At 61.0% G+C, this 51,242-nt stretch overlaps 1 protein-coding gene across 1 annotated transcript; it reads left to right on the forward strand.

The window, feature by feature from the left end:
• Positions 1-17,994: 17,994 nt before the first annotated feature.
• On the forward strand, positions 17,995-41,341 carry CEP170B (centrosomal protein 170B). Its single transcript, XM_068990859.1, has 19 exons — positions 17,995-18,045; positions 20,359-20,490; positions 27,212-27,301; positions 28,373-28,451; positions 29,214-29,272; positions 30,332-30,470; positions 31,026-31,130; positions 31,252-31,728; positions 31,963-32,681; positions 32,760-32,930; positions 33,402-33,492; positions 33,646-35,388; positions 36,507-36,750; positions 38,147-38,306; positions 38,530-38,673; positions 38,764-38,852; positions 39,183-39,276; positions 39,431-39,482; positions 39,640-41,341. The coding sequence occupies exons 2-19, from the start codon at positions 20,374-20,376 to the stop codon at positions 39,873-39,875; spliced, it is 4,809 nt and encodes a 1,602-aa protein (XP_068846960.1). The 5' UTR covers positions 17,995-18,045; positions 20,359-20,373; the 3' UTR covers positions 39,876-41,341.
• Positions 41,342-51,242: the final 9,901 nt, after the last annotated feature.

Here is a 51,242-nt window from a genome sequence, read left to right on the forward strand (position 1 = left end):
GGGTCACAAAGAGTCAGAGACGACTGAGTAACTGAACTGAACTGGTGTGGGATCTTCCCCAACTGGGGATCAAACCCGTCTTTCTTGTGTTGGCAGCTGGATTCTGTACCACGAGTCATTCTTCACCAGGGAAGCCCAAATTTCCTTTTATCGCCTAAATTATTTGTGATCTTCCTACTTCCTGACATTTTAATATATGTATTTTCTTGTCCTCTGTCTCCTTTACAAGATTAAACTTCCATTAGGGCTGCAGCTCGGGTCTCATTGTCACGGTGTCTTAACCATATCAGGCATGTGGTTCAGTACGTGACTCTCAGGAGCGCAGTGAAGACAGAACCACTCACCTAGAATAGCATCCGCTTCATTTTCCATAGCGTTTTTCTTGTGCCACAACAAAGAAAACCACACAGGCGCTGTGAGCATGGATTCCCTGCAATGAAGGGTTTCTCTTTATGGCAAAAATTATTCCTCAGGGAATTGACACCCACTTGTCTTTTTCATCATATCTGCAGGTTTCAGACTGCTTTCCAAGGCGATGAGGTGATTCTCCTTTCTGCCGTCAGCGTACGAAGGTCCCCCCCCATCATGCTCCCAGGCCCGCCAGGCTCATCTTCAGAGTCAGTGCCTGGGGGTGGAGCCCTGTGCCAGCGGTGCTCAAATCTGCATTTCCCTCACGGCTTCTGAACTGAAGCATCTTCACGTGCTTGTCGATGAATTGCTCTTCTGTGAATTGCTTATTTATGTCCACTTTCCTGCTGGCTCTTAAAAATCTGTTCGTTGTCCATTTCCAGGGGCCTTTGTTCTATTATAGATATTCATCATCCATCTGTCGTCTGCTTTACAAATATGTGTTTTTCCAAATTTCTTACCTTCATATTGTTTGTCTGTGGCTTCTTTTTCCACAGAACATTTACCATTTTCCTGCAGAGCCGAATAGACCTGCCCCTCCCTCTCGTATAGCCTCGGGGTGCTCGGCTTGAGGCAAGACGCTCCTGACCGTGCATTCCCTGTGTGCTGACCGCTTATGTGGGTCTTGCCACTTCTTTGGTTTCTGCATTTACTTACTCGATCCGTCAGGCTCCGACACTGACACACTGTACACACTCTTCTTACAGACGGCTGTCCATCGCACCAGCACCGCTTAGTAACTGACCCATCCTTTCTGCTGAGTTTACCTACCTCCTCCGTCATGAATGAAGTTCTCCCCCGAATGGTGACTGCTTCTAGCATTTCTGTTCTGGGGCAGGGTCTGTTTGCTTACTCCTAACTCAATAGTGTGTCTATCAGATTAGCGTTTAGAGCCTGGCCTCACGTCTGGGATGGCATACCCTCTCCTGCTCCTTCTCAGTCTTCTCTTGCCCGATATTGGGTGTTTATTCTTACATATCAGACCATGGGCTCCTTATCGCCAAAGTCAGACTTAAATTGAAGAAAGCAGGGGAAAACCAGTAGACCATTCAGGTATGACCTCAATCAAATCCCTCACGATTATACAGTGGAAGTGAGCAATAGATTCAGGGGAGTAGATGTGATAGACGGAGTGCCTGAAGAACTACGGATGGAGGTTCGTGACATTGTACAGGGGACAGTGTACCATCCCCAAGAAAAAGAAATGCAAAAAGGCAAAATGGTCGTCTGAGGAGGCCTTACAAATAGCTGAGAAAAGGAGAAGCAAAAGGAAAAGGAGAAAGGAAAGATATCAGCATCTGAAGGCAGAGTTCCAAAGAATAGCAAGGAGAGATAAGAAAGCCTTCCCCAGTGACCAGTGCAAAGAAACAGAGGAAGACAACAGAATGGGAAAGACTACAAGAAAATCAGAGATGCCAAGGGAACATTTCATGCAAAGATGGGCTCAATAAAGGACAGAAATGGTATGGACCTAACAGAAGCAGAAGATATTAAGAAGAGGGGGCAAGAATACACAGAAGATCTGTACAGAAAAGATTTTCACAACCCAGATAATCACGATGGTATGATCCTTCACCTAGAATCAGTCATCCTGGAATGGGAAGTCAAGTGGCCCTTAGGAAGCATCTCTATGAATAAAGCTAGTGGAGGTGATGGAACTCCAGTTGAGCTATTTCAAATCCTGAAAGATGATGCTGTGAAAGTGCTGCACTCACTATGCCAGCAAATTTGGAAAACTCAGCAGTGGCCACAGGACTGGAAAAGGTCAGTTTTCATTCCAATCCCAAAGAAAGGCAATGCCAAAGAATGCTCAAACTAGCACACAATTGCACTCATCTCACATGCTAGTAAAGTAATGCTCAAAATTCTCCAAGTCAGGCTTCAGCAATATGTGAACCGTGAACTTTCAGACGTTCAAGCTGGTTTAAGAAAAGGCAAAGGAACCAGAGATCAAATTGCCAACATCCGTTGGATCATCAACAAAGCAAGAGAGTTCCAGAAAAGCATCTACTTCTGCTTTATTGACTATGCCAAAGCCTTTAACTCTGTCGATCATAACAAACTGTGGAAAATTCTTCAAGAGATGGGAATACCAGACCACCTGACCTGCCTGATGAGAAATTTTATGCAGGTCAAGAAGCAACAGAACTTCTTCTAGAACTGGACACGGAACAACAGACTGGATCCAAATTCGGAAAGGAGTGCATCAAGGCTGTATATTGTCACCCTGCTTATTTAACTTATATGCAGAGTACATCATGAGAAACGCTGGGCTGGATAAAGCGCAAGCTGGAATCAAGATTGTCGGGAGAAATATCAATAACCTCAGATATGCAGACAACACCACACTTATGGCAGAAAGCGAAGAACTAAAGAGCCTCTTGATGTAAGTGAAAGAGGAGAGTGAAAAAGTTGGCTTAAAGCTCAACATTCAGAAAACTAAGATCATAGCATCTGGTCCCATCACTTCATGGCAAATAGATGGGGAAACAATGGAAACAGTGACAGACTTTATTTTGGGGGGCTCCAAAATCACTGCAGATGGTGACTGCAGCCATGAAATTAAAAGACTCTTGTTCCTTGAAAGAAAAGTTATGACCAACCTAGACAGCATTTCAAAAGCAGAGACATTACTTTGCCGACAGAGGTTTGTGTAGTCAAGGCTATGGTTTTTCCAGTGGTCATGTATGGATGTGAGAGTTGGGACTATAAAGAAAGCTGAGCACTAAAGAACTGATGCTTTTGAACTGTGGTGTTGGAGAAGACTCTTGAGAGTCCCTTGGACTGCAAGGAGATCCAACTAGTCCATCCTAAAGGAGACCAGTCCTGGGTGTTCATTGGAAGGACTGATGCTGAGGCTGAAACTCCAATACTTTGGCCACCTCATGTGAAGAGCTGACTCACTGGAAAATACCCTGATGCTGGAAAGGCTGAAGGCAGGAGGAGAAGGGGACAACAGAGGATGAGATGGTTGGATGGCATCACTGACTCAATAGACATGAGAGTGAGCAAGCTCCGGGAGTTGGTGATGGACAGGGAGGCCTGGTGTGCTGCAGTCCATGAGGTTGCAAAGAGTCGGACACGACTGAGCGACTGACCTGCACTGATTCTTACGTATAAGTTTTAAGGTTATTTTCGCCGTTGGAAGACCTTCTGGGGCTCCACCTGGTCCTCATGTCTCTTGCTCAGATGGCGCTTTCTGTGGCTCCGTAAGAGTTTACAGCTTTCCTCACACGGGTCATGTGCCTTTCTTCGTGTACTTAAATTTTTTGTTTCGTTTTGTTTTCCGTCACTGTAGGGAATGGAATAGATTCCCCATTTCTAGAAGCTCATTAGTGAAACAGAAAAAATGATGGATGACTCCGTATTCTCTCTTCCTGCCTGTTCACCAGATTATTTTATTCACACCAGTGGTTTTGACTAGTTTTTCATTCTTCTTTTCCAGTGTTTATGCTGATCCTCTCAGTCTCATCTGTATTCATAAGTGGGACGGCTAGCTTTCTGAACCATCTGTTATCAGCCGGTGGGGGGGTCCCGCCTTTTCCTGTGGGAGGGATACAGCCGCACTCAGAGGCGGGCGGAGGTCTCTAGAGGCGGCGGAGGTCTGCTCCCCTGCAGGCCGCCCCTCAGCCTCCCCCCGCCCACTGTCCACAGCCGCCTTTGCTCGCCCGTGGCCGGGCACCCTGCAGGACGAACCAGCTGCTCCCCACCAGCCACCGCTGCCCTCCCGCTCATGAGGGAGGTTTGAGGAGCAGGGGCGGCCTTTGGCTGATGGCCCCTCTCAGCCTGGGGAGTAACTGCTCCGCCCCCAACTTGTAGGTCTGGGGGCGGAGGAGAAGCCCGGTGCCAGCCCACCAAGGAGGGCAGGGGGAGCCAGGCCGCTCGCTGCTGGGTGCCGGCACCGTCAGGGTCCCAGGGAGTTCCCAGCAGGGCCCACCTGGAAGAGAGGGCAGCATGTGACCTCTCGGGGTGAGGCGGGGCAGGCCTCCAGGGGCCTGCACTCCGCGCAGAGGCGGCCAGTCCTCCGCCTCTCCGCACCCCGGCCCCAGGCCCCCGGCCTCCCCGCCTCCGTCCTGCAGAGCCCGGGCTCCCGCTCTGGGGAGCTCCCACTCTGGGCACCTGCGCCCCCCCCCATGGATGCCCCTGACAGCTCCTCCATCCCCTAAGGGAAAGGGGGTCGACCCAAGCGGCCTCCTCCGGCCTCCCCTCCCCGTCTGCCTTGGTGGGCCGCGGGGCTCCTCCTCAGGCGGGGAGTCGGGCGGGACAGGAGGGGACGCTCATGTACTTGACACCGGGTCCTCCCAGCGCTCGGCACAGGTCCCAGGATCGGGTCCTCGGGCTCCGAGTCAGGCGGGGACACGGCAGCCAGCGGCCCAGCGTGGAGCTTCCCGAGCCGCCTCCGGGGCCCGGTCCCTGCTCCCCCTGGTGACCCCAGGGCCTCTCGGGGCGGCGGACACGGACTGTCCACCGCGGGCTGCCCAGGCCCGGCCCCTGAAGCGCAGAGCCGCGTGGCTCGATTCCAGAAGCCCCTTCCCTGTGGACGCGGCCGCAGGAAAGGAGAAGCGCGTGGGCTCTGAGACGCGGGTCTCTGCCGGCCCGGCCCGTCAGGACCCAGAGAGGGTCCGTCTCTGCGGGGCCCCTCAGCCGAAGGGGGGCTGGGAGGGCCGCGACCCTCGCAGTCCGGTTCCCCGCCTTCTCCTGGAGCGGGGCAGAGCCCACGCTGGAAAGCTCGTCTGTCCCCTTCCAGCTCAGACGGGGTGTGTCCGCAGGTCCGAGGCGGCTTAAAGCAGGCAGGGGCTGGCCCCGCAGCTCTCCCGGGGCCTCAGGAGGCTGCTTGGCCTGAGGGCCCGCAGAGTCTGTCTGAGCTGGGGGCGCCACCCTCTGTGCCAGAGCACAGGTCAAGGAGAAGGGCTGGAGAAGGCCAGGCCCCTGCTGCCTGCTTACACAGGGCCCAGGATCTGGGAGCCGGAGGTGAGCTACTCTCCTTGGAATGGCTTCAAGGGAGGCTGTGGGCTTGGACCTCAGAGAAGGGGAGGCAGTGGGGGGTTCTGGAGAAAACAGGAAACGGGGGCTGCTCCTCCACGCACTCCCCCTCCCCAGGAGGCCCCCCTCCTGCCACTCAGACCCTTCAGACCCTGGGGTTCTCATCCTGACTGCGTCCACCCTACACCGTGATGCTGGGGACACTAAAGGGCTGTAGGGTGTCCCTGAAGCAGACCCAGTGAGGACCAGAGGGCAGACTGAGAAAGGGGGTGGTGAGGGGGCTGGGGGTGGGAGCCCATCCACAGGAGTCTGGGGAGGGAGCTTCCTGGAGGGAGCAAGGCTGCTGGGGAATACGGTCAGCCCCCTCCAGCCCATGGGTGAGAGCTCCCTGATGCGTCTCCTGAAGCTCCTGGGCTAGTAGACTCATCTGTCATTGTCTTAATTTCAGCTATTTTTTTTTCTTTTCCAGTTATTTTTTAAAAGATTTATTTATTTATTTATCAGCTTCCCTGACGGCTCAGTTGGTAAAAAAAAAAATCCTCCTGCATCGCAGGAGACCCAGGTTTGATTCCTGGGTCAGAAAGATCCCCTGGAGAAGGGATAGGCTACCCGCTCCAGTGTTGTAGCCTGGAGAATTCCACGGAAAGTCCACGTCCATGGGGTTGCAGAGTCGGACATGACTGCGTGACTTTCACTTCGTTTATTCTGTTTTCGGCTGTGCTGGGTCTTTGCTGCAGGGTGTGGGCTTCTGCCTGTGGTGGCTTCTCTCGGCTTCTCTTTGGATCTGGTGACGCTAGGCGCTAAGGCTTCAGGAGTGTCAGCCCATGGACTTCATTGCACCACAGGATGTAGGATCTTCCTGGACCAGGGATCGAACTGCTGTCCCTGCATTGCAAGGCAGATGCTTAACCACTGGACAACCAGGGAAGCCCTTTCGGTTATTTTTAATTCTAGAATTTCCATCTGATTTTTTTTTCATGGACTCCAGGCCTCTGGCAAAATTCTCCATCTTGTCATTTGTTTCTTGAATGTTCTAATAATAATTATTTAAAAAGCCAAGTTGATAGCCCCAATATGTGGATCGCCTGTGACTCTGTTTCTTTTCTTTTCTAAAAGCTGTGCCCGGCCTTCGTTGCTGCATGCAAACTCTAATTTCTGGCATGCGGGATCTCGTTCCCTGGCCGGGATGGAACCCAGGCCCTCTGCATTGGAGCATGGGGTCTTAGCCTCTGGACCGCCAGTGAGGTCCTGTTTCTTTTTTCTCTAGATTCTTTCATTCCTTCTTCCTTCCTTCTCTTTTGTCCCTGTCCCCTGTCATGCCCTGTAATTAGGGGATGAATGTTGGACCTGTACAGGATTGAGGTGACATACGTCTCACTGGCTGGAGAGTTACTTGCAGGGGCCTCAGCTGAAGGCTTGAGTGTTCCCCACGGCTCCCTCTCCTCCATGCTGGGGCTCTGGCTTCTCTCTCTAATACCACCAGACTGCTAAACATTCCGCCTAGCCTTCTAGGCTTTTAACTGCCATTTTCCACGTGGCTTCTTAGTCCTTCTTCACCCCAAACAGCATGAAGTGAAGTGAAGTTGCTCAGTCGTGTCTGACTCTTTGCAACCCCAAGGACTGTAGCCTACCAGGCTCCTCTGTCCATGGGATTCGTCAGGCAAGAATACTGGACTGGGTTGCCATTTCCTTCTCCAGGGGAATCTTCCCTACCCAGGGATCAAACTCAGGTCTCCCGCATTGCAGGCAGACGCTTTACCCTCTGAGCCACCAGGGAAGCCCCCAAACAGCATAGAAATGGGCAAATACCTCAAGGGGGCAAGAGGCTCTCAGACGGGGCTTCCTGCCGGCGTTTTTCTCCCTGAGCCTGTGAGCTCAAGGGGCGAGAGACTCTCAGACGGGGCTTCCTGCCGGCGTTTCTCTCCCTGGGCCTGTGAGAATGTGGAGAGCTGAGGTGCTGCGCTCTCCTTGGCCTCCAGCACAGCATCTTCCACAAATCAACAGGCTCCCAAGGGGGAGAGTGGCTGAGAATGTGGCTCCTCTCAAGTCTTGGCTGCCTCTGTTGCTCACCAACGCCTTCGGATAGCTGTGTAATTTAAAAATCTCTTGGCCATACTGCGTATCATGTGGCAATCTTAGTTTGCTGACCAGGGATCAGACCTGTGCCCCCTGTACTGGCAGTGTGCAGTCGTCATCACTAGGCTGCCAGGCAAGTCCCCAGCTGGGTATTTTTAATTGTGGCTTTTAAAGTTGCTTTTGATGCAGAGTTCTGTCTGATGTTTGCTATTCATCATAGTTGGAAGCGTGATTAAAAATTAAATGGTCTTATACACTGTAATGAGTGCTATGGATTTGCTTGGTATATGGTCAGAACAATCTACTGGATGATTTAATTGATTTAGAAATCATCGGGGCTTCCCAGGCGGCTCAGTGGTAAAGAGTCCGTCTGCCAGTGAAGGAGACACGGGTTCAATTCCTGGTCTGGTGAGATCCCACGTGCCATGGAGCCATTATGCCCACGCACCGCAGCTACAGCGCCTGTGCTCTAGAGCCTGGGAGCCGAACCCCCAGTAAGGGAGTTACGAGGAAGCCCGCGCCCACGTGCCACACCTGCTGGGGCCTGAGGGCCCTGGAGCCTGTGCCCGGCAACAGAAGACGCCACAGAAACGAGAAGCCCTCACACCGCAGCTAGAGCAGAGCCCGAGCAGCAGCGAGGACCCCGTACAGCCGAAAATAAACAAAACCAAAGCTGTCAAAATTGTCAAAATTCTGTGTGTGTTTTAAATTTTATAACAAAAATGAGAGAAATCAGGTTGCATTTATCTTACTAAGAACCACAGTGAGAAAACATATCAAGATAGAGTAAGTATTTTTCTTTTCTTTTCCTGCCCATGAAATCTGACACTAGAAAGCACAAGAAACTTAAGCCTGTGTGACTCCCCTGGTGAGTGGTTTCTGCGTGGGAATCGTACACCTAACTTAGCCAGTTCTTCTTTAGAAGAACTAAAGAGCCTCTGGATGAAGGTCAAAGAAGAGAGTGAAAAAGCTGGCTTAAAACTCAAGATTAAAAAAACTAAAATTATGGCATCTAGTCCCATCAGTTCATGGCAAATAGATGGGGAAAATGTAGAAAGAGTCAGATTTTATTTTCTTGAGTTCCAAAATCACTGTGGACAATGACTGCAGTCACAAAATTGCTCCTTGGAAGGGAAGCTATGATGAACATAGACAGTGTATTAAAAAGCAGAGGCATCACTTTGCTGACAAATGTCTGTATAGTCAAAGCTATGGTTTTTCCAGTAGTCATGTATGGATGTGAGATTTGGACCGTAAAGAAGCCTGAGCACTGAAGAATTGATGCTTTCCTACCGTGATGCTGGAGAAGACTCTTGAGAGTCCCTTGGACTGCCAGATCAAACCAGTCAATCCTAAAGGAAATCAACCCTGCATGTTCATTGGAAGGACTGATGCTGAAGCTGAGGCTCCAATACTTTGGCCACCTGATGTGAAGAACTGACTCATTAGAAAGCACCCTGATTCTGGGAAAGATTGAAGGCAGGAGGAGAAGGGGAGGACAGAGGATGAGACGGCTGCATGGCATCGCTGACTCCATGGACGTTTGGGCAAACTCAAGGAGATGGTGAAGGACAGGGGAGCCTGTAGTGCTGCAGTTCACGGGGTCACAAAGAGCTGAACATGACTTAGTAACTAAACAACAACGACTCAGCCAGAGTCCCATTCTACAGTGGTCGGAAAGCCCGTCACCTCCTGCGAGAGGAAACAGCCTGCTTTCTTGCTGCAACACCTGAGAGTTGGCTCATCTGGCCCCTCCCGCCCCAGGGAGGCTGCAGCCACTCTTCTCTACTTGAAGGAATTCTGGTTTCTGCTTATGTGACTCGGGTCCAGTTTGAGACCACAAGGCCTTGGAACGTTTGAACACTTTCTTGTCTGAGCCGTCAAATCAGAAGAAAGAGGTCTGCATAGTGCGTGTATTCGGGGTGCGACGGACACTGGAGCGCATCGCGATGTGGGCTGAAGTGGTACAGCAAGGGTCTGGGCTTGGAGGAGCAAGCAGGCGGGGCCGTGGGAGCTGCCAGGGACGGAGCAGCGTGCATGCAGGTCTCCACGGCAGGCTGTGCTATGTGACAATGCCTGTAGACGCTGATGTGATGCAGTTCAACAATGCTGACTTTTAATTAAACTTTCACAACTATTCAAAGAGTGCATGTGCATGAGTTAAGATACACAAATGAAGTAAGTGTCCAGAGTTTAAAAAAAAAAAATTTAAATCTTCGGTTAGGGCAAGGACTAAAAAAAAATTTTTTTTACTTTATTTGGCTGTTCTGGGTCTTGGTTGCTGCACGGGGGATCTTCAGTTGCGGCATGGAGACTCTTATTCGCAACACGTAGGTTGAATGACTAAGACTCTTCGCTCCCAATGCAGGGGGCCTGTGTTCCATCCCTGGTCAGGGAACTAAAATCCCACAAGCCGAGTGGGCAAAAAGGAAAGAATAACACGTTTATTCTGGGTCCAGCTCAGCAGCAGTGACAGGGAGCTGGACTGGCCTTGCTGCTCAGCTCCTGGTCTTCTCCTCTCGGTCATATTATGGCTGCCGCAGCTCCAAGCATCACATCCTTCACCAGCAAAGGCAGTGTGAGGATGGCAGCGCCTTGCCTCACCTCATCTCTTCCATGGGAGGTTCATCATTCCCAGAAGCACCCTTCCCCACCCTCTGATCGAAAGCAGAAGCCCCATCACTTGTCAAATACTGGGCATGTGCCCACTCCCAGCACTGGCCCATCTCTGGGAGATCAAGAACTCTGCACCGGGGCTGAGAGCACCTCGGTCTGCTGGCAGGAACCAGGTGGGAGGTTTCCAGGCAGTCACTGAGGCGGAGGGCTGAGGCAGCACTGCAGACCAGAGCAAAGCTCTTCCTGTCCCCTGGGTTCCTGGGGTGACCCTAGGTGGGAGGAGGTCATCCTGCAGCCCTTCCTTGCCTGCCTTGTCTGGAACGGATCTGCAGGGCTATGTGGGGGCACATGAGAACCGGGACCCCGAGACGGAGCTATAGGATTATGGGGGCTGGGTGGGGGCGGCGCATGAGAGCCTGGACCCGAGCAGAGGTGGGCTGTGGCCGCCAGCCAGAGGGTTCAAGCGGACATCCAGGGCTCCCTCAGCTGGGCCTGCTCCTAGCTCCTGCCCTGTCCCAGAGCACAAGAGGGCTGTCCTCACGGCCCCTGGCGGGGCATGAATGGGGAGGGGGCGGGTGGCGGAGGGAGCACGCATCTGGTGGGGTGTGGCCGCCGCCCTGCCCACTCTTGGGTTCCCTTTGTAGGAGTAACTTCTGCGGGGCGTGTAGGCAGACACCCCTTCAGCAGGGAGGCTCAGGGGTCATGGGGACCCAGCCGCCAGCAGCCCCTCCCACCTGGGGTCTCAGCCGGGCTGAATAATTAACCAGGGACACCCTGGGGCCCAGGCTTTAGGACCAGCCTTCCTGCCGTCTGCGGGTAATTAGGATAATTACCACAGCTCAGACGGCGGGTGGGGGGGGGGGTGGGGGGGCAGCAGACCTGGGAGAAAGGCCAGGGGCCTCCCCGCCTCTGACCCAGCTGCCCTGCTCGCTCTCAGCCCGTGTCCAGGCCTGCGGGCCCTCCCTGTTGGCCTTGGGCCAGGCAGGTCCACACAGGCCTGGGCAGACACTCAGGGAAACACAGAGGGGGGCGCCGGCCCCTCGGGAAGGCCCGGTTCCCGGCTGCAGCTGACCTTTGGCTCTGGTCTGAGGCAGCAAGGCCGGACAGACTACCAGAAGGGGCCTGGGGCTGGGGCTTCACTTCTGGGTCAGGAGTTACCACAGCCCTGAGGCTTCTTTCTCATTTCGTGGCAAATACCTGTGAAACCAGGGGCTGTGTGCGAACTTCCAAATGCGAAGGACGCCACTCCCTGACCCCCGAGGACAGGGCAGACCCTCAGGTTGTATGAGTTCTGCCAGAGACCCCGGGCCGACATCGCGGGGAGCAGGGTCTGGGGCTCAGGAGGGGCCCTGACCGGAGGGTGGCTCTAGGCCCAGCCCCGCCCGACGCTGCCGAGTCCAGGCTTCAAAGGGCAGCAGGCCCCCAGGCCCGGGGAGGGCAGGGAGGCCTCTGTCCCAGCGTTTCTCTCTCCTCTGCATCCCCAGGACCCACTCCCACCCCCGTCTGCAGGCTCCGCCTCAGGCCCCAGGGACCGCCTCAGACCCTTCCTGGCCCTGGAGCCAGGGGTCCACTGGCTGTGCTGGCCTGCCACATGCTGTAGGGACCCACCCCCTCCTGACTATCGTGTCCGACTCTTTACGGCCCCGCGGACTGTAGCCCGCCTGCCAGGCTTCTCTGTCCGTGGGACTCTCCAGGCAAGAGTACTGAACGGGTTGCCATGTCCTCCTCCAGGGGGTCTTCCCGCCCCAGGGAGCAAACCCGGGTCTCCTGCGCCCGGCTCTCCTGCGCCTTCTGCATTGCAGGCAGATTCTTTTCCGATGAGCCACTCACTATCTTAGGGAAAGCAGCACATCTTGTCATTGTTAATACCGCTTCCTGGTTTAAAAAATTCAGGCAGAACCCAGGGCAAATGGTGGGTACCCAGTGACCGGACAGTGTAGAGGGACGAGAGGGCTGTGGGTTCACTGTGGACAGTGAGGAGCTGGCTCAGCGCTGGCCCAGGAGCCGCTGCATGTGCCCACGGCTGCCCGATGCCCCTCACTGGTGCCCTTGGATGGACCGAGGCCAAGCTGCTTCTAGCCCTGCTTCGGACGCAAGGCAGCGACGGCTGTGTGCGCGCGCGCGTGAGCATCCCTGCAGGACGGGTCCTGGGAAGCAGATGGGCTGGCTGCACTGTGGGCTTTTGTTAGGTGAGGGACGCTGTCTCCCCGCCTCCAACCTCAGACTAGTCGGGGGTTCATCTCCCCACCATGCCTGTCCTGTCCCACTTGAAAGCCTCCAGTGTTTGAAGGTCATATAGGCTTGCAATTCTCTGATTCTGGGCGAAGTTAAGCATCTTCCAGCCAACAGCCACATGGGTATCCTCTGGCATGCATTGGGGCTGCTTGCCCAACTTACCAGCAAGATGCTCACGCACAGGACCCTCTGTTGGGGAGCCCGCCCCTGTTTGGGATATGAGTTACTACTACTAAGTTGCTTCAGTCGTATCCGACTCTGTGCGACCCCATAGATGGCAGCCCACCAGGATCCGCCGTCCCTGGGATTTTCCAGGCAAGAGTACTGGAGTGGGGTGCCACTGCCTTCTCCAGGGATATGAGTTAGCAACAACCTTTTCCCAGTATGTGGCATATCCTTTGACTTAGAAGATTATATCTATGTAAAGCTTTCTAATTTGTAATTTAAATTTATAAAAAAAAAATTTAAGACTTCTGTTTTGTCATGCTGGGCAAAGTCTTCCTCATCATGAGACTATTAAATGTTTCCTTTGTCTTCTTCAAATGTTTTGTGGTTTTGTTTTTGGTATTTATCTTTCTGGTCCATACGGAATTTATTTTGGAGTGAGATAGGAGTCTAATGTCTTGTTTCTTTCTGATGGCCTCTCAGTTGTCCCAACACTCTTTATTAAAGAAGACCCTTTTCTTCGCAGACTTTAAATGCCAAATAATCCTATGCTGGGGTTTCCCCGATGGTTCAGCGGGTGGAGAACCCGCCTGCAACGCAGAAGACACAGAAGACTCAGGTTCGAGCCCTGGATCAGGAAGATCCCCTGGAGAAGGAAACGGCATCCCCTCCGGTATTCTTGCCTGGGAAATCCCATGGACGGAGGAGCCTGGTGGCTCCAGTCCAATAGGCAGCGAAACGTTGGGCACGACTGAGTGAGCACACGATGGAATGCTAAATCAGAGTTCTGACCTGTGTGTGTAGTCAGCCATCTTTGACAGAATGTTCTGGTCGGTTCTGTGACAGGTTCTACCCTCTGGCAGGACTGGAGCCTTTTTTTTTTAGAATTATATAGGCTATTGTTTTGGGAAGTCTTTTTTTTTTTTTTTTTTACAAATTGTGGTAAAACACATTAAAAAACATGAAATTTATTATAAAAAAATTTTTTTTGGCCACTGCAAACATTTTTAAGGGTACAGTTCAGGGGCATTAAGTACATCCATGTCGTCATGCAACCATCGTCACCATCCACTTCCCGAACTTTTTCACCTTCCTCCCTGAATCTGAAACTGTCTCCACTGAACATCCACGCCTCATCCCACCCCTCCCCCCACCCAGCAATCACCATCCTACTTTCTGTCTCTAGGAATCTGATTTCTCCAGGGACCTCGTAGAAGTGGAATCATAAAGAGTCTGCTTTTTGTGACTGGCTTAATTCTGCAGCCATGAAACTAAAAGACGCTTACTCCTTGGAAGGAAAGTTATGACCAACCTAGATAGCATATTGAAAATCAGAGACATTACTTTGCCAACAAAGGTCTGTCTTGTCAAGGCTATGGTTTTTCCTGTGGTCATGTATGGATGTGAGAGTTGGACTGTGAAGAAGGCTGAGCACCGAAGAATTGATGCTTTTGAACTGTGGTGTTGGAGAAGACTCTTGAGAGTGCCTTGGACTGCAAGGAGATCCAACCAGCCCATTCTGAAGATCAGTCCTGGGTGTTCTTTGGAAGGACTGATGCTGAAGCTGAAACTCCAATACTTTGGCCACCTGGTGCGAAGAACTGACTCATTTGAAAAGACCCTGATGCTGGGAAAGATTGAGGGCAGCAGGAGGAGATGGGGATGACAGAGGATGAGATGGTTGGATGGCATCACCGACTCGATGGACATGGGTTTGGGTGGACTCCGGGAGCTGGTGATGGACAGGGAGGCCTGGCGTGCTGTGGTTCATGGGGTGGCAAAGAGTCGGACACGACTGAGCGACTGAACTGAACTGACTAATGGTATTGAGCATCTTTCTATGAGCTTGTTGGCCATTTAGGCATCTTTGGAGATGTGTCAAGATTGGTTCACACAATTATTAGAAAAGGAAAAGTCCTGCAGCTGCGAAGGTTGCATCCCGCGTGTAGGCCTCCTTGGGGGGACTGTCGCCTCGCCCTCCTTGGGTTTCCTCCCACCGCAGCTCCCTGGGGAGTCTACTTGCTTCTTCCACCCTCGCCCTATGGCTCCGGGTACTGCCCACACTTCAGGGTGCCTCCAGATGCCCCAGTTCTGTCCTGAATCCCAAACGCTCCGGGACAGCTCCCCTGAGTGTCCTTAGGCCTCTCCACCATTCCACATCAAACTCGGCAGCTGACCCCTGCACACACGCTCTCCTGGCCTGTTCACCTGGGTCCAGCGACAGCAGGGGTCCAGGAGACCACCGGGCATCCTCTTTGCCCCCTGTCTTCCTCCCCTTAGAGGAAATCAGGGTTCTGGCCAGAGAAAGATGCAAAGAGAGAAAAGGACTTCTATAAAGGTCCACTCACCAAGGTGTGGATAAGGGGGAGGTGAACCCAACAGGGTGAGGAAGACCCAGGGAGGGGCTGGTCCCAGAGCCCTCAGTTCAGTTCAGTTGCTCAGTCAGGTCTGACTCTTTGCAACCCCATGGACTGCAGCACACCAGGCTTCCCTGTCCATCACCAACTCCCAGGGTTTGCTCAAACTCATGTCCCTCAAGTTGGTGATACCATCCAACCATCTCATCCTCTGTCGTTCCCTTTTCCTCCTGCCTTCAATCTTCCCCAGGATCAGGGTCTTTTCTAAAGAGTCAGCTCTTCACATCAGGTCGCCAAAGTATTGGAGCTTCAGCATCAGTCCTTCCAATACATATCGAGGACTGATTTCCTTTAGGATTAACTGTTCAGATCTCCTTGCAGTCCAAGGGACTCTCAAGTGTCTTCTCCAACACCACAGTTCAAAAGCATCAGTTCTTCTTCTTTATTGGAGAAGGAAATGGCAACCCACTCCCGTGTTCTTGCCTTGAGAATCCCAGGGACGGGGGAGCCTGGTGGGCCGCCATCTACGGGGTCGCACAGAGTCGGACACGACTAAAGCAACTTTGCAGCAGCAGCCTTCCTTATGCTCCAACTCTCATGTCCATACATGACTACCGGAAAAACCATAGCTTTGACTATATGGACCTTTGTTAGCAAAGCAATGTCTGCTTTTTAATATGCTCTCTAGGTTGGCCATAGCTTTTCTTCCAAGGAGCAAGCGTCTTTTAATTTCATGGCTGCAGTCACCATCTGCAGTGATTTTGGAGCCCCCCAAAATAAAGTCTCTCACTGTTTCCATTGTTTCCCCATCTATTTGCCATGAAGTGATGGGACCAACTGCCATGATCTTATCTTGGTTTTTCGAATACTAAGTTTTAACATTTCCAGCCACTTTTTCACTCTCCTCTTTCACTTTATCAAGATGCTCTTTAGTTCTTCTTCACTTTCTGCCATTAGGGTGGTGTTGTCTGCAAATCTGGGCAATCTTGATCCCAGCTTGTGCTTCATGCAGCCCAGCGTTTCTCATGATGTACTCTGCATATAAGTTAAATAACCAGGGTGACAATATGCAGCCTTGACATACTCCTTTCCTGATTTGGAACCAGTCTATTGCTCCATGTCCAGTTCTAACTGTTGCTTCCTGACCTGCATACCTCCTGAGATTTCTTAGGAGGCAGGTCAGGTGGTCTGGTATTCCCATCTCTTTCAGAATTTTCCACAGTTTGTTGTGAGCCACACAGTCAAAGGCTTTGGCATAGTCAATAAAGCAGAAGTAGATGTTTTTCTGGAACTCTCTTGCTTTTTTGATGATCCAGCGCATGTTGGCAATTTGATCTCTGGTTCCTCTGCCTTTTCTGAATCCAGCTTGAACTTCTGGAAGTTCACAGTTCATGTACTGTTGAAGCCTGCCTGGCTTGGCAAATTTTGAGCGTTACTTTCCTGGCTTGTGAGATGAGTGCGGTTGTGTGGTAGTTTGAACATTGTTTGGCATTGCCTTTCTTTGGGCTTGGAATAAAAACAACTGACCTTTCCCAAAGCCCTAAGAAGGTAGAAAGAGCCTCAGGGAAGGTCCTGGGGCCCCAGAGAGAAGACAGGTGTGTGCCCAGCCAGGAGGAAACTGGGGAAATTCTCCAGCTTCTGGGCTGGAGTCCAAATTCACCGGAAGCCAGGGGACAGTGGGGGATGGGGTTGCCGATGCTGTCCCCGTGCGGGGAGAGGGGAGGAAGGTCTGGGGGCAAACCCGGAACGCCCAGCCCAGTCCTCTGCCCCACCTCTTCTCTTCCAGGGCTGGGACTGGACGCTTGACCGCTTCCCCCCTCCCCAACTCCCACTCTTCTTCTCTCAACCACGCTCTTCGGGGGCCGCAGCTCTCGGAAACCCTCATCTGATCAGGTCGCAGCCAGCATCAAGCACTCCCTGGGCGCCACTCTGTCCTTGGGATGAAGCCCAAGCTCCCCGATCACCTGGCCACAGGTCCTTCCCCTGCCCCCTTGGACCCCTCAAGTCCCCTCGCAGTGCGAGCTCCCTTCTTCCGCTGAGCCGGGCACAGGTGGCGCCGCCCACCGCCGGGCGCACTGCTGGGACCCTCCTCGCCCTTCGCTCTGCAGGTGCGTTTCCCCCAGAGCTGCCGTGGTGCTCCCTTCTGTACCGTAGGGACAGGTCAGGGCCTGGCTCTGTCCGCGGCCAGAGACCGTGGGGCGGGACGGGGCGGGCCCCGGAGCTCCGGGTGCCAAGCAGGGGGCCCCGGTCGCGCCCGTGAGCCCTCCGTGGCTCCGGCCGCCCAGGCCCTGAAGCCCAGCTCCCAGGGCTTCCCGCGCTCTGGCCGCGCGCCTGCTCCCTCGGCCCAGGCCTGCCCTGGCCGTGAAGGCGAGAACGCCGACGGGCCGAAGCCCACCGCGGCGTCAGCCCCCGCCGTTAATCCCTCTCCGCCTGGAGGTCCGGGGACACCGGACACCTCCGCGGTAGCGCCCAGCGCGCGGCGAGCGGCCCGGGGGCACTCTCTCCCGGGCCCCGCGCCCCGCCCCGGGGGGGACGGAGGAGGCCCCCGCGCCCCGCCGGCCCGCGGCCCTGCGAGAGAACGCCTGCGGTCGGGCGCGGGGGGGCTCGCGAGGGCGGGGCGCGCCCTGGGGCTCTCCGCCGCCCGCCGCCTCCTTCGCCCTCCAGCCCTCACTGGGGCGGGCGGGGCCGAAGGTGAGAGGCCGGGGGTGCAGCTGGAGCTTCGGGCTCCCGGAGCTGGGTTAAGCGTTAACCGGGCGCGGGCTCGGAGCCAGGACGCGGGGAGGCTGCGGGCACCGGGCTGCGCCCGGCACGCAGGGGCGGGTCCCTAGGGCGAGGCGGGGCGCAGAGCTGGAGGGGAGGGGTCTGCGAGCCCAGGGGGGCCCCGGGGAGAGGCGGCCGGCCCGGGAGGCGGAGGCGGGGCGGGCGCGGGCGCGGGGGCCGCGCGCACCTGGCGCCCCGGGCCGCCCCGACCTGGGCTTCCGGGGGGCGGAGGCGGGGCCGGGGGCGGGCCGGGGCGGGGCGCCCGCGGACGTCAGGGACCCGCCGCCGAGGCCCGGCGCCGCTCCGCCCGTGGGCTCGCCGGGCTGCCGCGAGCGTGCGGGCCGCGCCGGGCATGTCCTAGGCGGCGGCCCCGCCCAGCGCTCGGCCGGCCGGGCGGGCGGGAGGGCCGGGGCCGAGCCGGGACGGAGCCGGGGCTGAACCGCAGGTAAGACGCGCCGATCTGCGCCCGCGGCGGCCGGGCCTCCCCGCGCGCGCACCTGCGCGCCTCCGGAGCCGCGTGGGCGGCGGGCAGGGGGCCGAGGTGAGGGGTCCCGTGGGCCGGACAAAGGCGCGAGGGTGGGGGCTGCCGACGCACCTGGCCGGGCAGGTCCCCGCCGCCGCGGAGGCGGCCGGGGTCTGCGCCGGGCCGGGAGGGGCCGGCGAGCGCGCGTCTGCGCGGCCTGGAGAGAGGGGTCCCCGCCCAGGCACCGGCTGGGCCCCGGCCGTCCGCGGCGGGCGCTGATTCAGAGCCGGCGCCGCCCCCTCCCCACCCCCCCGCCCCGGCCCGGGCCCCGCGCTCCCGCCGGCCGCCTCCCGGCCTGGCCTCCTCTCCGCGGTCCCTCCCTCCGTCTTCCTCCTCCTCCTCGCTGTCTGCTCATTTCCCTTCCCCGCCGCCGCCTCTCCGCCGTCCCTGCCTCCTCTCCTGGCCCGGCCCCGGCCTCGGTTCCGTCTGCCCCTTCCAGCCGCCCGCCGCCGCCGCTCCCAGCCCTTCCCAGCCCCTGCTCCGGGCGACTCCTCCTCCCCGCACCCCTGGGCGGGTGGCCCTTCTGGCTGGGGCGGCCGAGGGGACAAGTTTGGGGTGTTTATTATTCTCCTTCCTAGCAACGATGGCCAGCCCAGCTCCGAACCGGCCGCAGGCTGCTGGGGAGCGTCCACCGCTCCAGGCCTGGGCCTTTTTGGGATGGGCTGGCAGTGGCAGGGGCGGCCTGGCTTGGCCGCAGCCGCATCACCGGGCTCTGGGGGTTTGGCCTCCCTTTGCCAGCAGAGGCTGTGGCCTTCTCTGGGTGGGGTCTCCGTTCCCAACTGCTGATGGGGACCTAGTAGCAGGTGACGGCAGAGGGCGGGAGCTGGGCGGGGTGGGGGCTGGGAAGCACCGAGATGGGGCGGGCATGCCCCTGGAGAGAACCCGGAGAGAGCCCTCCCAGGGCTGCAGGGGCTTGGAGGTCCCCACCCCCTCAGCCTCCAGCATTGGCCCCTCTGGCTGGACCTTGAGGAAGGGCAGGGGTCCCAGGATGAGGCCACTCTGGCCAGCTGGGGCCGTCTTCTGGGTGGATTTTGTGTGTCTTCCCACGTGCTTGCCCGAGATGGCACGGGGTATGGGTTATGCCATGGATCACACGCTCACTTGGACCTTCACCGATGGGTGGGGCCTGGTGTTGAGACCCGGCTCTTAGCCTCAGGCAGAGCTCCTGGTGTGGGCGTTGCAGGGAGGAGGCCTGGGGGTGCTCCCCCAGGGTGCCAGCACCTTCCTCTCTCTTCCTGGTTAGTGTCTCACCTCTCACCTAGTCCCTGCTGCACACAGTGAGTCGGGTCAGGGACCTGGGACCTCCAGGGCTGGCCTCACAGGTGTGCGACATGTGCTCAGACCCTGAGCTGGGTGCAGCTGCTCTTCCTGTCCTGAGCTCCTCCGTGACTTTGGAACAGGCCTGCTGCATTTCATCCTGGACTTAGCACCCAGGGTGACAGCAAGCCCTGGGCCCTTCCAGGGCGTCTGCTCCGCTCCTGGGCCAGCCACTGGACTCCCAGGCACGCATGACCCAGCATCTGGGCCTTGGCCCGTCCCTCTGCCTGGAGCCCAGCCCCAGGGGCTCGCGTGCCCACTTCCCCACCCCCGGCCTTGGATGGACCTCCCCCCAGCGCTGCCAGTGCCCTTGTTTCTCTGTGTCGCTGGGACCTTGGCACAAGCTGCTCCCCTCCTTGGCGCCTGCCGACCGGTTGGAAGGAAGCCCCCTGATGCAGGGACAGTGTGCGGCCCCCAGAGCCCAGGATGGGGCCTGCGTGTGCGCACGCCCGCTCCAGGAGCGTGGCTTGGGAGCTTGTGGGCGGTGCTCCGAGTGTGTTTGGAAGCTGTGTGCACGCATGTGTGGCATGAGTGTGTCTGTGAACTTGTGCTGGTGGTGACACGTCTCTGGGCAACAGGCAGGGGTCCCCCCCCCAACCCCCCGACCACATCTGCCCCCAGGACCTCGGGCACCACAGCACCACCTCCCTCCTGGGCTCTGGCACCCAGACAGAGAAGAAGGTACACATGGGCCCAGAGCATAAGGGGGGACCTTAGCCTGGGAGGGGGTCTGTGGAGGACAGGCATGGTCCAGGAGGGGCTGGCCTGGAGCCCAGCCTTTCTGAAAGCAGCCGCAGTGGTGGCACCGTGAAGGTGCTTGAGGCCCAGTAGGGCAGGCTCTGTGCGGGCCTTCAGGGTGCCCAGGGCCCGGGGGCTAGGCAGGGGGGCCCCCTCTCTGATGACTCCTCCCACCCCCAGGGCCGGACGGGCCTCATGAGTGCCAAGATGAGCGTCACCTCGTGGTTCCTGGTGAGCAGCAGCGGCACCCGCCACCGGCTCCCTCGAGAGCTCATCTTCGTGGGGCGAGACGAGTGTGAGCTCATGCTGCAGGTGAGTGTGGGCACCCGCACTGGCCGGGGCAGGGGGCGCTGCCCGGGGAGGAGGCCTGGGCCTCCGCATGGGCTCTGGACCCACAGCGGGCCCATGGGTCTTGGGTGGGCTCAAGAGCGGGGGGCCTGGGCCTCTTCTGATGGGAGGTCCTGATGCCGTTGGACTCTGAAGGCATCAAGCCTGCCTTTGGAAGGTGCCTGAGAGCGGATCTGAGCACATCCTCGTTGCCCAGGGGCCCCAGCTGGGCTGGGAATTGAGCTACAGGGCCAGCTCTGACCAGGGGAAGCCCAGTGCCCGCCGGGGGGGGGGGGTGGCTGGAGAGGCTGGCAGGGCACTAAGTGCCAGGATGCCAGGCACTCGGCAATCAGGAATCTCTGTCTGGCCCTGGTTTGCGTTACGCTGACCTTGGCTCCCGAGTCTGGCTCCTAGGATCAGGGAGGGCAGGGCAGGGGGCCGGAGACCTGAGCCTGTAGGGTCCACAGGGTTCCCCCATCCTAATGGTCGTCATCGAGTCAGGCTCCCTGCAGCCCTGAGCCCTCCCCGGCATGGCGCCCGGGCCCCTGTCCTCAGGGCCGCCAAGCTCCACAGGTCCCACCGTGGGACTCTCAGGAGGTGTCCTCGGTGGGCTGCACTGCCTGGTCCAACCAGGGGCCCACTCAGGGCCAGGTGAGACCCGTGTGCTGCCTCCGCACTCCCTGGGGTTCGTCAGGCTTCGGGCCGCAGCCGAGGATCCCAGCCAAGTGCGCGTCCACTCGGGCAGCACGTGCAAGGCCTGTGCGCTTCCAGACACCCTGGCTTCTCCAGCGATTTGCCTGCCTCCAGACCCAGCAGGACCCTGACTTGCTGCCTTTGCTTGTTTGGTCTTTTCAGTATCTCTGGTCTAGAGTGGCCTCTCCCTTTTTCTCTTTGCATCTTGTCTTTGGAAGTTGCCTTTGGAAGGCTCTATGCAGGCCTGGGCAGGTGTCTTCTGTGAAGGGCTGGGGACAAGGCTGAGGCCTTGCGGGTCACATGCCTCCATCACAGCGTCTCGCCTTTGCTGTTGTCACGAAGCACTGTGCTCAGTCCAGCGGGCGCCAGTCAGACTTTGTCTGTGGAGGTTGAAATGTCAGTTTCATATTATCTTCACCTGTCCTGGAAGAGTCTTTTTGTTTTGACTGTGGGAAATGGAAAGACTGTTTCTCAGGCCCACATGAAACAAGCAGAGGCCGTAGGCTGTGCCTCTGGGGCAGCTGACGCGAGGCCTGGGTGCGGCCGGGAGCTCCCTGGCGGTGCCATGTGACAAGACCCCCGTTGTCTGTCAGTTGGTGAGAGATCTGAAGGGGTCGCTGCCTTTGGCCCTGATCCCTGGCAGGGGGTTGTGTGTTCCTTGCTGTGACTGTGTGGCCCCCCAGGGTGGCCAGGAGGGCCTCTGGTAGGGGGCCCTGCAGGGGCCTGGGGGTGCTGGGGCCGGCGTGCTTGCTCCTCCGCCTGCCCGGCCCTGGCCCCACACCAGGCCCTCGCTCCGCCTGCTGCTTTTCCCCAGCGTTGGAGGAGCCGCTCCTGGTGCAGCGGGGGGGCAGGGTCCTCAGAGCTAGTCTGGGGTCTGACTCCCTAGTTTCTGGGCCAGTTGCTGGGGGAGCCCTGAGCAGGGTGGAGGGCCAGGCCAGCTTCATGCTGGGCCAGCGCCTGGCCTGGGGGCACCCTTGTTTCTGCCCTTGGCTGTCCTGGGCGCTGTGGCTGTGCGTCCATCACACAAGGAAACTGAGGCTCCAGGTGGTCGTGTAGCTGGAGAGTGAAGTGGGAACACCGCCCGCTCCACCCACTGGCCCCTCGCTTAGGACGCCCCACACCCTTGTCTCCTGGGCTGTGCGGTCCTGCCGGCCCCCTTCACCCGCAAGCCCGGAGCCCCTGCTAGGGAGTTCCTCACCGCCACACCCCTGCCTGACCTCAGTCCCCCAGCCCCCGCTGCCCAGCCCGAGTCCCCCACCCGGATGGGATTCCCTTCGGCTTCTCCCGGGGGCAGCTCCAGGCTCCCCAGCCTCCTGGCTCCTGCCTGGCGGCCCCCGTGGCTCCTGCTCAGCCTGGGCGCTGGGCACACGAGGCCTCTCCCTGGAGGCCCTGTCCACGCCCACAGCCTCGGCCCCCGTCTCCGCTCACGTGACACACACGGTGACTCGCTGCCCTGTCCCCAGGCCCCTGTGTCCCCAGCTCTGGGCATCTCAGAGGCGGCCCCGGCCTGCTGCTGCTGAACAGACCCCTTGTCCTCCGACCCGCCCGGTGTCCAGGGCAAACCCCAACCTTCCCTCTCCCCACCGTGCGCCTCAGGCATCCCTGAGTGCCGCTCCCCCCCCCCCGCACCCCCCGGCCTCCGTGGGGCCCTGCCTGTCCCCGCCTGCCCCAGCTCTCTGGCACCCCCGTGCCTGTCCCAGCCCCTCCTCTCAGCTGCCCTCTCCCGTCCCATCCTCACCCTCTTCCAGCTGCGTGTTCCTGGAGCGCCCAGGCCTGCCCTCTGCGTCCATTCCTACATTTGTGATGCTCATTGACCCCACGCTGGAGCCTGGGGTCCCCATGGCAGGGCTGGGCCGGCCACAGACACGTGGGAGGAGCCAGATGACCCCCCCCCAGGAGACAGACAGAAGGGGGCACTGGGGTTGGGACAGGGGTTATGACATGCTGAGAGTTGAGGAGGAGGAGCCTGGGGGTGCTGCTGGAGATGGGGGGTCCTCTCGGGGGACGGAGGAGGCTGTGCGATGAGGGGAAGGCTGGGCAGCAGGGGGCTGCCCCGAGGCTGTGCTGCCATCCAGGCAGGGGCCTCGGAGTGGGGGCCCAGGCGGGGGCTCTGTGTCCTGGGGGTGGTGCTGCCTGCCAGGCCTCGGTGCCCCCAGACTCTTCAACCGGCCCCCCACGCACCTTAGGGCATGGCTCCCGGGCTGAGCCTGGCTCCCCCGGGCCTGAGCAGGGATGACTGTGGGGACCCGGGCCCAGGCCTCCAGCTGTGGCTCCTGCACCCGTGGCCCGGGCTCTGGTGCAGGGCGTGTGTCATTACATGTGCACACACGTGTACACATGCACAGACGTGTAGGTGCACCCATGCATGTGTGCACGCACACGTGCATGTTGGGCGTGCCTGTGTGTGAGAGAGCGCCTGTGTGTGTCTGTGGCGAGAGGTCCTCTCCGCTTCCCCATTCGCCCCTTGGGAGGGCGTCAGCTGGGCTCCGTCCGCTCCCGTCCTTACCCAGAGGCCCGGCCAGGGAGCCCCTGCACACACGCCCCACACAGGCAGGCCGTGGGCGCTGTGGCCCAGCTGGGTGGTGCTGGGTGTGAGCTGGCAGGAGGGTGTGCCCAGAGCCCGGGGTTTTGGCCGCTGCTGGATTCCCGGCAGGGCTTCCACCCATGGAGGGTGTCAGGCCTGAGTTTTGGAAGCCCGTCTTTACTCCGATCTAAAGGGAGCACAGTTAGGTCCTCTCCCGAAGGCCCGTGTATCTGGAACTTCTCTAGTCTATTTCGCAGGCCTGTGACCCACCCGCTCCACTTGCCACACCCCCTGCTTTGGGTCCTCTTAAGTCTGAAGGCCCAGGCCCCCTCCCCACCTCCTGGGTGGGCCTCCAGCCTCTGAGCTGGCCTTGGTGGGGTGGGGTTGCCTCTGGCCTGGGGCTTCAACCCAGAGGGGGAGGAGTTCTGGATGTGGGGCCCCTCCCTGCCTGGGCCCAGGGGGTCCTGGAGGTCCCTGCAGTCCGGGGAGAGGCTGTGGCCGGGGCTGTGCCTGGAGTCGAGGGGCCCTGGGAACTGGAAGGGGCAGCCCAGGCTCTGGGTGCAAATGAGGGGGGCTGTGCCAAGTCCCAGGAGCCAGGAGGTGGGCAGGGTGGGCCATCTTGCCGGGAGAAGGAAGGTAGACTGAGGGAGGGGTGGTCCTGGGCAGAGGACCCTGGCCCAGAGCGGGCAGGGCACCTCCAGAGCCTGCACAGCGATCTGGCCAGCAGGCTGGTGGGGGCACAGTGGGGAGGGGAACGTTCAGGGAGGGCTGCGGCTTCCGAGGAGCCCTGGAAAGTTCAACGGAAGAGTCAAGGTAAGGCCAGGTGGGGGCTGTGCGGATGGACAGGGGTGGGCTGACTGGGGTGCTGACTGGGAAGGCAGGGGCCTGGGGGCGTGGCCGGAGCAGCTCGGGGCCTTGGCTGGCGGCCCTCCCGAGGGAGGCTGAAGGGCCAGGTGGGCGAGGAGGAGAAATTGGGTTTGGCCAGGCTGGGCTTGACCCACCGGAAGGCAGCCGGGGGAGGGTCCAGGAGGCGGGGTCTGAGGCTCAGGGAAGGAGGAGAGGTGTTCAGGTCAGAAAGGCGGGTCTAGAGCCCCTCTAGGGGCCACACCTCGGCAAAGGTGGCAGCCGAGCCTGAGGGGCAGAGTGCGCTCCTGCTGCCCACCCCTTGGGCCTCGGGCCGGGCGCAGCGCCCTGGTCCCATCACGCCCCAGTGTGCAGCCTCCAGCAGCCTCTCCCCAGGCCCACGGTGCTGGGAGGCCTGACGCCCGGCCAGCTGGAGGGCACAGTCCAGCCCCAGTGGCATCCAGGTGTTGGGCAGCTGGCTGGACATGGAGAGGGCACAGGGGGAGGTGAGCCCCGATCCTCCCGGCTGCCCTCTGGACTCCAAGGAGTGCCCGACCCACGGGGCCTCCCACGGGGGCAGTGACCTGATGGGAGAGGGCAGGCGAGCCTGAGCACACTGCCAGGGAAGCTGCTGGTTCTCGTCTAGGCCACTTGGAGGAGGGAGCGGGGTCCCTCGTGTGCCCGCCCCGGCCCCTGCCCCCCGCCCCCACCAGGCCAGGCCATGGCAGGGGCTACCTCGGGGCCCAGCGGGGAGTCCAGTGGGGAGCTGGTGCCTGTGTCCAGGCACAGGCCGTGGCCAGGGTGGCCAGGAGCTGTCTAGCTGCGGGTGCCAACTTTGGCTGAGAAAGTTAGGGCCAGGGCAGAGACCAGGCCTGAGGTGCGGGGCAGTAGGTCTCAAGGACAGACTTGGCTCACCTGAGACTCGTTACTTGGGGAGCCAGAGCCTCCTGCCCCAGCGCCGTCCATGTGAGCCCGGGGAAGCTCAGTGGTCCTCCCTGGGAAGCCTCCAGGTGGGGGCTGGGGTGCTGCGGCAGGTGGCTCTGTGTCAGGGAGGCCCTGGCTGGCCCCATGGACTCTGCACCGCCCTTGAAACCCCTGCACCCCCACTCCCTCCAGGGGCCCAAGGGTCCGTGGCAGGATGAGATGGGGCCCTAGCAACCTACTCGGGGGCCGTCACATAGCAGTGTCGTCATGCCCCAACCGGCCAGCGCCTGCCTCGGCATCCAGGACAGGCCCAGGGCTGTGGCCCCCGCGAGCCTGCCCGCTACATTCTCCTTTCCAGGTCCTGCCTTGGTGCCTCTGCCAAGCTGCGTGACCTTGGGTGCAGGCAGGGCTGGGCCAGAGCCCACATCCGCCTCTCCCTCATGTGCTCTTGGGTAGGGAGGAGGCCCAGCCCTGGGAGCTCCTGTCCTGGGGGCGGGTGCTGGAGCCTCTCCTGGAAACTGGTCGTTTCTGGATGATGCTGGAGGGGCTGGGTGGGCAGAGTCTCAGAGAAATGGCTCCCAGTGGTGGTCGCTGGCGGGGGAGGGCTCTGGGCCCTCACCTGGGTGAGCTGAGAAGCCCGGGGGGTGGCGACGTGGAGGCTCAGGTGCTGGGCCACCCTCCCCAGGGCCTGGGTGGCAGGGAGCACGTGGGCCCTGTGGGCCCTACGGCTGTGCTCTGGACGCGGGTTGTCTCGTGGGCACTCCTGGAGGGCTGAGCGGCAGCGCCCCTTGGCGGCTGGTCCTGCCGGTCCTGCCGGTCTCACCTGGGGCTGGACCTCAGCCAGGGCTCACCCGGTGCAAGGAGGGTTGCAGCTGCCCCTGGACCCGAGGGGACTCTGGCACTGAGGTGTGGCCGCAGGGCGGGCAGCGATGCTGTGCTGAGACCCCCAGCCCCTTGGCCGGGCAGGGTGGCCTGTGCGGGCGCTTCCCGATGGAGCAGAACGTGACCCCGTGACCTCGTCCCTGCCTCTGTCGCCCGGAGTGGAGGGACCGCAGCGTGGCCATGTAAGGGAGCTGGGCGGGGCCCTGGTGAGCTGGTGGCCAGGGCGGAGGCACTGTGTACACACGCTTATGTGGCACCTGGGCGGCCGGATGCACACTCAGGGTGTGTGAGCCTGGTGCACGCCAGCGGAAGTGCGTGTGCATGCGCGTGCGTGTCCACCACTCCACTCCGAGAGGCGTGCGCAGTGGGACTGGCTGGGTGGGGTGGGGGCTGGGGCTCCCCGACCCCCCAGCCGCCCCTTGGATCCTCCCTTTGGGCTCCAGTCCTCCCCAGCCCCTTGGGAGTGAACAGCCTGTCCCCGAGCATCCGAGGGTGTCCGGCCCTTCCCACGCTCCCCCGGGAGCAGTGGCGGGGAGGGCAGTGGGCGCTGGCCAGCTGGTGCCCGCTGGTCACAGAGGGAGGGCCCAGAGCGGCAGGCTGGGGCGGGAGGAACCCGAGGCTCCCTGGTGCTGGGCGGGCTGGCCGGGCCCGGCCCGCGTGGGCTTTCTGGGGGGGCGCACACTGAGGTGTGGAGACGTGACTGAGACGCACGTGCTGCGAGGCGAGCGGCCTGGTGGGGGTGTGGCCCGGGCGGGGCGTGTGGATGCGGGGCCGCCTATGGGGCCCCGTCCCCTGGGCCCCCTTCCGGGAGGCCACCTGAGGGCCTCCGTGTCTCCCCAGTCCCGCAGCGTGGACAAGCAGCACGCTGTCATCAACTACGACCAGGACAGGGACGAGCACTGGGTGAAGGACCTGGGCAGCCTCAACGGGGTGAGTGCGGCGCTTCTGTGCTGCTCGCGCCCCTTCCCCCAGGCCCTGCCCGCCCTGGCCCCGCCCCTCACCTTGGCCCCGCCCCTCACCTTGGCCCCGCCCCTCACCTTGGCCCAGAGCCCTGCCCCCCTATCGTCCTCCAGGACCTCCCGCTCTGGTGGCCTCCTTGGGAAGGCTCCCTCTGGGCAGGGCCCCTAGGAGGAGGGGCTGCCTTCTGGGAGGAGGGGAGTCAGGCCCTCAGGAGGGCAGGGGAGGTTTGGGGATCTCCTGCAGGCTGGAAAATGGGCTCCTAAGATGGATGGATGCTGGGTGTCCCGTCCTAGGGGCATATGTGAGCTCTTTTGCGAGTTAAGAGTGGCAGGTTCAGAGAGGTGACCAACAGGAAGTTCCTGGCTGCAGGAGCAAGTGAGTGGGTGGGCAGAGACTGGCAGGGAGGACAGGAGGGTCCCTCCGCAGGGTTCGGCGTCTGTCTGGGCGTCTTGTTCCTTCTGTGTTTGGTTCCCTGCCCTGGAGGCTGTTTCAATAAGAAAGCAAACCACCAGCCTCCCTCCAGCCAAGGAGGACCCTGCCCCCAACCCCCCGCCCTGAGCTGGGGGTCCCGCAGCATGCTCAGGCCCACCCTGACTCCACCAGTTGCTGAGTGCCCCCAGTCGGGGGTCTCGGTCACTGCTGGAGTCTGTCCCCGAGACCCCTTCTCCCTCGGCCCCCCGGTCAGATGAACCATCCCTGCCCCAAGGGCGCTGCACAACCTGGCCAGCCTTGCCCAGGCCCCCCCTGCAGGTCTGGGGACTGCCACCCAAGGGCCTCGGGTGCTGGGGCTGGCAGGGGCCCTGTGTGTCCGTTTCGCAAGGGTGTCACGGCTCTGTGCTCGAGGGCTGTGCCAGGGTCCCTGGGTGCTGGGTGGGCCCCACGCCTTGGCCTCCCTTCCAGCCATCTGTCCTGTGGTCCCTTTGGGGCGTAACGCTGGTGTGCCCGTGCTGGAGGTCAGTGCCTGGCGCCGAGCAGCACAGGCGGGCTGGATGGTTCACGGCACCACGTGCCCTGGCTGAGCACCCTGTTGCCTCCCCGCAGACGTTCGTGAATGACGTGCGCATCCCAGACCAGAGATACGTCACGCTGAAGCTCAATGACGTCATCCGGTTTGGCTACGATATCCTTCCGGGTCCTCACCTTCCTCCCCGCCCCCTGCATCCCCACGGCCACAGGTGCCCTGTCACTCACCCTGCTCCCCGCCCCTCACTGTCCCCACGGCCACCGTCGCCCTGTTATCCTGGAAGCAGGTGGGGGCCCCTTGGTCCCACCCAGGGCCCAGGGGGTTAGAGGCAGCAGGATGAACCTGGGGCAGGGCTCCGGCCTGGCCGTGGGCACCTCCTTCCACTCGCCAGCCCACTGGTGTGCGCCCACACAGGCCTGAAGAATGAGCTTTCCTGGGACCCAGGGTCTGGTGTTGCTGGGGGACCCTAGGAGTGACTTCTGTGCTCAGAATGTGGGGGGTGGGGCGACCCTTACGCGTGGCAGGAGGGCAGCCCGTCCCCTGCCCCCCCCAATCCTTGATGCCCCCACTGAGCCCTCCAAACCTGTGGAGCCTTGGGAGGCCAGGGCCTCCCAGGGTGGTCTGGGATGGGAGCTGGAGCAGGAGGCGTGTGGCCTGCCTTCCGGGGCCCCCTGGGGTCCTGGGCTGTGCGTGGGGAGGAGGGGGGTCCCTGCAGCCCTCAGGCACGTGGGTGCTATGACTCGGGCCAGCACGACCTGCAGGCGGCCCCTGCAGTGTGGACACGTGCCCGGGACAGGATGGGTGTGCGGGGGCGAGCCTGCTGGCCTCCACCCTCATCCACCGTGCTGGCAGCGGAGAGTGCCATCCGCGGGCCCGGCCCGCCCTTGCTGATGCCCATGCTCCTTAACGCGCTGCCACATCCCAACATGTACGTACTGGAGCGTGTGCAGCACCGCGTCCCGGAGGAGGCGCTAAGGGTCAGTGCTGCGCGGCCGGGCCCCGCCCCCAGTCCCGCCTTCCCGCTGCTCATCCCCCAGGCCTCTTGGCTGCCTGGCCCGCTGCGGAGCTGTGAGTCAGCCTGGTCTGGCCTGCTCCACCGGATGGCCTGGTCTGGCCAGCGGGGAGATAGCCATCCCCTGGGTGATGCAGCCACAGAGAAGGGCGTGGCTGGAGCCTGAGAGGAGATTTCTGGGCCCAGCCGGAGAGGGGGTTGGGAAGAGGACCCACCCTCCTGGCATCGGGGGCACCAGGAGGACCCTCCTCCTGGGTGGGGGCAGGCAGGGAAGGGTAGCTAGGGGCCGGCAGGGGGCAGCCTTGGGGAAGGTCCTGGGTGGGGGCGCCCTCAGGCACACTTCCGTCAGCTGGGGCTGGGGTATGGGGGTCACAGCAGGTGGAGCCCCCACTTTCCCCGTGCTCAGCTGTGCAGGTGTCGAGGAGCGGACTCGGGACTCTGTGCGCAGCCCCACCCAGGAGCCCCAAGACAGGAGTGGGGGGAGGCTCACTCCCGTTTTCCAAAGGAACTGTGGGCAGTGCAGGGAGGGTGGGTGGCCTGCCCAGAGGCCCATGCCCAGTGAGGGGCAGGGGCCCCAGGGAGCCCGGCACATGTGTACACACGCACACACACCCACACCCACACGCACGGGCACCAGCAGGCACTGCTCTCCACCTCCCACGGCTCTTGGGGGTTGACCCCACCCATCTCTCGAGGCGCCTGTGGGTGGTGGTCCCCCTCTGACGGCTGCTGCCCACTCCCTCCCGGAAACTTGTGGACCCCCAGCGTCCAGCTATGTGGCCTGGGCAGGTCTTAGGTGCCTGCCCGTTGCGGGGTGGTGAGGGAGACCTTCTCTGTGGGGCCGGGTGAGGCGGGGCTGTCCTGGGAAGGGGTGGCCTGGGAGGGGGTGGCCTAGGGGGCGGGGCTGTCCTGGGAAGAGGTGGCCTGGGGGCGGGGCTGACCTCAGGGGCGGGGCTGTCCTCGGGCGGGCGGGGCGGGCTGGGGCGAGCCGCACCTCACCTCTCACCCCAGCTGCTTCCCACAGCACGAGAAGTACACCAGCCAGCTGCAGGTGAGCGTCAAGACCCCCGCGCCTAAGAGGGCTGAGGCTGTGCCCGAACAGGTGCCCTACTGCGAGGCCTCGACCCCCAGGCCAGAGCGGGGGGACCGGAGACCAGGACCAGGTAGGACGGCGGGGCGCGGGCGGGGCAGGGCGCAGCACCCGGGCCCTGAGCCCTCACCAGGAGCTGGCCTTTGACCCCCACCCCTGACGACCCCGCCCGTGTGTGCCTGCCTTTCTGCGCCCCCATTGGCATGCCTGTCCACTCACCCCTGTCAACACTTGCTCTGCCCCCCGTGTGCCCCAGCACCCATGTGGTCCAGTCAGACTGCAGGGGACCTCAGCTCCCGGCTCACTCATTTGTGGCCGGAACCAGAGCAGGGCCTGGGAGAGGCCAGCCCTGGGCAGGCCTGATGGATGGCCCATCAGGCAGAGGACTGGGGCTGGGGACAGGCCTCCCCGAACAGCTGCTCTGCGGACGGGCTCTCACCGCCACCGTGGGTGCAGAAACGGGGCTCAGGATGGTTCGTGGCTGGCGAGGGTCTGGGCGACTGCAGGTCCGAGCTGGGAGGCAATGCCAGGGCCCCCCGCAGACCCCAGCATCTTCCCCAGCTGCAGGTCTCCCCTCCTGTCGGCGATGGGGCCATGTGACCCAGGGTCAAACTCTCTCCCTCTGCAGAGGCGGCCACCTACCGCACCCCCCTGTATGGGCAGCCCTCCTGGTGGGGGGAAGACGATGGGGGCAGCCTGCCTGAGGACCGGCGCCAGGACGAGCCCTGCCCTGGTGAGCCCTGGGGGGCAGTCTGGGCCCAGGGTGCTTTCTCGGCCATGGGGGAGGCCCGTTGGGGGGCGGCGGAGCTGTTGGTGCCGCCTGTGGTCCTGAGCCCACGTCCCTCCCGCCCCAGAGCGGCCCAAGGACCTGGCTCAGCAGGACGGCGATCTCACGGGGACACCGGCCGGTGTCCGGGCCCCCTCGGAGCCTCAGATTTACTCCTTCCGGCGGGAGCCCAGCTACTTCGAGATCCCCACCAAGGAGGCGCCCCCCCCGCGGCCTCCAGAGGTGCCGCTGCATGAGGCGCCCACCAGGGATGCGGAGCCCAGCGGGGGCGGGGTGGCCCCCGTGCAGAGCCATGCCTGCTTTACCATCGAGTTTGATGACTGCAGCCCCGGCAAGCTGAAGATCAAGGACCATGTCACCAAGTTCCTGCGCCAGCGGCGGCCCCCAGGCAAGGAGGCCACGCCTGTGGAGGTGGTCTCCGCCGAGACCAAGGTGGCCGACTGGCTGGTGCAGAATGACCCAAGTCTGCTGCCCCGGGCCGGGCCTGGCGATGACCGGCACAGCACCAAGAGTGACCTGCCGGTGCACACGCGCACCCTGAAGGGTGAGCGCACGGCCACCTGCCCTGGCCACCGGGCCTCGTCGCCCCTGATGCGTCTGCCTGTCCTGGGAGCTGCCCGCCCGTGTGGGGCTGTCCCGAGTGTTCTTGCTGCCCCTCTGGACTGTGTGTACAGGGCTCCCCGGGGTGGGTAGGGGGGCGCCGTGTTCCTCCTTTGGGACCGCAGGGGTCCTGTGTGCCTTTCCCTCCATCCCACCTGGTGGGTCCCCCCCTCCACAGGTCACAAGCACGAGGATGGCACCCAGAGCGACTCGGAGGACCCCCTGGCCAAGGTGGCTGGGGCCCCCGGGGTCCCAGCGGAGGCCGGTGGGGAGCAGGCGCGGCTGCAGAGACAGATCAAGCGGGACCCCCAGGAGCTGCTGCACAACCAGCAGGCCTTCGTCATTGAGTTCTTTGATGAGGACACGCCCCGAAAGAAGCGGTCCCAGTCCTTCACGCACACGCCCCCCGGGGACCCCCGGCTCGACCGGCGCCGTGGCCCTGGGCCGGCCGACAGGGACCGCCCGGCTGCCCCTGCCCTGGCCCGTGGGACCGGCAGCAGTTCGGGGCCGCAGCGGGCCGGCTCGCTCAAGCGGGAGAAGACGGAGGAGCGGCTGGGCAGCCCCTCACCAGCCGCCCGGGCCCCTGCCCGCCCCTTTGGCAGCGTGGGGCGTCGCTCCCGCTTGGCCCAGGACTTCGCAGCCCAGTGTCTGCGGGACAGCTCCCCGGCAGCCCGGCCGGGCCCCGAGAAAGCGCCCCCCACGCTGCCCGTGCCCCTGACGCCCCGTGGGGCCAGCCCCGCAGCCCCTTCACCTCCACCGCCCCCGCCCGCCGACCCCCAGGTGACGAAGGCCCGCAAGCACGAGGAGGACGACAGCCTCAGCGACGCAGGGACCTACACCATCGAGACGGAAGCGCAGGACCAGGAGGTGGAGGAGGCCCGCAAGATGATTGACCAGGTGCCGTGCGGGGAGCGGGGCTGGGGGGCCCGGCCTGGGCACAGGCTCTGACCGCGGCCCGCCTGTCCCTCCCTGCAGGTCTTTGGGGTCCTCGAGTCTCCTGAACTCTCCAGAGCGTCCTCGGCCGCCTTCCGCCCAGTCATTAGAGGGGACAGAGAGGAGCCTGGAGACGGGGCGGCCCAGCGAATGGCCCTGCTGCAGGAGTTTGCCTCCCGGCCCACGGGCATGACCCCCCAGGTGGGGCTGCAGGTGTGGGGCTGAGCCCAGACACTGCCCAGGCAGGAACTGGGCAGGGAGAGGGCAGCACCTGGCCGAGGTCCCGGGCACTGGGTCCCTGGTCCTGGTCCTGCCCAAGCTGTGGGCTCCAGGCTCCAGTGCCCACCAGGGCTGAGAGGTCCAGGTCTGGGGCCCTGAGTCAAGTTGGGTGCCTGGGTGCACGTGTCCCCGGGGCAGGGCTTGGCGGAGTCTAAGGGACACGGCAGAGCCTGCCTGCTGACCTCTGGGCCACTGGGCCCGGTTGAGACGTGGGCGGTCGGGTCAGGGTCCTGCGAGGACCACAGGGGGCCTCCCAGCTGCTTCTCTAGGGGAGCGGGGGGCAGGCACGGGGAAGGTGTGGGGCCCGGCTGTCGCGCTGGGACGCTTCGCCCTCCACCGCCTCTGGGCCTCCCCATGCTGCTCCAGCCTCTCCCCGCCTCACGCCCTTCTGCCTTCCCCTCCTAGGGCCTCGCGGTACCAGGCTCCCCCGGGGGTCAGAAGTGGGTGTCCCGCTGGGCCAGCCTGGCCGACAGCTACTCAGACCCAGGCCTGTCAGGTGAGTGGCTCCAGCGTGGCAGCGGCAAGAGGGTGGCCTCAGGCCACTGACTGGACGGGTGGGCGCACGTTGCCGCCAGAGGAGGGCCGGCCCCCTGTATGCTCGGGGGCCTGTGGGCAGCATCCGCTCTAGCTGGCCCCCTTGTCTCTGCAGAGGACGGCCCCGGGCGCAGAGCCGCGGAGCTGGAGGGGATCCCGCCGGTGCGGCCACGGCGGCTGCTCCCGCAGCTGCCTAGCGACAGAGCGGACAGCCCTGCTGGCCCTGAGGTGGCCAGGAGGAGTGGTCCCGGGCCCCCGGAGGTGGGCGGCGAACAGGCTGGCCTCCTCTTGGGCCAGGAGGACCTGGAGCCTGACAGCCTCAGCGACGCCAGTGGCTCAGACGGCGGGCGGGGCCCCGAGCTGGGCGGGGGCCCCCAGGAGGAAAGACGCAGGAGTCCCCAGGAAGGGCCGGCGTGGACGAGGGGCCGGCGCTCGCCGAGGGGCCCTGGGGAGCCAGCCCCAACCTCTTTCTTCATCAGCGACCTGAGCGCAGAGGCAGCCCTCCCCAGGAAGGCCCCTGCGGCTCCGGGGCAGGTGGAGGGCCCAGGGCGGGCCCAGCCCAGCGCCCCTGCCCCCGACCACGACCACGACGGCACGTACGTCAGCACCAGCGGGAGGATGGTCATCCAGCTGCAGACGACAGGGAAGCCCCCAGAGCTCCAGGGCCCTGCCCCAGCACCCCCCAAGGAGGCCTTGGCATTCGTCCGGCAGGAAAGCTTCACCAAGGAGCCGGTCAGCGGCCCCGCGGCGCCTGGCCGGCTGCCCCAGATCCCCAGCCACCCCCTCCTGCAGGACCTGGCTGCGGCCCGGGCCGCACGCGTGGACGTTCACTCTCAGGACACCCACCTGATCTTAAAGGAGACTGAGACAGCGCTGGCCGCCTTGGAGGCCCGACTGCTCTCCAAGTCCCTGGAGGAGCCAGAGGGGGAGGTGGGCAGCGCCCCTGGGCCGCCGGAGGACTCCTTGTCCGGGGACTCTGACGTGGACACAGCCAGCACTGTCAGCCTGCTCAGTGGCAAGAACGGGCCCAGCCCAACCGGCTCCCAGCCCACGGGGCTGCAGAAGGAGAAGCCGCCATCCCCGTCAGCAGCACAGGACCTGGGGGGCGTCAGCCTGAGCAGCGCCCGCGAGCGGCTCTCGGAGAAGCAGCGTCGCCCTCTGGGACCAGTGGATGCGGGCCCCGGAGAGCTGGCAAGATGCCTGGCCGCACGGCGTGGCCACGGCCCCCGGGGGTCCCCAGACTGGCCCGCCGAGGACCGCGGCTCCAGCCTCGCACACCCGCCCAGCGCTGACACAGTCACTTCTGACCACGAAACCCCTGGGGCCACGGGGGCAGCTCGGCCCGGGACGCGCCGGAAACCCATGGCCCCACCGCCGCCGACCGCCGCTGCCCGGGAGGAGCAAGGCCGAGGCTCGGCCGGCATCCGGAAGGCGCAGCAGACGCTGACCCGCTCCAACAGCCTGTCCACCCCGCGGGCCACACGGGCCTCCCGGCTGAGGCGGGCCCGGCTGGGGGATGCCTCGGACACGGAGGCGGCAGATGGCGAACGGGCCCCCCCGGCCACCCCGGAGCCCACGGGGCGGCCGGCAGCCGAGCAGGCCAAGAAGCTGTCCCGCCTGGACATCCTGGCCATGCCCCGGAAGCGGGCCGGCTCCTTCACGGGGCCCAGTGACTCAGAGGCGGCCCCCACCCGCGCCGGCTTCTCGGGCCGCAGCGTCGAGCTGTACGGCCCCGGACGCAAGCCCACCATGATGGCCGAGGCTCGGCCCGCTGCCAGGAAGGCTGCCAACACTGCTGCGGTCCCCCGCCAGCCCTTCAGCAGGGCCCGCCCGGGAAGCGCCCGATATTCGTCACCCAGTGAGTGCCCGGAGTGGGCGGGTGGTCCCGGGCGTGGGCGGTGTGTCTGCAGCTTCTGTGCAGCGGCCTGGCCACGGGTGTCGGGCCCAGTGCGGCCCTGGAGGGGCCCCCTTCCCATCAGCAGATGCATGGGCCCCCAGCTGGGTGTGCAGGGCGATGGGCCCCCGCCGCCCCGGCCGTCCTGAGCACGCAGGGAGCCCTGGCCGTCTCCTGAGTGGCGGGGCCCGCAGGGGGAGGGCCGGGTCCACCCGCTCCCTCCTGGGGTGTGGACCCCACGGCTGCAGTGGGGAGGGCTGGCCGCCGTGGCCCCGGAGCTGGCCTCCTGCCAGCATGGACCCCCGCCTGCAGGGCCTGAGCGTCCTGAGCGAACTGGTCGGAGGCGTCGGGTTTGCTGTTCACTGACCAGCCCTGGCCCCGCCAGTACCCGCCTGCCAACTTAGAGCCCCTCCTGCCTGCAGGTCTGCTGGGGGCTGAGGTGGTGGTGGCTGGCCGGGGGTGAGGGACCGGGTGGGGCCAGGATGGCTGCAGGCTGGGGGCCACACCTGCTTGGCCCCCGCCCTCCTGGTTCTGTGCTTGTATGCGGCTGCCTCGGGGGCTCAGCGCCGGGGTGGCGAAGGATGGGGGGCTACGATGGATGGATGGGCTGGCAGGTGTAAGGGGGCCTGCAGCAGCTGAGCTTGGGATCCGACCAGAGGCTGTGTGAGGCCACCCACGCGGTCCAGCCCAGGGCCACGGCTTATCTATGTGGAGAGGTTTACCCTCACCTAGGGTGTCTGTGAGCACCACTTCCCTGCTGCCAAGGGCACTGGTTCCCAGCCGGTGGGCACAGACCCACCCCCCCAGACAGAATACGGCCTGTGCCCACTGCTGACCAGCCGCCACCCTGGGCTGCTTCGCGAGGGCCCTTGGACGCACCCAGCTGCCCATCCAGGCACGTGCCTCTGAGCCGGCGGGGGTCTGCTGACCCTTCAGCCGAAGGGCTTCCGGGTGCAGGGGCGCCAGCTGCAGCTTGGCTCGCCCTGCTGCTCCGGGCCCTCGCCCGGAGGCCTGGGGGCAGCCGCGGTGCTGAACGCTGCTCTGTTCTGGTCTTGCTTCTGGAACCAACTCGCTCACCCGAGACGCACGCCACCGGCAGCAGGGCTCCGACTGCACGTCCACCTCTGAGGAGGAGTGCGGCTCCCGCCACGGCTCCCCTAAGCACGCTCGCCCCCACGCCTCAGCAGCTACGCAGACCCCGCGGGCTGACGGCTCCGGCCGGGCGCGGCCCAGGGCCCCTGGCCTCCGGGACACGGATGACGAGGATGAAGAGCCTGACCCCTACGGTTTCATTGTGCAGACGGCCGAGATTGCGGAGATTGCCAGGTGAGGGGTGCCTCTCCTTGGGACTGGCTGGGGGTTCAGAAATGCCAGTCAAGTGGGTGGGCAACTGGGAGTCAGGTGGGTGGATGATGGGTAGATGGGTGATGGATGTTTGGAAGGATGGATGGATGGATGATAAATAGTTGTGTGGGTCATTGGATGATGGATGGTTAGATGGATGAATGGATGGTGGATGGGTGGATAAATGAATTGATGGAGGGCGGACAGTTGGGGGGATGGGTGAATGGATGAATGATGGATGTTTAGGTGGATGGATGATGGTTGGGTGGACAGGTGAATTGACGGAGGGTGGACAGTTGGGTGGATGGATGGAGGGATGGGTGGGAGGTGAGTGGATGGATGGAGGGATGGGAGGTGGATGGATGGAGGGATGGGTGGACAGTTGGGTGGGTGGTTGGAGGGATGGGTGGGAGGCGGGTGGTTGGAGGGATGGGTGCAGATCTGCCCATAAGGGTGTGGGGAGGAACCTTGGGCACAAGGAAGGCCTTCACAAACGTTTTATTGGAGATGGGTCCCTGCGTGCAGTCGCTCAGTGGAGGGTGCCTCCCAGTCAGGTGCTGAGAGGACAGTGCAGAGATGCCAGAGAGACAGAGTGGCCTTTGACTGGGCAGCAGTCACTGCTGTGCCGGCCACTGAGAGTGGACGGATCTGGAGGTCTGCTGGGGGCGCCCTGGGCAGAGCCAGTCCTCAGTGGGTGGACCTGGCCTCTGGGGTGACCTTGATGTTGAGGGGCTGTGGGGGCCAGAGGCCAGAGCCCCTCCGCTGGGAGAGACGGGAGCGATGGTGGACAGCGGCTTGGCCGGGGGCTTGAGCAGCGCCAGGCGCAGTGTCCAGGGCGGAGGGCGGAGGTGCGGCTCCAGCCCGGGGTCTTTGTGGGCAGCCAGGGGCAGGGAGCTGGTCCCCAGCGGGCCCCGAGCCGTTCCCTCCTCGGGGCAGAGGGGACGAAGGGTTCGGCTGGTGCCAGGGGCTGTGACTTGGCCCACTGTCCTGTGGGGAGGTCCCTGGCCTCTCTGGGCCGGCCTGACCCTGACCCTTGTTGGCGACCCCACCTCTGTGTCCCTTGGAGCAGGGCCCGTGTGGTCCCGGTGGCCACAGGAGAGGGGGACGTGGCCGGGGCCTGGAGGTGTCTCTGCTCGCCTCTCCCCGAGGTGCCCAGCGGGGCCCTGTCTCTCTGTCGATGCTAGTGCCAGAGGCTCTGTGCCCCGCCCCTCACCCGGCGGCCACCTCCTGGTGGGGCCTCCTGCCCCCGCCTGGGGGACCGAGTCCCCCGCCCCCCCCCCCACCCCACCCCCCCCCGGCTCCTGTCCCCAGCGGCGCCCCCATGGGGCCGGACTGGGAGGAGCCCACAGGGACCCGCCTTCCCTCCCGCCGGCTGCAGGCTGAGCCAGACGCTGGTGAAGGACGTGGCCACCCTGGCCCGTGAGATCCACGACGTGGCTGGCGATGGTGACTCTCCAGGCTCCCCAGGGCCCGCCCGCAGCCCCTCCCTCAACAACATGCCCAGCACCCCTGTCTCCACCATCTCTGCCCGCGAGGAGGTGAGCCTGGCCCTTGGCGGCCCCTTCCAGGCGCCTCGTAGGCAGGGCTTAGGGGTCGTGGCTGGGAGCCCTCAACAGGGACCCTCACCGCCCTGAGATGGCCAGGTCCAGAGCCGGCCTTCCTGGGGGAGGGGAGGCGGGGACCCTGAGCAAGTGGCGCTGTGGTCTGCTCTGCCCACGGCGCGGTGGGCACGGGCCACTCCCCTGCCCCCCTCCTCTGCAGCTGGTACAGCGCATTCCTGAGGCCAGCCTCAGCTTCCAGAAGGTGCCGCCCGGCTCCCTGGGCCCTCGGGACCTGGACCAGAACATGAACGACCGCTGCGAGGATGCCCTGACCAACAAGATCCGGCCCCGGAACCGCGAGGAGGCAGGAGCCCGCACCCAGGGGAACCCCTCGGGGCGTGGAGGGGCGGGGCCCCCTGGGGAAGCGGGCCCGCTGACGCCCGGGTCCCCACAGGTGATCTGTGATAACCTCATGCTGAACCCGGTGTCCCAGCTGTCCCAGGCCATCCGCGAGAACACGGAGCACCTTGCTGAGAAGATGAAGTGAGTCATCCCACGGTCCCACCCCTCCCCAGGAGAGGGGCCAGGGAGCCACCGCTGCTTGGTGGACGCCCGGCCTGGGCCCCGGACACGGGTTCAGACACGTGAGCCACGACCGAGCTGGGCGTCTGCAGACACAGGCCCCCAGGCGGCACAGAGAGAGGACGCTGCTGCCAACAGCCCGGGTCCTGCTCCGGGCCTCAGTTTCCCCTTGTGCCCGGTGGGGGATGGCGTGGGCCTCCCTGTGGCTGGCGGGGTGGCCTGGGAGGGTCTGTGCGGGGCCCTGTGGTCACCATCCTCTGCGTGCTCCCGCCCCCACCCCTCCGGGGACAGGATCCTCTTCCAGAATTCAGGGCGAGCGTGGGAGGACTTGGAGGCCAGGATCAATGCCGAGAATGAGGTGCCCATCCTGAAGACGTCCAACAAGGTGAGGGCCCCCCGGCCCCCAGCCCGCTTGGCTCCAGGGAGACCAGGGGAAGTCGCCGAAGCCCGGGACCCCAGCTCCTCCCCAGCCCCTGTCCCCGGGGAAGGGTGAGGCTGGGCAGTTCGGCTCCACCTCCTCTTTGCTCTCCCGCTTCTAGGAGATCAGCTCCATCCTCAAGGAGCTGAGGCGCGTGCAGAAGCAGCTGGAAGGTGAGTGGAGCCCCGGCCTGGGGGGGCGGGAGGGCTGCCAGGGGCCTTGGTGGGGCCTGACCCACACCCATGGCTAACTGGTTGGAAGGACCCCCAGAGGGTGGGCCCGGTGGCAGGGCAGGGCCTCTGAGCGGCCTGACGCTCCACACCCCCCCAGTTATCAACGCCATCGTGGACCCCAGCGGGAACCTGGACCTGCTGACCGGAAGCCGCGGCCCTGTGGGCTCGGCCCAGCTCGGGAGAGCCCGGCCCGCCGCCCCGGGCCTGTGTTCGCCCTCCTCGGCCCTGCCGCCCCGGAGCTTCCCACAGCGGACGAGCTGCGGGACCCCTGGCCTCCCCAACACCCCCTTCCGCCCTGACTTCCTCCCGGACGCCGAGAGGTTCCTGATCTAGGCGGCGGGGCCTCCCCTCCACTCCACCCACCGCTGTGGCCTCCTCCGGCTCGGACAGGTCACCACGAAGACCCCTACACGTGCCCTAACCCCGTGAGTGGGTGCCCAGGCCCCATCCTCAGCTCCCCCTGCCCCCCACACCCGCGCTGCTGGCCTCCTGGCCCAGCCCCTGCTGTGGCCGCCGCCAAGGGCCAGCATCCTGCTGTGTTTCAGCGCCCCTCCATCCCCATCGTCGTGTCTTTAGCTTCAAGGAAGGAGTCGTGCCATCGCAGCCACGCCCCTCCCCGGCCTGGAAGGGCCCTGTCCCCCTCGTGGGCTGGGGGACGCCCGACTCCCGCCGGGCCCTCCGTGCTGGCTGGGACCAGCTGGGGGCTGAGGGGCTGGGCAGTGCGGGCTCTCAGTGCCAAACACAGGGCCAGGGGCCGGGCGTGCCCCGTGATGCCCTGGCTCTCAGAGTGGGCAGAGTACGGGCTGGGCTGGGCAGACGCCAGTGGCCCAGGCAGGGGTGCAGCCCAGGGGACATCTGGGGCAGGGACCCCGCTGCTGCGAGCCTTTGGTGCCAACACAACTGCCAGACTCAGTGTGCGGGCCAGGCGGCCACACACAGACACGCACACGCCAGGAGCACGTCCACGCTCACGGCAGGCCCAGGCTCGCCCAGGGAGGGCGGCCAGCCCTGCCCCGGGCTCCCGGGGTTCAGGCGGACCACCCGGTGAGGCGAACAGTTGACCAAAGTGGCCAGAACCCCGGGCTTCCAGAAGCTCCCTGGACTGCACGCCCCCCCCCACCCCCCCGTCCTCTGGACGCTGTGGGCATTAACTGGGTGCCCCTCAGGCCTCCGTGCGCTGTGGGGTGGGGGCAGCCCCCCAGGAACCGTTCATTTCTCAGGATCCTCTCAGCTGGGAACGAGCCAGGCAGCAGAGCGCAGCCCCTCCTTCCTGGGGGGCTGGTGTGTCTGGAGCCTCTAAGCCAAAGAGCCCATTGGCTGTGGCGGGTGGGCATGCGGCCGCCCCGCCAGGACCATCCTGGAGTGGGGGTGCGCCCACCCCGCCTGGCGTGTGCACTAATGTCGAAGGCGAGCAGGGGTGGGGGTGCTGGGGGCGGGTCCCTGAGGCGGGACCCCAGGCCAGCGCGTGCAGGTCTGGGCCGCAGGGGGCGATGCGTGTCTGTGTTTCCATCTCGCTGACGTGGCGCCCAGTGCCCAGGCCCTGTGCCCTTCCCCGACGCGCACGTGTGTGAGTGCAGTGGGGCCCCCGCCCGGCCCCGCCGCGAGCCTGCTGTGTCCGCACGGAGGAGGTGCTAGTCCTGGTGCCCCCGCCCCGCATGCCCACACGGCTGTCCCCCCGGAAGCGGGCAGTGGCCGTCCGCCCCCCCGCCCCCCGTGGTGACCACAGTGTTGCTGTCACGGTCCATGCTCTCCCCTCGCGCCTTCACCCTGGGATCAGTAACTTATTCGTCTGGCTTCTCGGAGGCACCTCTGTGCGTTTGTCCTCAGGTGGTCTTATGGATGTCTTTCAGAAAATGGTTATTTTATAAGACTTGTCATGGAACATGTTCTAATAAACCATTCTCCTGTCGTGCGGCAGCATGCTGGTGTCCGGCACCACGGCCTCGTTTCTCCAGCAGTGGTGTTTGGGGAGGGAGGGGGCCCCCTGCAACCCGGGAGGTTCATGCCAGGGTCTCCCTTTCTGGTCTGCCGCTGTTGCTGCTGCTGCGCCGCTTCAGTCGTGTCCGACTCTGTGCGACCCCACCAGGCTCCTCCGTCCCTGGGATTCTCCAGGCAAGAACACTGGAGTGGGTTGCCATTGCCTTCTCCAATGCATGCTAAGTCACTTCAGTCGTGTCCAACTCTGTGAGACCCTATGGACAGCAGCCCTCCAGGCTCCTCTGTCCACAGGATTCTCCAGGCAAGAACACTGGAGTGGGTGCCTTTTCCTTCTCCCTTCATGGTCTGGAAAATCCGTTTTGACGCGCAAGTCAGGCGCACTGCAGTGCAGACACGCTGCCACCAGAGGGCGACCTAGGCGAGAAAGCAAAGCTGGGGAATGTCTGAGGTTTGCTTTGGAAAAAACGCTATTCAAGCCATTCAGTGACGCAGCGTCCAAGGGCGCCCCCCACACGGGCGCTGCCTGTAGACAGAGCCCAGGAGGGACGCAGGCCCTGGGTGCTGGGCATCTGCTGCTCCCAATCCGTCCCCCTTTTATGGCTCAGGTGGCTATCTGACCTTACTTGCTGACCCTCCCGCCCAGGAGCGATATGTGCCCGCCTACAGGGAGGACACAGGCAAAAGGGATAAGGTGACCAGAGCAAGCATCCTCGAGGTCGCTCGGGGCAGTGGTCATCCTCCAGGAGGCACTTTGGCCTCAGCAGGTCCCCAGCCTGCTCTGTCCCCGCGCCTGCTCCGTCCCAGCAAGGCAGCCCCAGAGTCGGCTCTTGCTCTTGCAGCCCCTGCGCCCTTATCGGCACAGGGGCCTCTGGTGTGTGGCCCCTCCTAGACCGCCTTGTTTGTGTCTGTGGCCACTTTCCAGAAGACCTCCATTTTGTTTGTTTTCAATGGCATTTTCCTCTGACGAGATCTCTCTAGTCCTTAGATTTGGGGTCAGGGGTAAAAATGTTTTTCTTTTGTCTCTCCCTTCCCCCCGTGCTTTAAGGGTCTCCGTAGGCAGCTGCTGTCTTCTGGCACTTAGGAAACATCCTTCCATCGTCTTCTGGGTTTCGTTGCTTTTGTGCAGGAATCAAGCATCCCTTTCGCCCCTTTGTGGTGGTGTCTTTCTTCCTATTTCAGATTTTCCTTTGTCATTCATTTTCCAGTGGTTTGACTACAGTGTGCTCAGGAGTTGATTGTACTTATCTTTGCCGGGAGTTATGAAACTTCTGAGAGTGTCTCAGCTTGTCTATCTTCCATCGCTTTCGGGAAAGCCTCGTCCGTTCTTCAGAGCTTGGTCTGCCCCGTTTCCAGTCTTCATTTCCTGGACTCTGTCTGTGAATCCCTAAGACCTTTACACCGTGTTCTATGTCTCTCACGCGCTTTTGTATATTTCCTGTGTGCTTCAGTCTTTTATTTCTTCTGCCCTAAATTATAGTTCAGATGCCCCAGGTGGCACCAGTGGTAAAGAACCCACCCGCCAATGCAGGAGACAAGAGACGTGGGTTCTGTCCCTGAGTCAGGAAGATCCCCTGGAGGAGGGAATGGCAATGTTCTTGCCTGGAGAATCCCGTGGACAGAGCAGCCGGGTGTGCTACAGTCCATGGGGTCGCAAAGAGTCGGACGCGACTGAAGTGGCTGATCACAGATTGCAGTTCGGTCCTCTCTTCACCTCTGTCCAGCTGCCCAGTGGCCCATCTCTTACACGATTTACTTTAGGAATTTTATTTTTAGTTCTATAATTTCTATTTGATCTGTTAAAAAAATTATTTCACATCTCTAGGTAAAAATTCCTGACTTGTCATTTATTGTTGTGAACATATGAGTCGTATTGAACACGGAGGTCGTATCCAGTAGCTTCAGAACCTGGATCCCCTGCGTTTGTGCTTGGTTCTGTTTCTTGATGTGCCTGGTGACTCTTGACTTAAAAAAGTGAAGTAAAACAATGGAATCAAGTGACAGATGCTGTGAGGGGAAACAGTGCAGGACTTCCCTTGCGGTCAAGTGGCTCCATGGCCCTCATGCAGGTTGGATCCCTGGTTGGGGAACGACATCCCACACGCCGCAACTGAGGGTTCACCTGCCGCCGCTCAACTAAGAATCAGTTCAGCCAGGCAAATGTATAAATAAAAGTAAGCAGGGACTTCCCTGGCGGTCCAGTGCTGAGAATCCGCCTGCCAATGCGGGGGACACTGATTTGACCCCCGGTCCGGGAAGATGCCACGTGCAGCGGGGCCCCGGACCCCGGGGTGCGCAGCTACTGCCGCCCAGGCGCCCTGGGGCCTGCGCTCCGCGACCGAGAACCCGCCGCCGCGAGAAGCCCGCGCACCGCACCGGGCGGGAGGCCCCCGCTCCGCAGCTAGAGAGCGCCCTCGTGCGGCCGCAAGGAACCTGTGCCCCACAGCAAAGACCGGCGCGGGCGAACTCGTTTCGTTAACTTCAAGATTTTTTTTGAGGAAAGTGCAGTCTCGGCTGCTACTGCTGCTGCTGCTACGTCGCTTCAGTCGTGTCCGACTCTGCGCAACCCCATAGACGGCAGCCCACCAGGCTCCCCCGTCCCTGGGATTCTCCAGGCAAGAACACTGGAGCGGGCCGCCGTTTCCTTCTTGCAGTCTCTAGGCGACGCTATGTGTCTTCGGTGAGGGTCCCCCATCCTCCGCTGGAGGGACTGAGCTGGCCTGAAGCCAGCTTGAGACGCGCTCAGGCTTCTCCACCTCCCGATTGCCTGGTTCTGGGCTCAGCCCTCCTGGGGTCCCGGTGGACAGTCAGGGGAGCGGACCAGCTTTCTCCTCCTCTGACAAAGATCCTGAACGCAGCTTTGTCTTCCTGGAACCATAATACGATTGTGCTTGGTTCAACTTTTCACCCACGCCATGCTCAGCCTCTGAGCCCTGTGCAGCATGAGAGTCAACAAATACCCCAGGCGGGAAACGCACAGAGTGTCGGCGCGCTCCAGCTCCCCCTGCTCCTGTGGCCCTTGCCCCTACAAGCCCTGGTGTCCCAGGCAGGCCTGAGGCTGGCGCCCCTCCCCCCGCTAGTTTTGTGAGTGCCCAGACCCAGCCTGTCCACGCCGGATCTTTGCAGCCACCCTCGCCCAACTGCTCCGCCTCTGCCTCACAGCTTCATCTCTACCAACTGGGAAGCCCACAAGTGCTGCTGAAAATAAAATGAAAATTAGACACAACGCTGAGATAAGAAGACAGAAAGGGAAGCCCCAGTGCACCAGAAGGCATGTGGGAAACGAGGTGCAGAATGGATAAAGAAACGGGTGGAGCACCACTTCCGCGGGCCGTTAGGGTCCATGAAACCCCTAATGTCGACGCAGGTGATGTTTTCTGTCCGTACAGCGTCAGAAGATAAGGCTTGTGCCTGGTAAGAGGAGAGTTGATATGAAGAATCCTGTTCAGAGCTGGGTGTTCAAAAGTTTGTACATAGAGAGAAAGGGGCCAGAAAAACTCCCCATAGCCCCAGTGACAGGGCAGGGAGGCCTGTCTGTCCCCAGTTTCTGGGTGAGAGGGGGATAAAGTCTGCAGTAAGAAACAGACCTTGGGGAACGTTGACCAGCAGATGAACAGAGCTGTAGAAACAAACAGTAGTGGGGAGGTTGATGCCTGGAAATCGGCCAGACGCAGAAGAGGAAAGCTTCCATGTAGACGGAGCAGGAGATTGTGAGGCATGGAAGCTACAGAGCAAAGGCTCTGCACACAGTTAATCTGAGTTTCAGTGTGAGGATAAAGAAAATGCATAGCAGGGATATTCAAAGAGACAGTAGCTGAGAACTTTCAAGAAATAATCAGAGGCATGAATTCTCACAAGTCCCAGGAGCGATGCATACGAGTAACCTTTGGCGACTTTCCTGCTGGTCTAGTGGCTAAGAGTCTGCCTTCCAGCGCAGGGGACACAGGTCTGACTCCTGGTCAGGGAAGCTTCCACATTCCATGAGGCAGCTAAGCCTGTGGGCCACAAATACTGAAGCCACGTGCGGCAACGACTGAAGCTCGTGGGCCTAGAGCCTGTGCCCCACGGGAAAAGTCATGAGAAGTCTGAGCACCACAGCTGGAGAGAAGCCCCCTGCTCTCCATGACTAGAGAAAGCCCTTGAAGCAATGGGGGCCCAGTTAGTAGAAGATATATGTATATATTAAAAAAATTAAAGTCAACATATTCAAACTATTGAAAGAAAAGAATTGTCAGCCAACAGTTTTGTACCCAGAGAAACTACCCTTTGAGAGTGAGAGAGAAAGCGATGATTTCTGAGAATAAAGCTTGAGGATTTACCACTCTTATAGCCACAGTGCAAGAAGCATTCAAGGATAATTTCAGGAAGAAAAAACAGTTCAGAAGGAAGCCGCGGCACACGAGAAAAAATAGTAAATAAACGGACAAACACGCAGTAAATCTGAGTAACTGTTGAGAGCTAAAAAGTTAGAGTGATTGTGAAGGCTTACCCTCAGAAAGATGAAACTAAGAAACTAGAGAATAAGTAAAATGGAATCCTTGAAGAAATAGTTGGGAGAAAAAAACCCCAGTCTCATTTTCTTGTTCAAAAAGGTGGAGGGATCAATGAATTCTAGACTCAAGTCAAGTACTGGGTGACGTATTTAAGGTAGCCACAGAAGGCTAGGGGGCTTCCCAGGTGGCGCTAGTGGTGAAGAGCCTGCCTGCTGATGCAGGAGGTGCGAGAGACGCAGGTGTGATCTCTGGGTCAGGAAGGTGCCCAGGAGGAGGGCACGGCAGCCCACTCCAGTATTCTTGCCTGGAGAATCTCACGGACAGAGGTGCCTGGCCGGCTAAGTCCATGGGGCTGCAAAGAGTCAGACACGACTGAGGCGACTGGGCATGCACAGAAGGATAGGACGATACGGGAGCGTTTCTTTCAGCTACTTGGTGGATTAAGAAAGTGGAAGCCAAGAGGTTGGATCAAGGACAACGGAAATGTTTTGCTGAACGCCAACGAACAGACTCAGCTGGACTTGGCCCAAGGTTTGATGACCTCTGCCAGAGGCCCTGGCCCACCCAAGTGGGGCGGGGATATGCAAAGCTGGTCCCTCTCTAGGGGCTACATGCTACGTATCAGGCTACAAAGGCAGAAATCCATCTGTCTTAAAGTTGAAGAAACCTGTCTGTCTCTGCCCCAGCTTTGGATGGAAAAAAAAAGAAACCTCAAATTCTCTTGTGCAAAGGGAGTCAGACAGAAAGTCTCAGGCCCTGCCTGGTATATATGGATGATGGAGGAAAATGGGACAGACACGCATAAGGAGAAACACGGCACCCCGTCCTGCAGGCACCCACAGACCCGCGGAGAGGCGAGCTCAGGCGAGCACTGCTGGGCCGGTGTGCTAGAGAATGGGGTCTAACAGCCCGGGGAGGGTGTTAGCCACGCTTTGCTGTCTGTGAATTGATGCTTTATCATCCCCCTGAGGGCCTATCAGCCATCTCTGAGCAAAGGAAGACTCACCTGTGGGTACCTGGGACCCTCACACGGCTTCAAAGGACACACTCATCTCGCTCACATGACCCGCTTCCGGGGCTGGGCCCTTGCAGACACGACTGGCCTGAAGCTGCCGGCTCTACCTTGCCCCTCCTTCCTGCAGAGCCGCCACCTCAGCTCTTCCTCACAGTTCACTCCCTGCCTGTGACTGGCTGGGTACCTCCTGTGTGCCCTCGGGGGCACGCCTTCCTTGCCCCAGGGAGCTGCAAACTGCTAGGCATAGAATGAGTCAGTTATGAGACTGCCTGGTGGCCCAGTAGTTCAGACTCGGCACTCCCAGTACAGGGAGCCCAGGTTGAGTCCCTGGTCAGAGACCTGGATCCCACAAGCTGCAACCAGAAGCTCACGTGCTGCAACTAAGACCCGGCACAGCCAAAGGAATAAATATTTTAATAGAAATATAATAAAATGAATAAGTTATAGGGATGTTATATACTGCACAGAGAATTATGTTACATTGTAATAACTTTATATGAGTGTAATCTATAAACTTGTTGAATCACTATGTCTTACACCTAAAATTAATGCAACATTGAAAGTCAACCACACTTCAATTGAAAGGTGACTGCAGCCATAAAATTAAAAGGTGCTTGCTTCTTGGAAGAAAATCTATGACAAACCTAGACAATGTATTAAAAAGCAGAGACATTACTTTGCTGACAAAGGTCCGAATAGCCAAAGCTATGGTTTTTCCAGTGGTCACGTATGGATGTGAGAGCTGGACCATAAAGAAAGCTGAGCGCCGAAGAATTGATGCTTTTGAACTGTGGTGTTGGAGAAGACTCTTGAGAGTCTCTTGTACTGCAAGGAGATCCAACCAGTCCATCCTAAAGGAAATCAATCCTGAATATTCACTGGAAGGACTGATGCTGAAGCTGAAGCCTCTAATATTTTGGCCATCTGATGCGAAGAGCTGACTCATTGGAAAAGACCCTGATGCTGGGGAAGAGTGAAGAGAGGAGAAGGGGACGACAGAGGATGAGACGGCTGGATGGCATCATCGACTCGATGGACATGAGTTTGAGCCAGCTTTGGGAGATGGTGAAGCCTGGAGCGCTGTCGCACACGGGGTTGCAAAGAGTCAGACATGACTGAGTGACTGAAAAAAAACACCAAAAGTGGGGGAAAACAATAAAAGGAAAAAAAGACGACCTTGTAATGTTACATATGAGGTGGGAATGATCAATAGGAACTTCCTCACTGAAGACTGGCAGGGATGATGCAGAGGATAATAGAATCAGAAGACCAAAGGGTCTGAAGCCATTTGCCACAAGTTGAAGCTGGGAAGATTGCGGGGCACCCAAGTGTTCATTTACCCTCAGGTTGCTCACCAAGTGCGAGGAAGGAAGTCGTCTGATAACCACCAGGCTTTGTGTCTCTGACAGTGTGGGAGCTGGACCCCACGGGGGCCCTGAGCTCGGGGGCGTGCGTCACACAGTGCCTCCTGCTGGCATCCTCCCCAGGGCTCCATCCGTCTGAGACTGGATGTGGTAGATGAGAAGTAACTTACTGAACAGGACACTTCTGTGGCTGATGAGCAGGAGGGCGAGAAGTGCCGGGCCAGAGCGCTTACTGGGCTACAGTTTTATAATCAAAGGAAGAGTGGGCAGGGGAGAAGGCCGGCTTTGTCTTTTTCGACCAGACGTCATGCTTCCCTTATTGGCTCGGCCTCCAGGTTGAGCAGGGGAATTTTCTGTCCCTACATGGTCAAGCTAGGTCCACAAATTACCAGTTTTCATGGGTGGAGAGAGCACGTCCTAGGGCTCATTAACTTACTGAGCTCCCTGGCAGGATGTGGGCCTCATGCCACCTTGTTTTATTGTGTGAGGGCAGGTCCCGGGCTTCTGCTGAATGGTTTTGTTGCTAAGCCAGCCTGCTTGGTTTTGTGGTTAAGCAACCCGGCTTTCTCGGTTATCATTAACTTACAGGGGTCTCTCAAATTTTCTGTTAACACTTCCCCAGTGGGAGTAACTATTTAATCACCCATGTTGTCCCTTCATTCTACCCCTGTCGTAAGCACGCTTTACAGCTCACTTCTCAATCCAGGAGCCCGGGCAAGAGGAACAGACACTCCATGAGCGGAAGGGGAGGCGATGGGAAGCTTGTCTTGGGGGGGTGAGCATGAGGAAGTGATTTAGGAGACATAAAAACCAAACTCAACGTGGGGACCTCAAGTGGAAGCAATAACAAATCAGCTATGAATGAAAACTTGGTGGCACTTAGTGAAAGTTGGTGGAAGTTTTAACATCACTATAGACTGATGTCTAGTGGCCCCCAAATTCCTATCTTTAAAGCCCAACCCCCATTGTGATGCTATTAGGAAGTGGGGCGTGGGGAGGTGATTAGGTCATGAGGCTGGAGCCCCTGGGAATGAGATTAGTGCCCTCACAAAGAAACCCCAGGGAGCTCCCTGGCCCCCCACCAGGAGGGAGGAAGGCGATGAGAAGTCCAGCCGCGCAGCACGAAGCAGCGGAAGCAGACACCCGAGCGGCCGGCACCTTGACGTTGGACTTTCAGCCCCCAGATCTGTCTAAGCCCCTCAGTCTGTCACAGCAGCCGGGACGGATGAAGATAAGAAGGAACCATGAAGTTGATAAGGCTAAGGAATTGTTGACTTTGTTAGGAGTGGTCCTGTAGGAGATTTGCCTATTTCGAAAGGCACACTGAAGGATTCAGAAGTGAAATGGTCCCCATGTCCTCCGTTCATTTATTTTTACTGAAGTATAGTTGATTTATAAAACATTATTATATAAGTTGCGGGCTTCCCTGATAGCTCAGCTGGTAAAGAATCTGCCTGCAATACGGGAGACCTGGGTTCAATCCCTGGGTTGGGAAGATCCCCTGGAGAAGGGAAAGGCTCCCCACTCCAGTATTCTGGCCTGGAGAATTCCATGGACTGTATAGTCCATGAGGTCGCAAAGAGTCGGACTCAACTGAACGACTTTCACTTCGTTATACAAGTTGCAGGTGAACAATAGAGTGAGTCACAGCATTTGATGGTTAGACTCCATTTGTCGTTTTTATAAAAAATTTGGCTATAGCCCCTGTGTTGTATAATTCCTCTTCAATTTAAAATTCCTTTCTGGGGGCTTCCCTGGTGGCTCCGTGGTAAAGAATCTGCCTGCCGTGCAGGAGACACGGGTTTGATCCCTGGGAGGATCCCACGTGCCATGGGGCAACTCAGCCCATGTGCCACAGCTCCTGAGACTGTGCTCCAGAGCCCAGGCTTTGACTGCCAAAGTCCGCGCACCTTAGAGCCCCTGCTCCACAAGAAGACAGGCCACGGTGAGGCGGAGCCACGCGCTGCAGCGAGAGGGGGGCCCCACTTGCTGCAGCTGGAGAAAGACCCTGCGCAGCCTCAAATGAAAAAGAAAATAAATAAGTAAATGAAATGAAAATTCCTTCCTGAAGCAGAGGCGGGGCGTGTCGGCAGCTGTGGAGGCTAAGCTGCCTGTAGCGGCTGTCCAGTACGCTCTCGCCTCCGGTCTGCGTGTCTGAGACTTTCCGCAGAGAAAAAGTCTAATGAAGCAGCAGAGTAGGAGAACATGCTGCTGCACCTAGAAACCTGATGCCTTGGAAAGTACGGCAAGCCCTTCAAACCTATGAGAAAAAGTCAACAAACCTTCACTGAAAGCAGCAGAAATACAAGCAGGGCTTCACAGAGGAGGAGAGCCTGTGACCTGCCAGCACGCTCCGTGGCCAGGGGCCGGAGGGCTGCAACCATGCCGGACGCTGCTCCGTGTCTCCAGATGCAAAGACCACAGAGCACGGTGGGACACTCTTCTGAAAATACCCAGCACCGTCTTGGAAAGTGAAGATGTTAATGAAGGAAAACAGGCCAGTAGACTCAGGTATCCAGTGACCCTACCCGGGAGCAGAGGCCACCTCGGCTGTGGTCTGGAGAGGAGGGCAGACCCCCAGGCTGAACTGGGACGGGGTGTCTGGAAGAAGGCGCAGGGGTCTGGGGGTAGCCAGTGGCATCTTCCTCTTTCACCTCTCAGCACACTCACGCCGGCCCCAGGACTCTGCCGGGGAACCGATACCCTGTCCATGGCCACACGAAGGTCAGCACCCTGGACAGGGCCCCTGCAGCCCTGTCCTGCTGGGGTCTCACAGGCAGGGCCTGGGCACACACCCAGACCTCATCCAAAGAGGACTTTGAATGGAGGAGTGGGAAAGGGTCCTGTCCTCAGAGAGTCCCAGGCAGACGGGAGGGGAGTGGGGCCAGGGAGG

This window comes from Capricornis sumatraensis, chromosome 19, assembly GCF_032405125.1.
Source record: "Capricornis sumatraensis isolate serow.1 chromosome 19, serow.2, whole genome shotgun sequence".
In the NCBI taxonomy this organism is placed as follows: domain Eukaryota; kingdom Metazoa; phylum Chordata; class Mammalia; order Artiodactyla; family Bovidae; genus Capricornis; species Capricornis sumatraensis.

Excerpts from the sequence above, each read along its gene's own strand:
- CEP170B (XM_068990859.1), top strand. The coding sequence starts at position 20,374 with ATGAGTGCCAAGATGAGCGTCACCTCGTGGTTCCTGGTGAGCAGCAGC. Across the intron at positions 20,491-27,211 it reads AGTGTGAGCTCATGCTGCAG|TCCCGCAGCGTGGACAAGCA; the intron begins GTGAGTGTGGGC and ends GTGTCTCCCCAG. Across the intron at positions 33,493-33,645 it reads CTCAGACCCAGGCCTGTCAG|AGGACGGCCCCGGGCGCAGA; the intron begins GTGAGTGGCTCC and ends TTGTCTCTGCAG.